At 39.0% G+C, this 72,089-nt stretch overlaps 2 protein-coding genes and 1 long non-coding RNA gene across 3 annotated transcripts; 1 reads left to right on the top strand and 2 right to left on the bottom strand.

Moving 5' to 3' along the window:
- Window positions 1-14,658: 14,658 nt before the first annotated feature.
- LOC134201766 (GATA zinc finger domain-containing protein 14-like) lies at window positions 14,659-16,950 on the bottom strand. The gene is made up of 2 exons (XM_062677017.1): window positions 15,425-16,950; window positions 14,659-15,335 (listed from the first exon to the last, which is right to left on the bottom strand). Exons 1-2 carry the CDS (start codon window positions 16,922-16,924, stop codon window positions 15,009-15,011), a joined length of 1,827 nt encoding a protein of 608 aa, XP_062533001.1. The 5' UTR covers window positions 16,925-16,950; the 3' UTR covers window positions 14,659-15,008.
- A 12,099-nt stretch (window positions 16,951-29,049) lies between these two features.
- Window positions 29,050-30,275, bottom strand: LOC134201767 (uncharacterized). The gene is made up of 3 exons (XR_009977025.1): window positions 30,171-30,275; window positions 29,723-29,830; window positions 29,050-29,628 (listed from the first exon to the last, which is right to left on the bottom strand). It is a non-coding gene; the product is annotated as an uncharacterized LOC134201767 (long non-coding RNA).
- A 9,925-nt stretch (window positions 30,276-40,200) lies between these two features.
- On the top strand, window positions 40,201-56,290 carry LOC134201723 (uncharacterized). The gene is made up of 7 exons (XM_062676970.1): window positions 40,201-40,561; window positions 41,036-41,127; window positions 41,461-43,399; window positions 44,255-44,312; window positions 44,355-44,512; window positions 44,932-45,045; window positions 56,274-56,290. Exons 1-7 carry the CDS (start codon window positions 40,201-40,203, stop codon window positions 56,288-56,290), a joined length of 2,739 nt encoding a protein of 912 aa, XP_062532954.1.
- Window positions 56,291-72,089: the final 15,799 nt, after the last annotated feature.

The following is a 72,089-nucleotide window of genomic DNA, read 5'->3' as shown; positions in this document are numbered from 1 at the left end:
CAGGGCCCTCTCTTCTTACCTCCGTAAGGAACGTATAAGTTTCCATACTTATACGCTCCAGGAGGAGCGCGAACTCCGCGTTGTAATAAGCGGAATCCCTAAAGAGTTAGATGTAGAGCTCGTCAAGGCCGATCTGTTAGAACAGGGCTTTCCAGTGAATTCTGTGCACCGTATGCACACCGGTCGCGGTAGGGAGCCATATAATATGGTTCTAGTCACCCTCCAGCCTACCCCCGAGGGTAAGAAAATCTTCAACACACAGACCGTCTGTAGGCTCTCCGCTATCGCCGTCGAAGCCCCCCATAAAAAAGGCACTCCTAGCCAGTGCCATAACTGTCAATTGTACGGGCACTCTTCCCGTAACTGTCACGCACGCCCCCGATGTGTTAAGTGTTTGGGCGATCACGCCACGGCCCTCTGCGCTCGCGACTAAAAAACCGCGACGGAACCGCCTAGCTGCGTCCTGTGTCGAACACAGGGTCACCCCGCGAATTACCGTGGTTGCCCCCGAGCCCCTAAAATAAATCGCCGCGTCGCCCGCCAAAACCGCCTCCGAGCTTCCGGCCCAGACATCAAAGCCTCGGCACCCTCTGTGTCGCAGGCTAAGCCAGCGTTCGTTCCGGCGCCGGTGCCCAGTGTCTCGGCCTGAGCGAAACCGCTGCCGTACATGAACACGGCTACAACTCCCTCCTCCGCGATTCGTCCCGCCCCCGCGACTCGTCCCGCCCCCGCGACTCGTCCCTCTCCCGCGACTTGCCCTCCTACCGCGTCCGACAATCTCGCTTTAGCGATCGACTTCTTTCAGTCGATCAACTTTGAGCGCGTTAACGCTTTGGGCGACGCCATTCGCGCTGCCTCCACCGCACAACACTTTATCGCCGTTGTGCAAGAATACGCCGACGTATACGCGTCATTAAATACGTACGTCCTCCCCTCACTCCGCCGGTAATCAATGGCGTATATAAGTAGAGTAAAGCCCCTATCCGTAACGATAGGATTTTTTAACGCTTACGGTCTCGCAAATCAACGTGATCAGGTTTCTGACTTTTTGCGTGACCATCAAATTGATATATTTTTAGTGCAGGAGACCCTACTTAAGCCCGCGCGCCGTGATCCTAAAATCGCGAACTATAACATGGTCAGGAACGACAGGCTCTCTGCTCGAGGTGGTGGTACCGTCATTTACTATAGAAGAGCCCTGCATTGCGTCCCGCTCGATCCTCCAGCGCTCGCTAATATCGAAGCATCAGTGTGCCGAATCTCACTGACGGGACACGCGCCGATCGTTATCGCGTCCGTTTATCTTCCACCGGATAAGATCGTTCTAAGCAGTGATATCGAGGCGCTGCTCGGCATGGGGAGCTCTGTCATTCTGGCGGGCGACCTAAATTGTAAACACATCAGGTGGAACTCACACACCACAACCCCGAATGGCAGGCGGCTTGACGCGTTAGTCGATGATCTCGCCTTCGATATCGTCGCTCCGCTAACCCCGACTCACTACCCGCTAAATATCGCACATCGCCCGGATATACTCGACATAGCGTTATTAAAAAACGTAACTCTGCGCTTACATTCGATCGAAGTCGTTTCAGAGTTAGATTCAGACCACCGTCCCGTCGTTATGAAGCTCGGTTGCGCTCCCGATTCCGTTCCTGTCGCGAGGACTGTGGTGGATTGGCACACACTGGGCATTAGCCTGGCTGAATCTGATCCACCATCGCTCCCGTTTAGCTCGGACTCTACCCCGTCTCCTCAGGATACCGCTGAAGCCATAGACATCTTAACGTCACACATCACCTCGACATTAGATAGGTCATCGAAACAAGTTATAGCGGAGGACTTCCTTTACCTTAGAGCTACCTCCTTAGAGCTAAGAACGCCTCGATACGCGCCTACGACAGGTATCCTACCGCGGAAAATCGTATTCGAATGCGTGCCTTACAACGCGACGTAAAGTCTCGCATCGCCGAAGTCCGAGATGCCAGATGGTCTGATTTCTTAGAAGGACTCGCGCCCTCCCAAAGGTCTTACTACCGCTTAGCTCGTACTCTCAAATCGGATACGGTAGTAACTATGCCCCCCCTCGTAGGCCCCTCAGGCCGACTCGCGGCGTTCGATGATGACGAAAAAGCAGAGCTGCTGGCCGATACATTGCAAACCCAGTGCACGCCCAGCACTCAATCCGTGGACCCTGTTCATGTAGAATTAGTAGACAGTGAGGTAGAACGCAGAGTCTCCTTGCCACCCTCGGATGCGTTACCACCCGTCACCCCGATGGAAGTTAAAGACTTGATCAAAGACCTACGTCCTCGCAAGGCTCCCGGTTCCGACGGTATATCCAACCGCGTTATTAAACTTCTACCCGTCCAACTCATCGTGATGTTGGCATTTATTTTCAATGCCGCTATGGCGAACTGTATCTTTCCCGCGGTGTGGAAAGAAGCGGACGTTATCGGCATACATAAACCCGGTAAACCAAAAAATCATCCGACGAGCTACCGCCCGATTAGCCTCCTCATGTCTCTAGGCAAACTGTAGGAGCGTCTGCTCTACAAACGCCTCAGAGACTTCGTCTCATCCAAGGGCATTCTCATCGATGAACAATTCGGATTCCGTACAAATCACTCATGCGTTCAACAGGTGCACCGCCTCACGGAGCACATTCTTGTGGGTTTTAATCGACCAAAACCGTTATACACGGGAGCTCTCTTCTTCGACGTCGCAAAAGCGTTCGACAAAGTCTGGCACAATGGTTTGATTTTCAAACTATTCAACATGGGCGTGCCGGATAGTCTCGTGCTCATCATACGGGACTTCTTGTCGAACCGCTCTTTTCGATATCGAGTCGAGGGAACCCGCTCCTCCCCACGATCTCTCACAGCTGGAGTCCCGCAAGGCTCTGTCCTCTCACCCCTCCTATTTAGCTTATTCGTCAACGATATTCCCCGGTCGCCGCCGACCCATTTAGCTTTATTCGCCGACGACACGACTGTTTACTATTCCAGTAGAAACAAGTCCCTAATCGCGAAGAAGCTTCAGAGCGCAGCCCTAGCCCTAGGACAGTGGTTCCGAAAATGGCGCATAGACATCAACCCAGCGAAAAGTACTGCGGTGCTATTTCAGAGGGGAAGCTCCACACGGATTTCCTCCCGGATTAGGAGGAGGAATCTCACACCCCCGATTACTCTCTTTAGACAACCCAACCCCTGGGCCAGGAAGGTCAAGTACCTGGGCGTTACCCTGGATGCATCGATGACATTCCGCCCGCATATAAAATCAGTCCGTGACCGTGCCGCGTTTATTCTCGGTAGATTCTACCCCATGATCTGTAAGCGGAGTAAAATGTCCCTTCGGAACAAGGTGACACTTTACAAAACTTGCATTAGGCCCGTCATGACTTACGCGAGTGTGGTGTTCGCTCACGCGGCCCGCACACACATAGACACCCTCCAATCTTTACAATCCCGCTTTTGCAGGTTAGCCGTCGGAGCTCCGTGGTTCGTGAGGAAAGTTGACCTACACGACGACCTGGGCCTCGAATCTATCCAGAAATACATGAAGTCAGCGTCGGAACGGTACTTCGATAAGGCTATGCGTCATGATAATCGCCTTATCGTTGCCGCCGCTGACTACTCCCCGAATCCTGATCACGCAGGAGCCAGTCACCGTCGACGCCCTAGAGACGTCCTTACGGATCCGTCAGATCCAATAACCTTTGCACTAGACGCCTTCAGCTCTAACACTAGGAGCAGGCTTAGGGACCTCGGTAACCGTACTCATCGAACTCGACAAAGAGTTCGCCGTGCAACCTAACCCATGAATCAGCTCGCTGAGTTTCTCGCCGGATCTTCTCAGCGGGTCGCGATTCCGATCCGGTAGTAAATTCATTCGCGAAGCAGCTACTCTTGAGCTGTTAGGTCTCCTTCGGAGGCGCTCGGGTAGCTGTTAGCAAATCCCACCTCTCCTGGCTGAGCCTTTGCTCGCCCACGTGTCCTGGTGAAACTGGAAAGGCCTCCGGGCCACCAGTAATCTTTCAATCATAAAAAAAAAAAAAAAATGGCCCGGGCCCGGGGTATCCATGAGGATTTCCTCCCGCCCACGCGAAATAAAAGCTATATACTTGTAATACGTTCGTAATATGATCGAGCTTGTGGATATATATAACATACATATATGTACCAATAGATAAATTTGTCATTCGACCTCACACTTCGACTTTTAAATTCCAAGCCCATGCCAATAACACAAGTCCAAGTAAGAAAAAAAACAAATATCATGCATCGGATACACTTGATAAAAACGCAAATTAGACTTTGTCTTTCCTCCACTCAAAAACGAGCCATGTTTCTAACACCCTTCTTCGTGTTTTTCTATGAAAAGAATCACATTAAAAATCTCGTATTATAACGAGCAAGTTCGATACATTGACGTCAGAGTTCCTTCCATAGTCACGCCAAAGGCTTCTTCCGATCACAAAACGAACTGTTTGAAACATTCATACACTTTTCTTTTGAGTTGATAATACAACTTCACAACAATCGTCACTAATCAAATACCTAGGGCAAAATACGATATTCTAACATTTTGTACTAAATTTGATCCGCTAATATTTGAAGTTTAAAGTTAAAAGTTTACATACTATGCAGATAAAGTATTTCACCTCGATTCTCGGAAAAGAAATCGTTATTAGTTACTTTATTGTTAATTATTTATTGTTATTGTTAATTAGTCATTTGACAAACGCGTTACGCTTGTCAAGTGACTTACTTAATTGCTGACAAGATATGCACATTTCTAGTATCGGATAATTGCTGGTAAAAAAAAATTAAAATCTTAAACAAAAATCATTGATAGCTGTTTATTTATATGAAAACATATTAAAGGCTAATTTTATGAAAAAACGCTACTACTACCAATCTAAATGATGAAAACGTCCTAAGGACTGGAACCCACCAAAAAGTTACGTGGGAGCAACGCGTGTCCGCGCTGGTGGATTCCGACACGAGACCATTTCAGCAATTTCAAAAATTTTGCTGAAAATGCTCTATATAGCGTATTTTAAAGCTTTTCCCCAGTCATTTCGCAATTCGCATTGCTTCTTCACTTACAATCTAAAAATAAAACGCTCGGCTTAAGCCACCAAACATCCGAGCTTATCTTGTCTATTTACATTTTGAAGGGATATAAGATTGCTTTTTAGCGCATTCTGCGGAAAAATGGGAAAAATATTTGCTGAAGTGAAAACAATTCCTGAAAAGACAGGTGGCACTGTTTGAGATTCTTAATCAAGACTATTATTATACTATATTTAAAACACGTTCGATCTGAGGCTCCCTTGACATACGAAAAATAAATGCACTCAGCGAAACTTTCCAATTTACAAAAATATACTTTACTAGCGACCCGCCCTCGCTTCGCTTCGGAAACATTAAAACACACATGAAACCAAAAAATAAAAATAAAAAAAAAAATAAAAAAAGTAGCCTATGTTCATCAGGGACAATGTCGGCTTCTAATGGAAAAAGAATTTTTCAAATCGGTCCAGTAGTTTCGGAGCCTATTCGAAACAAACAAACTAACAAATCTTTCCTCTTTATAATATTAGTATAGAGTATAGATATAGATATAGAGCCTACAAGATCTTCTTGAAAATATAATATGTGCCAAAAGTAGGTACTAAATTTGTATTTTTTTTTCTAATTTTTTTTCTTTTGTTTTTTTTTTTGTTTTTTTTTTGTTTTTTTTTGTTTTTTTTTTATGTTTTTTTTGTATCTACAGACATTTATAAATCTGAAGTTAAAACAACATCTATCTATAAACTACTTTTTTTTTTAATTTTTTTTATATTTTTTTTTATTCCACTACTGTTATATAGCTAGCTTTCTGTCTCTGTCTATCGATTGTGTGTTTTAATATTACACGTCAAGATTCGGTGTGACAATGGCTAAACGTATGAATTTGTTGTAACCACTCACACACCATATATGAGTCGTCTATTATCAAAGCCGGCAATCTGACTTTTGAACAATATTGGTAAATCAGAAAAACGAATTATTGACTTTGTATTCCATTGGCAGTCACAAAACTCTTCGGAACGACATCTTAGATAAATAACAGGTTAACTATTAACCTTTATTTAATGCAGGTTTTGAACCGTATTCTTTGAAGGAGACGATTATATTCAAATCAATCTGTATTGACATATCAATAACATTTTTTTGTCCAAATGCACAGATTGCCACCTTTGATAATAGACGACTCATATCGCCCTTCAATAATATCACAACCAAAGCCTCCTGTGAAGTATTAACGACTATTAACTTTACAAAGTGTCAATTCAAATCAATTTTCCATTAAAATATTATGTTATTATAACGTTTTTTTTTTTTCAAATATATGAAAGTCTACTAACTACCCATGTATTTACTACTTATTTATAATGAACTTTTAGGCACAGATATCAATGTTGAAAAGTTTTAGAAAAAAATTGAATCGAATTCTGTTGAATCTAATAAAATTCACTTAATAAAATTGCCATGACCGCGAAATTTTAAAATATTCGAATTATTAGAAATAATAAAATGAACCACGGAATAGATAAATAAGGTTGGAATGGTAATGTAGGCGGGGCAAGCGTGCCACGGTTATGATTGTACAAACGTAACTCGACCGACTCAGTCATTCACCGCGCTTAGTGTGTTTCGGACTACTTGGGCCAACAGATCTCTGCTTTATAATGCCGTGTTGTGCAATTATAACGTGTAAAACGAAAAGTGAGACCTCAAGTATAGAGCGAGGAGGTATATCTTTCCATCGGTAAGTCGAAATTACCATTTAATTACAATATTATTTGTCTAAAACATAAAATATACTGATCATTATGAAATTCCAAACATTAACAACATTATTGCCTCAAGTTATAAATAACATACATTGCGCGATGTGTACTCGCCCAATCAACGCAATGACCAAGTCCGCTTGCAATGAATTACATGCATTGCGTTCTCTCACTTCAATATTTGAAATTTCGGCCTTTGCCCTGATTGGCCCGACGCTAGTTCGATAGTGAGGTGACCTGTTAATGTTATGTTATACGGTTAAATAAAATCATCGACAGATTTCTCGACTTTACATTTGACATGGATAATTTTAGTATTTTTATATTTAATTAATGATACCTAATATATTCTTAGTTAGACATATTTTGAGTAAATTAAATATTATTATTATTGAAATATTATCATTGAATTAATGTGAAGGTATAATATAAAGGGACATGTAGACCTCTGATTTACGGGTATTTACTATATTGTCTAAGACGTATTAAAACTTAAGTAAAATGCTATTTGACTTATGCAATAAATTATAAATTTTAGGTTTCCTAAAGAACCTAACGCCAGGGAACAATGGATTAATGTGACAGGTAGAGGAAACTGGATGCCGACAAAGACGAGTACTATTTGCTCTAAACATTTTACGGAAAATGATTTTATCATAAAAAAATTAGGCTATAGGTACTTAAAACCAGGGGCAATCCCAACACAAAAAATTGTTCAGATTTGTTCAAGTTCTTTGGTAAGTTCTTTGGTAATTGCGATAGTGCTCAGGTTACCTAATACGGTCAAACCTGGGTAAGTGAGAACTGGATAAGTGAGAAAACTCTATAAGTAAGAGTAATAGCCAGGACCAGTCATTTTAGGCTCCCAAAACCTCTATTAGCGAGAAACAGAAACCTTCGTAAGAGAGAGTCGTTTTTCCCTCATGGACCTCCGTAAGTGAAACTGCTACTTATCTATACCTCTATAAACGACAGTCGAGCTTTAATTATTTATATTATTTAGGAGGAACAAATAAAAAAACAAATTACAAATTTAACATCTGCTATTTTATGACTCATTCTTAACTTTCGTGGAACTTCTACCATTGGTTTTGTATTGTTTTCTCGTCAATATTGAACCTATTCTATTTCATGGAACTAAATAACGTTGTTATTTTGTCGCATTCTTTTCGAATGGACACGTGTTTGTCGGACTAATTGATTGCAGAACAAAACTTTCCTCCGCAATTGATTACCGATAAACCGACAAACAGGACGGTACACAGGCACACGTGTTCAGAAGTTCCACGAAAGTTAAGAATGAGTTCTATTCTCACTTACCCAAGTTTGACTGTATTATATCTTGTTATATTGTTTTGGCTTGCTCTTGTCAAGTCTGCATTTCAAAATATTTTATGCTATTTTTAATTTTAGGATTTGCAAGAACAGGCGTCAACGTCAGTTTTGTTAACACCAAAAAAAGATAAATCTTTAAAAAGAAAAGACACTGAAGTAAGTAAATACCAATAAAGAATGGTCAAGAATCGTTTCATAGTTGTTTTTTTAAAGATTGATGTCATGCATAAAGCTTCTATGTTCTTCTCCTAAATATAATTTTAATCAGTCTCACGTCCGTCATCATAACACTTTTTATGTACAGAGACTGAGTTATCCTTATATTTTATTAATTTGTAGGAAAACTTAATGTCATCTTCAAATGCAACCACTCCTAGGAAAAGAAAGCTACAAAATATAATTATTAACAAAGAATCTATAATAATGAAACAGAGATTGAAGATAAGAAATATACAAGCACAAAACCGAAGACTGAAAAAAAAAATTTATAAAATGCAAGATGTTTTAAGTGATCTTCAAGAAAAATTTTTTTTGCAGGACGAAGATATATCTGTTCTGAAAAATTTTAATGTTAAGGTATGTTATATATTAGACGTGGCCTTATAAAAATAGCAGAGATATAAAGATTATTATTATTATTATTATTTTATTCACAGGTACAAGAACTGACAAGTCGTATGATCGCAAAAAATACTGGTGGCGGGCCATCTAAGCAAAAATATAGTCCAGCTCTGCGTAGTTTTGCGCTAACACTTGACTATTATTCGCCAAAGGCTTATGAGTACATACGCAAAACATTTGATACCTGCCTTCCGTGTCGCCGTATGCTCCGAAAATGGTACCAAAATATGGGAGGCGATCCTGGTTTTACTTCAGAATCCATTGAGGCGTTAAAAATAAAAGTGAAAAGCACCAAATATCCCATTATTGCAGCCCTTTCCTTAGATGAAATGGCTATACGGCGTCGTATAGAATGGGATGGAAAAAAAAAACTTGGACATGTTGATATTGGCAGTGGCATTGAAGGAGATCATGTAGGAATAGCCAAAGAGGCTCTGGTGTTTCTAGTGACGGGCATAAATTGTAATTTTAAGGTTCCTGTTGGATATTTCTTAGTTGACGGAATAAACGGAAGACAGCGCGCTGACTTAATTATACAATGTTTGGAAAATATTGCAGAAACAGGCATAAAAATAATTTCCCTGACTTTTGATGGATGCGCTGCAAACATGGCAATGATGAAATGCTTTAACTGTTCGATCAAAGACAAAAAAAAATCTTTTCCACACCCGTCAACGAATGATCCAGTATTTGTAGTTCTAGACCCTTCACATATGATAAAATTAATCCGTAATGCTTTTCAATGCTATAACACATTTTTAGATAAAGACGGCAATACTATAGAATGGCGATTTTTAGAGCAATTAAATAACCTTCAAATGAAAGAGAACTTTCATTTAGCGAACAAGCTTCGTTATGTTCATGTTAATTTTCAAAATAATAAAATGAAAGTTAAGCTTGCAACACAATTGTTCAGCCTAAGTGTAGCAGACGCTATAGACTTTTGTCGTGACCAATTAAATCTGCCTACATTCAAAAATAGTGAAAGCACCACATTTTTTTTGAGGATTATTAATAACATGTTTGACATTTTTAATTCCCGAAACACATATGAATATAACTTCAAAAAGGCTAACTGAAGCGAACGCTGCAATGCTGCTTAACTATCTAGACATGGCGACGACATACCTATCCGAGTTGAGAACACAAGAGGGAACTCTTTTGACAAATAGCTTACGTAAGACTGGGTTCATTGGTTTTATTGGATGTGCTGCAGCTGTTAAACATTTTTATGAAACATTAATATGTCCCGGCGCTCTGAATTTTATGCCATTTTACAAACTAAGTCAAGATCACCTTGAAATGCTTTTTGGTAACATAAGGTCACATGGCGGAGGCAACAATAACCCCACGGCCCGCCAGTTCAAAGCAGCATACAAAAAACTCTTAGTTTACATAGACTTAAAAGCTCTCGATAATGGAAATTGTACTGCGCTTGAACACATTTCAATTCTTGATTGTGCATCATCTCCTGTGGCACGGATTAATAGATCCATACGAAGGATTGCGGTTGAAGATGATGACGATGATAATGATAATAATAACGAAGAGGATATTAACGAATTTTTTAATACTATCTAGATTTTAGCAATCAAATCATTAGTCATATTGCAGGATACATAGCGCATATTTTAATTAAAAAATTAGATTGCGATATATGCATTGGAGCACTACTGTCCAATAGCATAAACGAAGAACATAAATTTATAGTGGCTAAAGATAAGGGTGGCTTGATAACAAGATAAATCCGTCAAAAGATTTGATACAGATCTGTAAAATATCAGAATCTGTTATCAAAGTTTATACGGAAACCCTACGTAATATAAATAAAAAAATGTTAGTGACTAAAATTATGCGTAGCTTTGTAGGTAGTGAAATATTTAAGAACATAATTTATCATCAAATTGGCCAATACCCTACAGCAGACCACGTCACAGACCTCACAAAGCAATAATTGAAAAATATATTAACGTGAGATTACACTTTATTTTGAAAAATTCATTCGCAGTTAATAGTAAGCGCCAACTGCTTAATAAATACATTTTATTTCAGGGACAGTGATTATTTGTATTTAATAAAAGTAAAATAGTTTAAATATTTATTTCATGTTTCATTTTTCCTCAAACATTCATCAGATAATTTATCGATAAAGAATATCGACTTTATCAAGCACTAGCGTGTATGAACATTTTTATTGCCTTTTTGCATGGGTGAGTGTGTATGCCTACGGAAGTTTAGTGCGAATATCTCCCCTGAGATTTATGTGTGGATGTTTTTGTTGTGTGCGAAATGATTGTAATCATAGTCTACGTATGTGTTGAAATTAAAATAGTGGGGGTAAAGCGGCGACACTGGTCCTGATACAAATTTGGAGCAAAGGCCTTTCCAACCTTATTTATCTATTCCGTGAAATGAACACACGCAAGTTAAAGTTTGTTTTAATTATAAATCTTTTTAACTTAATAATTTTCTCTGAATGCAAAACAAGTTATTGAACGTTGATTTTTATAATAATAATAATAATAATAATAATTTATTTATTTCTCTCTTAAAGGTACAAGGTACATACAAATTCAAATGGAAATAAATTAACCTTATAATTTATTTTGTAAGCCTTTGAAAGAGCTGAAGTTTGTACTAGGTTCAAAGACCTGTATTACTGATCTCCAGGCTCCCTCCTTCTTAAGATAGATTAGGTTAGGTTAAGTCGTGAACAGATGCTGCGGACTAGTGTTGAGAGATCATTAGGTGTTATATTTTAAGAAAGTCATTTTACGTGTGTGTGCGTGTGTGAATTTGTGTGTATTTGGATGTGTGTGTGTGAGTGTGTGTATATGTGGGCATGTGCGAGCATGCATGTTGTATTGTGTATGTGTGAGTATCTGCATCTATGCGTGTTTATTATTACTATTACATAGGTATAAATAATTTTTTGCTTAATTGGGCTCGAAAACAAAAAGCAGATTACTTCACAGTCTGGAGTAAGTTCTCTGTTTGCTCGTAGTCTAGGTCGTGAAGCCAATTTGTTAGTGCATGTTTGCATTGGGTCTGTGTCATGGGGTTTTTTTTTTTTTTTTTTTTTATTGCTTAGATGGGTGGACGAGCTCACAGCCCACCTGATGTTAAGTGGTTACTGGAGCCCATAGACATCTACAACGTAAATGCGCCACACACCTTGAGATATAGTTCTACGGTCTCAGTATAGTCACAACGGCTGCCCCACCCTTCAAACCGAAACGCATTACTGCTTCACGGCAGAAATAGGCGGGGCGGTGGTACCTACCCGTGCGGACTCACAAGAGGTCCTACCACCAGTAATTACGCAAATTATAATTTTGCGGGTTTGATTTTTATTGCACGGTGTTATTCCTTCACCGTGGAAATCATTCGTGAACATTTGTTGAGTACATATTTCATTAGAAAAATTGGTACCCGCCTGAGATTCGAACACCGGTGCATCGCTCAACACGAATGCACCGGACGTCTTATCCCTTAGGCCACGACGACTTCAGATATATATTGATCAGCTTATTGATTTTATTGTATATGAAGCTACTTAGGAAGCCATAGAAGCGTTGAACTAACGATGTAGAAACAAGTGTTGTGGGACGCACACCATGCCCACGCCGCTGACTTACGAGCAATGTCAGATCGTATGGAGTTTTCGAGTGTGTAGTCATAATAAGATTAAGAATAAATAATTTACGGACAGAAAGGACTTTACAGGTTTTGTAAAGATCATTTGTAGGAAACCTATAAGGGAGCCGCCATCCAACTTTTAAAATACATCTCTGGGCACGTTCAAGTTTTAAAAAGTGTGTTTTGGAAGACCCGCCCCATGCCACTATGCAGTACTGAGTGACTGATTGACAGAGCGCTAAATAAACGAGTGTAAGTACGTTCCTGTCGGTAACATGACGCAGATTTTTAAAAATGTAAGTGAGTTTGCGTAATCTGGACGACAGAACGTCAATATGGGAATGAAAGGATAATAGGTCATCGATCTGTATACCCAGATACCTAATGCAATTTGTCCTGGCAAGGGAGGGGCAACCGCAGGCAGTTTGTCCAAGAGCGTTACAGGAGTGGGCTATAAGTGAAAAAGGCGAAGATGATATTTTACCACGCGTAGACAGGGAAAAAGTGACGTACTTAGTTTTATCCACGTTCAGTGTCAGTAGATTTTTAGACAGCCAGTCAGTTACGGTGTTCAGGCCACATTGAGCAAAACTAAAAGCTGCCTCCCAAGAACTGCCATGAAATACGAGAGCAGTATCGTCAGCATAGGTGTAAATAGACCCGTTTGTGATATTTAGTTGACATAGGTCATTTATATATATTAAAAATAGGGTAGGGCCGAGAATACTGCCCTGTGGCACTCCATATGCTATAGGGAGTTCGTCACTGATAAGGTCACTGATTTTGACACATTGACGTCTGCCCGTAAGGTAGCTCCTGAAAAGAGAAAGCTGATTGCCTCTCAACCCAACGGCTTCAAGCTTAGTTATGAGAGTTGGGATAGAAATCGTGTCGAAGGCTTTAGCTAAGTCCAAGAATATACCAATTACTTTGTTCTTTTTATCTAGTTTTGTGACAATTTCATTAGTTAAGTTTAAAACTGCATCGCTAGTCGATATACCAGAGCGGAAACCATATTGAGATGGGGTGAGAAGGTTGTATTTGTCTAAGAATTTTATGAGTCTATGGTTCATAATTTTTTCCAGAATTTTTGAGAGGGTTGGCAGAATAGAAATAGGTCTGTAATTGTTCGGCAGACGTCGGTCCCCCGTACCCTTATAGATCGGATGAACTACTGCAAGCTTAAAGACGTCGGGAAAGACTCCAGTAGAAATAGCCAGATTACATAAAAACGTAACTGGAGCTAGAAGGATGTGTTTAAATTTTTTTAGAATTATCCCAGAGATATTATCCGATCCAGTGGCACAGTCTGTTCTGAGGCTATTTATTAGGGTTTCTATCTCGGATTGGTCAGTTTCCAGCATAGCAAAAGTTCTTAAATGAGAAAACAATTTAGGTACTGTTGAGTGTGTTTTTTTTGCATGAATATTTAGAGCTAGTGAACTACCGACATTGGCAAAGTAATGGTTGACCGTATTAATAGAGTTTGCGGGTCCTGCGTGTGTGAGAAGGTCGTTCGCATGGGTATTTTGTTTTTTGGTATGTGTTATAGTTTTAATCGTTTCCCAAAGCTTCTTATTATTGTTTTGAGCATTTATTATTTGGGCCCTATCATAATTGCTCTTAGCGCTTTTTAAAGGAGATGTACAGTAGTTCCTATATCTTTTAAAAGTTAATTGAAGAATTTAATTGTTAGGATATTTTTTCACTTTTTTGTGTAATTTGTCCCGGTTTCGGAGGCATCTCAGAAGCCCCGGAGTCATCCACAGTTTTCTGAGCCTTTTGCGATGTGGTACAACTTTTAGACTCGTGTTTTCAAGAATTATGGTATTAAGAGTGTTAATAAAATAATTAGTAGCTACGTTAGCGTCAGTGGAGTTGTATAAAAGGGAAAAATCAATTTGAAGTAATTTTTCATTAATTTTATCATAGTCAATAAATTTTCTTGTTTTATTATTTTGAGTTAAATTATTAAAAAGTTGACTTTGAGTTTAAAATTATGTTTTGAGAATTTTAACTTTCTTTTAATCTGTTTTGTACCAAAATCTTCATAAGTATGCTGGAGCTTTATTGTGATGTAAATCGGGTTCCAAAAATATTTGCAGATTTTTTTTTTTTAATTTGAACTTCACTCATTTTAAATGTCCTTAGATTTTCTAGTTAGTAAATTCATTTATATATTTTTTATAGTACTGATTTAAATGAACACTGTTATAATTTACATACAATAACACGTTTTTTATTAGAATATCAGAATTTGCTCATTTCTACTAGACGTTAACATTCGAGTAACATTACAATACTCAACACTGACAACTTAGTAGAGTGACGTCATAATTAGTTACAAAGCGTCACGACACTATATGTAAAAACGAAAAAGTTAAATACAGGTTATAGAATTAGTGCCAGATTTTTGCCTCTCAATCTGTTATTTACACGTACATTTTTGGACGGCCAATGAAGGCAAGCCAAAGGTTGCAATGATCCTAATCAGGGTTCACGTGAGCACCAACAACAACCACACATTATCTGCTCTCTCCTCTAACTCAAATATATTTTATGGAAACTCAAACTATTGTACATTGCTTGTATTATTGCAAGCATAATTATCCATCTGATTATAGAAACCCATTGCATTTTGTGACGAATTAAACCTCGGATCGACTGAGTTTTGGTGTCTTATCATGTGTGAATACGATGATTCTGTCACCGCCGTAACATTATTGTATTGATTATAACGGTCGGAGTAATTACCAATGTGAGGCATTGCGTTATTGCACGGATTGAAGCTTTGACGAGGGCGACCATGGCCACCATATCGGAGAGAAGAATTGTTATTGTTGGAGTTATAAACTTCTTGTGAACTTCTTCTACCGGAGCCTTGTTTCTGTTGGGAATTCTACAAACAAAACAGAACACTACAATCACCTGATTAAAAATTCATCATATTTGGTAAAATTGACAAAATCATTATGGTTGTTTGTTTACCTGGTAAGAGTAATCCATTGAACCCTGCGTGTTGTAATATGGCCTATTAACCGATTCAGTTTGATTCTGCGGTAGCTGGAAATTGTTTTGGTTTTGCGGAAGTGGTTGCGATGAATTAATTTGAATATTTTGTGCAGGAATAGCGGGGAAATTAGTAATCGCACTTGCAAAATTTTTCTGCGGCATGACTGCCTGGATATGTGGCATTGCGAAAGGAGTCTGACGTGGTGCAACGATCTGAGATGGTTGTTGTACGGTATTGGTGTTTTGATTTGTTTGCTGCGAATAATTATATTGTTGGTTAGGTCGACAAATTATTGAATGCACGTCTTGTGAAGGACAGTGCGGCTGGGAGACGCTCTTGAGCTGAACTTGTAGAGCAGGTTCGTTTGTCTGCGTACTAACAGAAGATGAATAGCCACCATCGTTTACTGATGTCGTAAGTTGGAAAGTAGGGGGGTTTAGAATTGTTCTTATTTCAATATTTGGAACAGTCTCTGTTGATTTATTTGCAACAAGCGGCTGCTGACGGGTTTTATTTTTTGACTCCAAATACTCCTGGAGGCATACTTTTAATAGCTCTATAAGTTTCAGTACATCGACTCCTGCTAAATTAAGTTTTTCCAGAATGATTTCTGTCGGCATACTCTCTACTTCGTTCGCTACTATAATGTGACCCTTTGTTAAAATTTTCAGCAAAAGCCCGATAAAGCTTTTGTTTGCTTCGCTCTGATCTTCTAAGATTTTCAATACATTAGGATCAATGTTAGGTGTACCGCCGTCATAATCATCGTCCAGTAAATCAATAGTTTCTGAAGTATCTTCATAGTTTCTTTGAATTTTAGAGTTATTATTGACATCACTATCTTTGTTGGCCAATAACGAAGATAAACTTGATATCGTTATATTGCTGGCCCTTAGAGATGCGATAAAGTTTTTCTCTTCATCATTTACAATAATATTGTCATCGGTGATGGTTTCAGCATCTTTGGTTTTTGTTAAATTAAGTGCGTTAACACTTAAATTTTCATTAGCACTTTTCCCTGCCGATAAATTAATGGCATCATTTTGTAAAACAGTACAATTTAAAGGCAGTTCGTTAGACTTTTTCGGGTCTTCAAATTTAGTTTGCGTGATTTTAACATTTGGATTTATTTTGTATTTTTCTCTCAGTGCTACTACTGGATTATATGGCAGTTTAAATTTGGGTTGTTCATAAGGTATGCAAAATTTTGGTAAGCCGGCGTCGTTGATTTTGGTATTTTCTAGTGCTATTTCTTTATTGGTGTTCATAAGATGTGGATATTTACCGCCAACGATTGTACTTGTGCGATAAATATTGTCAAAATGTTCATCATCATTTTGTGGATTTTCTATGATAGCATAATCCATGTTTGGTTTATTCGGTTTATTGGTTCGCTGTTTCTTAGCTTTCGATAGTTCATAATCGGGATCACTGTCTATGTATGGAAGGGATTTCCCTTTAAGTCCTCTAGACATCTTTTTCTTTTTATTCTCTAAGTACTTTTCGTATCTATAACAAGAACATAAATATCCAAATCTCTGTATTGAAAATAATAGACTTAATTTAAAGGCTAATTTTTGCTACCCGAATTCATCATCTCGAAGGACCAATATTTTATACTTAGTATAATGTAGCATTGCTTCGATTTTCGCGAGTCGTAAATGTGATTAAAACTACTTTTACTTAAGTGTTAAGTTTATTTAGGTAACGTAAAGTGTACTTTTTAGTATTAGTAGTAATAAGCAGCTACTTAGTTGTGCCTCCGGCAATTCCAGTGTGCATAAGCAATGGAAATCAATTCTTAAAAGGGACATATATATATACGTATACTTGGACAACTTATAGCAAATGCAGCAAATATTTTAGTAAAATGTACTTACATTTCTATCGGAAGCGAAACAGGCAAAGACTGTTTTTCGCTGTTTTTCTCAAGAGAAGAACCTAAATGTTAATGTAAATTCGTTACCTCGTTATCGTTTTTACTTGATTGTTCGGTGGCATTCAGCCGTTTCGACGATCTTAAATTTTTTCGGCAACCTAATACTTTAGTAGCACTTTCGATCTTTTCTCCCCTTCTCTTTCTTTTCATCATTAAACGAAAAAAAAAAACAAAATAATACTATATCTATTTAAATTTACAGAAGCAAACTGAATAACATTTCTTACAGAGCGCCTGGATGAAGATTTTAAACTTTTATGCGGAGTGAGGTCGCGATCGCTCTGTCTCTGGACGACACGAGAATGTACTGCCTTTGTGAGAGGTCCGGAGCGACTGCCGAGTATCTTTTGACTCGTGTTGTTCTCAGAGAGGCCGGCCCTAACCGCTATCAAACTATCCGACCAATCTGAGGGCAATGCGCGCGCCGCCACCCTTTTCCAACTTTGAATTCACCTGGAATTACCAGGAACCCTATCGAACTAGTTTGCGTAGCTGTATATGCATTGTAGTAATTCATTATATGCAATATTACCAATCGATTGAGGCTCCTGCTGCACTGTGCCTAGAATTCTGGGAAGGACGTCACAAAATTTTCAATACGGCAGTCAGACTTTTTTTAGTTTTTGAGCTTAAATCTAATTTCTTATCAGAATAGCGATCAACTGCAATAAGTATTTTAACACTTATAACATATTTAAGTTATAGTAATATGATTTTATGATATAATAATATGATTTTCCTCTCGCAGGTCTGCTGGAAGAGATTTCTCAAAGAAATAAGCAGTGCCTTTGTACTATTTCTCTGTACTATGTCTTGTTTTCTGTGTGTACATAAATAAATAAATAAAAAAAAATAAAAAAAAATTATAATTAATTCTCAAAGCTACACAATGATTTTCTTGTTGAACTCGTCCAATAAAAAAGCTTCGGGAGATTTCGATCTATTTTTAGAACACGGTAGGTACCAAATATTAGTATAAGCACTTTTGTAGGGGAAATGAATAGGGACTCTTCATAAAAACTCCAAAATAGTATCTTATAAAAATAGGTGTATTGCCTTGATGACGAACAAAGATGGAATGAATGAACCTAAAATTAATTAACCCCGATTGGCTTGCGCGTGTATTTGCTATCTGCAAACGAGCAGGCTCTTTGCTCGGACATGCCCCCGGACGTTGGAAGCAGCAGGTGCGCTTTCAACCAAATGTAGAATCAACGGGCAGTGGGCAAATCCTGTTAAAGGCTCTGCGGATGACTCCAGTGGTGGTTTTAATATCTGCCACGCGAACAATCCCATCTGACCCTGGATGGACGGCGACGACTCTTCCTAATCTCCATTTGAGGGGAGGTAGATGATCCTCCTTTATAATAACCAAGGATCCAAGCTTCAGTGTGTCTTTGTAAGTGTGCCATTTGGTCCTTTGCTGCAACTCAGACACAAACTCTTTGCTCCAACGAGCCCAAAAATGCTGGCGAAGTTGCTCGATCCGTTGAAAGCGAGACAGTGAAGTAGCGGAGTAGTCCTGTACATCTTGTTGCGGAAGTGACGTAAGCGGCCGACCAACAAGAAAATGACCCGGAGTCAGTGGAGTGTAGTCTGCTGGATCGGAAGACAGCGGCGTCAGCGGACGTGAATTTAATATAGCCTCAATCTGGACTAACGTGGTGTTAAGTTCTTCAAAAGTGAGATTACAATTTCCCAACACTCGCCTGAGATGGTATTTTGTCGACTTGACACCCGCTTCCCAGAGTCCGCCAAAATGAGGGGTGTACGCTGGGATAAAATGGAATTTAATCCCGTCATTAGCTAATTGCTCGCCCAAGGAATCACAATCAGATTTAAGGAACCTCGAAAGTTCACTGCATGCACCAACGAAAGAGGTACCGTTGTCTGAGTAGATGTTAGTAGGTTTTCCCCGTCGTGAAATAAATCTATATAGGGCTAGTAAATATTTATTGCTGGTTAAGTCACTAACCAGCTCCAGGTGGATAGCCTTGGTGGTGAAACACACAAAGATTGCTATGTACACTTTTAATAGCCTACATCCTCGACCTTGCCTACTAGCAGCCATTATGGGACCAGCATAATCCACACCAGTGCTTTCAAAAGGATAACCGCCTGGAAGGAGACGCTGCTGTGGCAAGCTACCCATCAACGGAGTAATCGTTCTACCCGACATGCGACAACAACGCACGCAATTACGATAACAACTCTTTGCTAAACTTCGTCCGCCTATGGGCCAGTACGATTCTCTAATCGAAGCTAGCAATAATTGAGGGCCCGCATGCATTAGTTTTACATGTTCATACTCGAACAGTAACTTGGTAAATTTGTGAGTGGACTGTAAAATTATAGGGTGTTTTTTATCAAAAGAAAATTCAGAATTTGCTAAGCGTCCTCCGACACGCATTATTTTATTACTATCTATAAACACATTAAATTTAATAAGAGCGCTTTTATTAGGCAATTTCTGATTATTAATTAATAATTTATATTCGGGAAAGGATTCAATTTGACTTATAATTATAATTATATTCAATGCATCCTGCAACTCTGATTGTGATAGAAATTTCCTGTGAGGAGGATTTTTTCTACACATTTTAATAAACCTTAAGACAGTTGCTATGCTGCGAATAAGCCTTGAATAATTAGAAAACCGATTGAAATCTATGAATGCATTATTACAGTGCTTAGTTTCACTAACACTAGCGCTAAACGAAATAGGTCGAGTTTCAGGCAGCTTATCTGACTCTAACCATTTTTGTTGAGAAGGCCAATGAGACGGTTCTTGCTTTAAAAAACTAGGGCCACTCCACCACAAATCCAATGATTTCAGAACACTAATATCCACGCCACGAGATATTAGGTCTGCTGGGTTCTGATGGGTTGGGATGTGTCGCCAAGTACAATGTCCCGCCTTGTCTAAAACTTCAGCAACTCGATTTCGCACGAACGGCTGTAACTTAGAAGGCAACATCTGCAACCATCCCAACACGACTGTGGAGTCAGTCCAGCAATAAATTTGACTAAATTGTAGTCTCAGTGAGTTCACGACCTTCTCGCACAAACGAGCTCCTACAACAGCCCCACACAATTCCAGTCTTGGAATGGTGGTCGGCTTGATCGGCGCTACTCGACTTTTAGCGACCAATAAACTAACCTTATATTTACCCTGGTCATTGGTGCTGCGCACATAGACGCAGGCGCCATACGCACGCTCAGATGCGTCCGTGAAAATGTGTAATTCTGCGTTCGCAAATGAATCACACACGAGTCGTGGAACACGGAAATCATTGATAAGCGGTAATGCTTTCACAGTGTGATTCCAAATATCATTAAGTGCCGGGGTTAACGGCTCATCCCATGAAAGTTTATCCAACCACATTCTTTGTAATAACATTTTCATGGTAACTACGCAAGGAGATAAAAGTCCTAGGGGGTCAAAAATACGTGCAATGGCAGAAAGTATGTCTCGCTTAGTCGCAGAAACTTTAGAAGATAGCGTAGAACATGAAAAGCCCAATTCATCGGAACTAGCAAACCAGTCAAGTCCTAACAACTTGTTGGGTTCCTTAGAGCCCATATCTAAATCTAACGACGACTGTGAAGCTCCAGATACTAATTCAGGTACGTTGGATCTCCACTTTCTGAGTGGCATACAAGCAGACGCCAGTGCGTTGGTGACCTCGGTGCGCATGAACATAACCTCATTTAAATCATCACCTCCAGTCAGCAGGTCATCAACGTAAAAGTCATGCTTGATGACGTCAGCGATCCTATCTCTGATACCTGGGTATGACTCACCTACAGAATGCGAACACATCTTAATAGCGCTGTTTTGATAGTCAATACCTATTTGCTTTAGACAGCGCGTAGCGAGAAATGGTGCACTAGCCGTACCATACGTTACAGTATTTAATGTGTACGTCTTCACAGGGTCGCACACATTATCACGCCACAGTACCTGTTGTAGGTATCTATCAGATGGGTGGACGTATACACACCTGTACATCTTCGCAACATCAGCTGACAAGACGAACTTGTGCTGTCGAAACCGAAGAAGCACAGATATAAGATCGTCCTGCACCGTAGGACCAACCATTTGCAGATCATTGAAGGACACTCCCGACGAAGTAACACAACTCGCATTAAAGACTACACGGAGTTTGGTAGTAGTGCTACATTCACGCAGTACCCCGTGGTGAGGTATGAAATAGCCATTGGGACTGTCACTATTTTGATTTTCGGTCATGTGTCCTAAAGTCTCATATTCGGACATGAAGTCGCGATATAATTTACCTAAATCAGGTTTTGACTTTAGTCTGCGTTCCAAAGAATATAAACATTTAGAAGCTCTTTGAAAGGATTCTCCTAAGATAGAAGGACTTTGCTTTAAAGGAATACGAACACAAAAATGACCGTCCTCTAAACGTGTCGTATTCTCGACAAAATGTTCCTCACACAACTTTTCCTCGGGTAAATAATTTGGAGATTGCGAGTTAACCTCCTCTAAATTCCAAAATTTTATTAAATCTTTGTGAATTTTATTTAAATCACCGTTACCAGAGGGATCGGTTTGAGTAAAATTACATGAGATATCATGCGAAAATGATTTACTATTATTATTATTATAACTAACAGGCCCAGATACAATCCAGCCTAACAATGTTTCACATAAAACTGGCTTATCTAAACCTAAATGAATTCTTTGTGAACTGACCAGGTCCCAAAAGAGATCAGCACCGATTAAGACATCCACTTCTGACGGCTTATAAAAGGTGGGGTCAGCTAAACACAAGGTATCAGGAATATTCAGGTCTGAAATGTCGACTTCACGACATGGCACCACAGTCGTTAATGATGGCAAAATAAAACAATAAAACTTATTGGAATAGCTATTGTCTAATGACGTCATTTTTACTTGACATATTTTGCCTACGCGAGAACTCACGTTATTAATGCCATATACTGAACCATTTACCTGACTAGAATTTAAGTTAAGCCGTTTATATAATCGTTCCGTCATAAAACAAGACGTGCTACCGCTATCAAGCATGGCCCGCACTATGTGCTCACGATCATTTTGATCACATAACTTGATAAGAGCGGTGGACAATAACACGCCGCGTTGTTTACGCTCGCCACAAGATGAACTGAGGGCCACCGACAACGTTAAATTATTGGCACTCGCAGTCGCATTAGTGCTCGTTACGGCGTCAGTGGGCAATGACGTTGATACGGGATGCGACGAACTCCCGTTTGACATGGTTTTATGATTATTATTACTAGAGTTTGTAGTACTTTTGTTCTCCGACGAATGTATTAACGTGTTATGCCGGCGCTTACATATTTTGCAACCCGGCCTTTTACATCGATTGGCAAAGTGACCTGCACGAAAACAATTATAGCAGACTTTATAACTGGGTAATAATTTGATACGGGCGTCTATACTAAGTGCAAGAAATGCTGAACAATTACTTAGAATGTGATCGGCTTGACAGTGGGGACATTGCTTACTAGAACTATTATAATCCTGTGATATAACCATAGATTGCATCGCATTATAATTGGACTTAGGCTTAGCAACAGTGGGATTATTGCTATTTCGTGTTAACTCTAGTGTTTCTACTAAATCAGCGCGAGTGCGAATAAATTGCAGGAATGCATCAAATGTTATTGTGCTATCTTTGTCTATGCGACCTTTGTGTTCCTCCCACTCACGATATGTTTGCTGACTTAACTTACGAGTAACTATGTATATAAGCAAAGTGTCCCAATGCTGAACAGGTTCACCTAAAGATTCTAAAGTGCGCAAATTCTTGTTAAGTTGGTCGATCATACCTTTTAACGCAACAGATGATTCCTTTGATATAGTGTTTAAGTTAAATAAGGATGACACATGATTTTGTACTAACAACCTTTTGTTATCGAAGCGATCACAAATTAGCTTCCAAGCTATATCATAATTGCTTGCCGAGAACCCAATAGAATTGATTACCACAGCAGCAGATCCCTCCAGAGACGCTCGCAAATAATGAAACTTGTTAATTTGATCAATTTCATCGTTACAGTGAATGAGACTAGTAAAAGTGTCCCGGAACTCCAACCAATTGCTATAACACCCATTAAACTTTGGTAGCTGTATAGTGGGCAACTTAACAGGTTTACGTTGACTAATACGGGAACATTTATCACTATTTACGGACTCATTATCATTTTTATACTTACTTATCAACTCAAGTGACCTAGACAGAGTTTTGTAATACAGGGACTCAAACTCGGCACGTTCAGAGAACTGAGCCTTGACATCATCTACCAAACATTCTAATCGCAACTGTACCTCGTCGTACTGCTCATATAAAGCCTCGATTTTACCCATCCGTAACTGTAATTCCTTGATCTCACAACTAGTCAACTGCTTGTTACTCGATGCATCAAGGAAGTTGTGAAATGCAGTTAAACGACCCTTGAAACTTCCTCGTTTTTTAACTAATTCTCTTTCTTCGGACATACTGGGAACCGAGTGTAGTCAACCTGGAATTGATTTGATAACAATTCAATTTTGACCAAATTCCTAAATACCGATATACTAATTACCTAACGTCGGAAATTAAGGACAATACAATAATTGATTATTTATTATGTACACTAATACGGTTTTATTAACTGAATTATAGCAAATTAAATTCTTTAATATCTATCTAACGCTAACTAAACATTAATAACACCTACCTACACACTAACAACTATCTAAGGTGAAAAATTAACTAAAATGCAACTATACAATTATAAATGTAGCAAATATCTACTGTACTTCACTGTTACAATGAGTACGTATAATTGTATTCGCAAATACTCATCATTAAAGACGATAAGGCAAACTATTCACAATGCGCATAGGTATCTACGTTAAACTCAGGACAAAACAGCACTAACCTTTTAATATCCTTAATTATGGTTACATACTACCTGACCGAGTGTTGGGTGATGATATTTTACTATAATGTTACTATAAACACCGTAAATTATCTTGAAGTTTTTTGTCCAGATATCCGTTATCGGCTTATACCCTCCACGGCAAATTTCAATGTAATTATTCACTTCCGCTGTTTAATAATTATCTTCAAGAAATCCAACATCCGCTCGAATGACCACATGTAGGGGAAATGAATAGGGACTCTTCATAAAAACTCCAAAATAGTATCTTATAAAAATAGGTGTATTGCCTTGATGACGAACAAAGATGGAATGAATGAACCTAAAATTAATTAACCCCGATTGGCTTGCGCGTGTATTTGCTATCTGCAAACGAGCAGGCTCTTTGCTCGGACAACTTTCGTAGCAGAGGTTTAATAAATTTACAATTGAATTAGTGCAATTATTGAAGTCACCAAAAAACAACTGTAAAAAACCAATCCAAAATATAAACCTAAAAAAAAGTATGATTCTCGAAAATTATAATAAAAAAAACGGAATTTATTTACGAAATGTACTTTTAAGATGAATTTTAGAATTAAAAATTATAAAAATAAATAAGGTTGCTTACTATATCTGTCCTGCTCTGAACGACACAACACCCGTGTTTGGCTTCGTGAAACCGACTGAAGCTGAAGACTGATCTAATGAAAGCGCTGAAACAATCTATGTACGGGTTTCGAACATAACGGATCTATCTGCAGGATGTGTACGATGCAGTTTACATAAAGCGCTCAAAAACAAGCTTGCTCTACGTCTGCTAATGGAAAACTGAAATACTCTAGTAATCACTCAATTATTTAGAGATAAGGTCTAATAGATAGTGGTTTTTATTTTGTGATGTTCTTAACACGTAAAGGCGTTTTTTCGTATACATATTATGTATAATCGTTTTATTGCAGATTACATTTATTGTATTATATTAATACGGTCTCATAGGTTAGGAACTGAAATATATTTTTTGGAATTTGGAGCGCTATGACATGTGCTTCTTCCGAAGAGGCTTGTGGAGAGTACTTAATGGTAGTCAGCCGCTAGGCTCTGCCCCCAGCATTACTGAAGTTTTTGTTTTATTGCTTAGATGGGTGGACGAGCACACAGCCCACCTGGTGTTAGGTGGTTACTGGAGCCCAGGGACATCTACACCATAAATGCGCCACCCACCTTGAGATATAAGTTCTAAGATCTCAGTATAGTTACAACGGCTGCCCCACCCTTCAAACCGAAACACATTACTGCTTCACGGCAGAAATAGACAGGGCGGTGATACCCACCCGCGCGGACTCACAAGAGGTCCTACCACCAGTAATTACGCAAATTATAATTTTGCGGGTTTCATTTTTATTACACGATGTTATTCCTTCACCGTGGAAGTTAATCGTGAACATTTGTTGTGTAACCATTCACGGTAGGTAACCACGACGGTAACCATCAGGAGGGCCTGGTGGGGCCAATAAGGTATAGGGTATGCCAATAAAAAAAAAGAATACTTACTATATAAGAGCGTATTTACGTTCTTGTATGTTCGTTTCATTTTTCTTGCTATAGATAGCATAGTCCATTATAATAGGTGATAGCCGTACTCAATACGGTTCCGACACCAAGCTGCGTTTACCGATGCAAAGATTGAGGTTGAGGTTTTTTAATACGCTTTTATTAACTTCAGACGTATGTATGTTTGTAACGGAATCTTTGAACATGATTTTGACCCCTTCAAAACGTCCGATTAACTCGAAATTAGGTATATTTATCGAAATTTGGTATACTTATTAAGGACCGATGAAAATTAAATATTAAAAAAAAATTGAAATACAACTAAAAAATTAAAAATAAATAATAGTTTGAAAAACTAACTAAATACGCTTTTATAGAAAATCCAACTAAAAAATAGAAAATAAATTTTAATAAATTTGAATTAAAAATAGTGTAAGAAAAAATTATTTTATTGTAAAAAAAGCGTTTCCGAACCACGTACTAACAATTAAGGAATATTCATGGCAGTATCAATACACAATACAATAAAAATATAATAAAACAGTAGAATCCGATGTGTCTCTGTGCATTGAGGACAACTAATATAGAAACTTATAATAAAGACGTTGCTTTTTGTTTGTTTGTTTATTTGTCCACATCCCCGGATATACGGAACAAATTTTATGTAATTTTCGGGGGTGGACAGAGATTATAGCTTGCAGAAGAATCTAGGGTTGTTCCATTAAATTCAGCCTTGCGATTCTGTAAGCGTTGTTTAACAAACTCGCACGTGAATTTGGTGTGAGTTTTCAAATTGGCATTCTGTAAATTTCATTGTAGTGACGAATCTACACTAGCGCCCCTCGCGGGAGATCAGAAGTGAATTGAATTAGCAAGCGTGAGTTTTTTTACAATGTATGAGTTGACGTTTGAAACGGCATTCTGTAGTGCAAATCACGTCTAATTTCGATAAGAACTTCGCATCGCAACATCATTTTATTTGTCAAATCAAAAGTTAGTGTTTTAAGTGTTTGTTGTGAGTGAGAATATACGAAAACGTAATAAACCACTGTTAATTATAAAAAAAATACTCTTATTTACCAAAATTGCAATTTAGAATAACTTTATTCTTCATCGATATTTTATGGAGTGTATGTTTTTATTGAAAACATTGTTGAAAGAGGCTGACGCTACGGATCAGCGTGAAATGCGTCGAAAAGCCTACGAAATTCACAATTTATCACTTTTAACTTGAGATGACGACTATGTAAAAGTATAAAGAAAGTGTATAGATTGTCGAAGGATCTAAGAAGCAGTTAGGATGTGAATTACACCCTTTCATGAAGACCACTAAAAGTCAGTGAAAAGGACTTTCAACTCTTCTAAAGGTAGGTACTCCACGTGGTAAGATTGTGTCTTTATGTATAAAATAGGTACTTTATAACATATTAGTAAAGTTTGCCCATTTGTTTATATCCAACTCTCCCATTATTGTAAAACAATACCCCTAAACCAATCTACCAAAAATATCCTGAAAGAATACATATTAGATTCTCTAATAACTATGTGTATTGTATAATGAAAATTTCTTATTTTCAGTTATTGTGCACCTTGTTATTTTTGGTCAATTGAAGTTACCAAAGAAATCATAAAAGAAAATATAAGAACATATTTGTCCCAGACATCCCAGCGTACATCTGAGGTTGTAGAGGCTCTGAACAACCCAGCAACTATATATAAATATTTAAGATTCCCACAGAATGCTCAATAATGGCAAAAGTTGAAGGAAAAGCGAAGAAAAAAGAAGGTGGTTTAAGCTAAATAAAAAAATTTTTTCTTCATAAAAAATTACCAATATTAATACATTAATATTGGTAATTTTTTATGAAGAAAAATTTTTTTTACAATTACAATGCTAAATATTGCAGTTTTTATGAAAAATTTAGAATCCTTTGGGTTATTGGGTGTATTGATGGGAAATTGGTGGCCTTAAAAAGATCTGCTACCAATAAAAAATGGTTTTACTGTCGCAAAGAATATCATGCAAGAAATGTACAATTTGTAAAGCTATTAATATTTTTCGAAATTCTGATAATATATGTAATCCATAAACGAAATGTGTATTAAGAACCTAAGTATTCAGATTGTATTCATTTCAGTGAAATTGTAATTGTGTATATTGCTATAATTTATTGTGAAATTTAGTATTTATCTTAAATAAACTTTGAGTTATAATGAAAACAAAATAAAATCTACTAGATTAGTCAACGACAGCAAGTAATGACCATTATAATTATTTAACATCTTTTCGGGCTTTCTGTATATGCTCAACGTTCCAACCTTATGACACCTTTTACTATATTTTTTTTCATTGTTTAGATCGGTGGACGAGCTCCCAGCCCACCTGGTGTTAAACGGTTACTGGAGCCCATAGACATCTACAACGTAAATGCGCCACCCACCTTGAGATATTAATTCTAAGGTCTCAGTATAGTTACAACAGCTGCCCCACCCTTCAAACCGAAACGCATTACTGCTTCACAGCAGAAATAGGCGATAATGCTATGCTATGCTAGCTAATACCTGCTAATAATAGCTAGCTAATGCTAATACGGAGGAAGATAGTCCTGAAGCTTTGTAGCACCGCCTTCATACCACTGCCCATAACTCAGTGGAAAAAACAATAGGTATGTTAAAGAGTAGATTCAGGTGTTTGCTGATCTATAGGGTGCCAATTTACCACCCTGATAAGGTAGCAAAAATAGTTGTTGCGTGTTGTGTTTTGCACAACATTTGCAATTGTGCAGAGCTGCCAGTTCCCATGATCTCAGATGATGAGATTACATGTACATTAAGGTGGTCACGTTGAATTACTTTGTTAAATTCTACTAATTAGCTTACTTATAGTGTGAAGTAACTTCAAATATAAATTAATGATTTATAAAAATAGTTTTATTATAGTTTTATTCAATAGTTATCTATACTAATATTATAAAGAGGAAAGATTTGTTTGTTTGTTTGTTTCGAATAGGCTCCGAAACTACTGGACCGATTTGAAAAATTCTTTTTCCATTAGAAGCCGACATTGTCCCTGATGAACATAGGCTACTTTTTTTTTTTTTTTTTTGTTTCATATGTTTTAATGTTTCCGAAGCGAAGCGAGGCCGGGTCGCTAGTATACAATAATTTTGAAATTTGTTTGCATCAGTAACTTATGTGGAAATACAGGTTTAAAATTGCTAGCTGCATGTGCTAATTCCACCAACAGTTCATCCTTCTTGCAGATAGTCGACTATTCATTCCCCCATGGTTGTAAGTTTCATTAAGTTATATATGGTACTGTGTTCAAAAATGCTTTGGACGACACACATATGAACACCCTGAATCTTCACCTGCAGTTCCTCTATCCACAAAATTCTCTTAGTAATTTGAGTACACTCTGCTTTTCATTGTAAAAGTGGTGAAATAGCAGGTCAGGTGTTGAGGTGCTGAAAAAAATAATAAATTTATTTAAAAACAAGGTTAGTTAAAAAAACCCTGTTTACAATACATGCAACAAAATGTTTTTATTAACAAGTAACAGCATTATACACAAATCAATGTCGCTAATATGGTTGTTCAATGAATAGGTACTTTGACCTGAATAAACACTTACATATTAATCCAATCTCTTGACTAAAATGTGAGACCTACTGTGGCTGGAGCTACTAGTAGTACCATCACAATAAGTAAAAGTTACTTGCATTTAGTTAGAGGAGGATGACTGCAAAATAGGTGATTCTTGATGCAATGCTAAAAAGGCAATAAATATTAATTTTTAAAATGCAAGTTTTGTTTAGGTTATTTATATATATTTATTTAAGATAATTAGGTATAACATACATACCTGTATGTTTGGGATTGTTCCAATACTGATACATTTTCCGAGTTGGCAATAAATTCTCCTTACAATATTCTGATGATGTGGATTAGTATTTTCAATCTGTTGCAGTTCCTTAAATATAATAAAATAGGTTATGCCTAAATTTTGTTCATCTATTTTAAACGGAGTATGTAGCCTTTAGCCTACATAATGTCTGTTTAGTCAATACTCTGGCACTGCCTGCCACCCCTGTACCAGTATGCACACCCTTTACCATAGATCAGTCACCCCTGCATCAATAAAAACATTCCAACATCATCCAACTTGCAATACCTAAATTGTTAATGATTTGATTTATTTAATTCAAAATAATTTTTTTCTTGGTGAATTTGAGATACAAATAAATTAACTTCATGCCCTGTTAAAATAGAACATCAATAAAATAGATGTTAACATGTCCTAAATATCTCACCCGGAATGGATCTTAACTGACAAGAGAGTTTAGTTCCTATATTTTTTTAATATCCTTGTTCTCTTATTGAACATGTTGAGATTCGATTAATCCTTTTGTTTCGCTAGCTTTAACCCAAAACGTTTATCAATGCCTCTATTTGCGCCAATGTCGGATGAGAAGAACGCTCGTCAAATCTGTTGGTAATATATTTAAATTTTACATTAAAAAACGAATAGAAACATTGATAGCCTCAAAACTAACTTTTACTTACCTCATAATTTTTATTTAACGTTAAATTCACTCACAAAGTAACAACAAATCTAGAAAAAGCAAAATAAAAACTTCCGACCGCTCGAGATTGTTTTGAACACAAAATTTTATTTTTTAATTCTGGTATTCGCATGTGCACGCAAAGGAACTTAGCGTACAGCCAGAAATTACAATGAATATCATAAATATATGACTTTTAATTTTCTTTTTAGATATATTAGATGTGGTTTAGACACCAAAGCTTAAATTCATAGTATTTTTAAGAAAATACTATGAATTTAATATTGTATTTATAAGCAGAATGCTTATAAATACAAAGAAAAACTGAAACCGGTAAGCTTCGATTTACATTTGCGTGTATACGGCTATCCCTAGTAGTATTATAAACAAACTTCGTTGTCACTTCACTTCGCTCGAGGCAGGGTAATTAAGATTAGTGTTTACAGAATGCCAAATCAAGGTCATTCCATTGCGAATGCGAAGTGATGGAGAATTTCGTAGTGAGATGCGAGTTCTTGTTTGAATTTTAGAGAATCGCAAGGCAGATCTTGAAAAATAAAGTTATAGCCATTTCAAAATCTTCGGGATTCACTTTTTTTTGAACCTATTCTAGATTCGCCGAATCAGTAGGAAATTAACCAATAGACACAGTCCACTGAGTTTCTCGCCGGATCTTCTCAACGGGTCGCGATTCCGATCCGGTAGTAGATTCATTCGCGAAGCAATTGCTCTTGAGTTGTTAGGTCTTCTTCGGAAGCGCTCGGGCAGTTGTTAGCAATCCCACCCCCCTGGCTGAGCCTTTGCTCGTCCACCTGTCCTGGTGAAACTGGAAAGGCCTTCGGGCCACCAGTAATCTTTCAATCATAAAAAAAACTTTAAGACAACTATAGCAACCCTAAGGCCTGCCGCGTCGGCAGCCGCGTCTGATCGCGCGCCGCGACCAATCAGGGACTCTCATTGTCGGTTCCCGGCGCAATTCAAAGAGTAGCGACCGAGGGGCTTTCCTTTTGGCTAGCCGCGCGTGCGCCTTTACCAGTGTTGCCAACTTAGCCCTTTCGGGGCTAGATCTAGCCCTTTTTCTGTCTGTTTAGCCTCCATAATAATGATTTAGCCTCTAGCCCCAAATTTAGCCCTAAATTATCATATGTCAATGACCATAATCATAGACACGCCTAAGAACGAAACGAAATGAAATTTTAACAGAAAAGCCTAGCAAAAACTAAACGCACTCACTTTCATTCTATGTGGGGATTTCCCGTATCTACTATATCGTTCCTGTCTCCTGTTTTACATCTATTTCATTCAGTATTTGAAATCATTCTGTTTGGAGTTTTGATTGTGTTATGTTATGTGAAAGTAAATTTATATGTTAGTGACAATGAACGTTCCAGCAAAAAAGAAAACTAAGTACGCACAATATTATAGAGTAGAATGGGAGAAAGAGCCATCATTTAAAAAATGGTTAAATCCAGTTATTGGAAACGATACAAAAGCAATGTGCATTTATTGCAAAATAGAATTCACAGCAAAATTATATGAATTAAAACGATATTCCGAGTCGAAAAAGCATATTGAAAAATTAAAGCCCTTTTCGTTGGGCCAGAGAACGATTTCTGTAGAAAAAATAGAAAGCAAAGCCGATGTAGTACATAATGCAGAAGCACTGATTTCGCTCTTCATTGCAGAACATGCAGCTATTTCGGGAGTTGATCATCTTAGTCAAATGTGTGCAAAAGCTTTTCCAGACTCCAAGGTTGCGTGCGGTTTGCAACTTCATCGCACCAAATGTGGTGAAATAATAAGAAATGTGTTAGGACCCCATTTCAAATCTACGTTGAGAGAGGATATTGGTGATACCAGCTACAGTCTCGAAATCGACGAGTCAACAGATATTTCAGTTCAAAAATATTTGGGTATCGTTATCAGATACTTTAGTACTTTCATGAATAAAATAATGACAACTTTTCTGGCAATTTCGGAGTTAGAAACTGCTGATGCGAGAGGTATTGCCAATGCAATAGTGAAAACAATTGAAGACATTGGTTTAAAACTTCAGAATATGGTAGGGCTGGGAACCACTGAAGTAGGAAACCTATGGAAATGAAACGTCAACAAAAAATTCGTGCCACTGTGACGTCATCTGGCCACAAAACATGGCGGTTTTAGTGCTGCCCAGAAGATTTTAATGTTAGTAGGTTTTATCGATAAACGTTCTTGGCTTATTTTATTTTAAATATTGTTGACTATGAATGTATTTGTAGAATTTATACTTTAATAGGAAGTAAGTATATTGTTATGTGCAAAGATGATGTGATTTAGATATTATGTGAAATCTAAGACGAGTTCGTGCTTCAAATTTTCCAAGTAAACGATATGACGATTTTTAAAATTTGCTACACTGATTTTATAAAGTTGTCGTTTGCCGCAAAACATAAAGATATGGCATAGTACAGTGCCATCAGCCCATTTCTAGCATGCTGAATGTTATCGTATTTTGAGTACGTGTTTTTCTTAGACTATTACAATCTATTTTAATTGTTTTGCTGACTCTAAAGTCCGTAACACACTACCGCAGCGCACCTCAAGGAAGGTACGCCGCACCATTTGAATCACTCTCACTTGAGAGTGATTCAAATTTTAAACTTATCAAGGGACCGCCTGATAAAAAAAAACACCTACAGAACATTTATTCGTTAATAAAGTTACAAACGTCATTCCTTGTGACTTCCTCTCTAAAATCACTTAATTATTAAATATTTAACGAGTTGACAGTAGTGTTTTACTCACTGCGGAATAAAACTATTTTATTTAAATAGTTCCGAAGAGATTTTGAAGTCGTCGTGGCCTAAAGGATAAGACGTCCGGTGCATTCGTGTGTAGCGATGCACCGGTGTTCGAATCCCGCAGGCGGGTACCAATTTTTCTAATGAAATACGTACTCAAGAAATGTTCACGATTGACTTCCACGGTGAAGGAATAACATCGTGTAATAAAAATCAAACCCGCAAAATTATAATTTGCGTAATCACTGGTGGTAGGACCTCTTGGGAGTCCGCACGGGTAGGTACCACCACCCCGCCTATTTCCGCCGTGAAGCAGTAATGCGTTTCGGTTCGAAGGGTGGGGTAGCCGTTGTAACTATACTGAGACCTTAGAACTTATATCTCATGGTGGGTGGCGCATTTACGTTGTAGATGTCTATGGGCTCCAGTAACCACTTAACACCAGGTGGGCTGTGAGCTCGTCCACCCATCTAAGCAATAAAAAAAAAAAAAAAAAGATTTTGTCGGTAACCTTTTTCCCGAAATATCTAAACAGAATGTCTAAATATGTTTTGATGACATATTTTAAAGAGGTATTTATGATTAGTGTCATGATGAATAGATTCCGACCGAAAAATTGTGTCCGATATTTCGGATTCAAATATATTAAGTGTATAATCTATGTTTCGGATGAGGGCTCCATAATGAATTTAAATATATATAGATAATAGTTTTGGGGCATCGACTTTCTTGAGATCCTATAAAATATGTTTTAATTATTATTTTTGTATGTTTTAAGCATGATAAAATAATAAATTTTATATAAGCAATCATATTAAATCGATATCAAAGTCAATAAATAATGTACAACCCAAAACAGACGGCCGAACTGACGTGACAATGACATTTGGCGCGCTAAACATGGCGGATTTTCGGCCTCATTAGACGGAGACGGAGACATTTACGTATATTCATGTTTCATTTTATGTACGCACTGAAATACTGTTATATTGTTTTCTTGCGAGTTAAAGTGCTGAGTAAGAACGAGAAAGATATATGTTTATGTGTGTGCCTTCAAAATGGGTGCTATTTATATAAGCAATTGTACGTATAGAACAATATGTCGTGTCCCTACTATATAGGTCTATGCTGGGAACTGACAATGCTAGTGTCATGGTAGGCATAAATAATGGGGTTTACCAAATATTAAAAGAAGAATATGGCTTACACCATTTGATTTTGGTAAGATGCGTATGTCATTCTCTGCAACTTGCAGTCAGCCATGCGTCTGAGAAAACGATACCGCGCAATATAGAGTTTCTAATAAGAGAAACTTATAATTGGTTTTGTTTATCACCTTCGCGTCGACAAGAGTATGCAAACATATATGCAACAATAAATTGTGGTAAGCAGCCATTAAAAATACTGAAGAGGTGTGCTACTAGATGGCTTTCCATAGAACCTGCCGTGCAACGAATTCTGGAACAATGGGATGAGCTAAGGCTTTTCTTTGAAATTGCTAAAAGTAAAAATAATTGCTTTACTGCCGAAATGTTATTTACTATATATTCTGATCAGCACATTAAGGTATATTTGATTTATATAAAATCTATACTCGCACAAGTACAATACGCGTTGAAAGCATTTGAAGGCCAAAATAGTGACCCAACCAAGCTGTTGAAATCTTTAGTAAACTTGCTAGAAGTACTATGCAACAAACTTGTAACTCCTGGAAGACAACAGTATTTTGATATTTTCAAAGATAACATTGCCAGTTATATAGATCCGATGCCGTACCTGGGTTATAATTTTGAAAAATCTGTTGAAATATACAACTCTGACCAGAAGCAGTTGATCAGGAAGCGTTGCGTTGATTTCACCGTTAAGCTGATCAAAGAATTGCAGCAACGACTTCCAGATAACATAAAAACGCTTCAAAATATGAACATAATGAGCGTTGACCATGTTTTGAAATCAGAAAAGGGCCTAGAAATAATTACACTAGCGGAACACTTCGGCTTATATGCTGATACAATCGATAAAGTTGTTGCGCAATGGAGAAACATACATAACCACAAATGGGAAAATACCAGCGATACTATAACATTTTGGCGCGAAGTATCGCTTTATAGGGACGCGGGAAATGATAATCCATACAAGGAACTAAGCTCATTAGCGTTCACAATGCTGGTAATGCCACACTCTAACGCCGACGTCGAGAGGGTATTCAGCACGATGAATGTAATTAAAAACAAATTACGAAACAGAATGAACTTTGATACCCTGAATAAAATACTACAGATACGAATTGGCCTTAAAAGTTTTAATCAAAGTTGCTGCAAATATGAAATCCCGAAAGACGTCACCAAAAAAAATGGATCTAAAGAAAAATATAGATTTAAATTGAGTAAGACTGCGGGCAATGAGCCTGAGCCGCAACCGTCAACGTCGTCAGCACAAGAAACCCTTCACGACGAATTTGACTCAGATTCAGAAGAAATGCTGCTTCGAGTACGTTTTCTTTTCTATTTAGAATATTGTTATAATTTTTGTTATTAATTAATATGTTTATACAATATTTGTACACAGTAAGTAATAAATTATATTAAATATCATAAATATCAACTCTTTCTATTAAGTTTTATTAATTATTTAGCAATTTAGCTCTTATTTTAAATTTTTCGGCAAATCTAGCCCTTTTTGACGTTTGATTTAGCCCACAATCCTAATACTAAGTTGGCAACACTGACCTTTACTGGCGCCGACAGTTCACCCGCAACCACCGAAGCATACACACGAGAATACGTCCGCACCTCGCTCGCTACCATTCCTTTTCGAACTTGTTTGTGAGACCCTCTGGAGTATTCATACCCAGTGCTCCAGCTGGACAACACAAAACAACTATTTTTTTGTATGAAAACTAGCGACATCTTGTAGGAGATGCCCCTAAGCTGTTGTTAAAATTAACGCATTTAATTATTGTATAACTAAACACAGTAAACTAAAAAAATAATAAATCATACAAGTCTTTATTTGTTATAGAGAAATTGATTAAATTTAATCAATTTGTGGTTCCTGAAAATTTACAAAATCCTTTATTAAAAATAAAATATAGAATAGGTAATATGTTACTACCATCTACAGGAGCAATGAGCAACTAATCGAATCGAAGCCATCTATGTTAGAAACATAAAATTGTGTCTATGGTTAAAAGAAATAAATATACTCTATGGAGTCTGTCGAACAAACGCAGCACGAGTGGTTTTATTTTATATTACATTCAACGATATATTACCACTAGATAACGCATCACATACAAAAACCAAACACAAATATGGCATCGACTAACTGATCTGACTACACCATCAAGTGGAGAAAAACGATGTACAGGGTGGTCCATAAGTCCTTTGATATGAAAAAAAATTTATTAAAATAAAACTAATTACATTATGAATTAAATTTTTATTTACATAAAAAGCTTAAAAAACGGGAATTATTTTTTGAAAATAACATCTCCTAAATGTAATCCGTTGCGATCACGGCACTCTTGCAAACGACGTCTAAAATTGTCGATGACTGCGCGGCACGTCACTGCTGAAATGCTTGTCATTTCTCTGCGGATGTTTTCTTTTAGGGCCTCAATTGACCGCGGGTTTGTGTCGTATACTTTAGCCTTAAGGTAGCCCCACAAAAAAAAATCCATCGGGGTCAGATCTGGACTACGTGGAGGCCAAAATGTCTCCTCTCTTAGAGATAACTTTGCCAGGAAAAAGTTGACGGATAACGGGCATAGCAGTGTTAGAGGTGTGAGAAGTGGCCCCATCCTGTTGAAACCACGTCCTGGCATTAAAGCCTGAAAAGTTTTGCAATTCTGGTATGAAAAACTCTTCGATCATAGCCACATATCGCTCCGACGTAACAGTAACTGCGCGCCCTCTGCCATCCTCAAAGAAGTAAGGCCCTAGGATACCATGGGCTGACATAGCGGCCCAAACAGTCACTTTCGGACTATGTAAGGGCTTCTGATGCTTAAGTTTTGGATTGATGGGGCTCCAATAGCGGCAATTTTGTTTACTAACATGCCCGTTAAGATGGAAATGAGCCTCGTCAGAGAACATTATGTTATTGAAGGAAGTAAACCGATTCAACATTTCATTCGCATAATTTTGTCTTTGAATACCGTCAGTTTCCTTTAATTCTTGAACCAACTGAATTTTGTAAGGGTGCATATGTAAATCTTTCTTCAAAATCCGTTGTAACGATGTCCTGGATACGTTTAATGCTCTGGCGCGCTTACGAGTTGACTATGTCGGATTTTCGCGAATAGACTGTGTCACTGTGTCTATGTTTTGTTCCGTACGTGACGTCCTTGGGCGACCCAACCGCGGTTTATCTAACGTCGAACCGGTCTCCTCGAACTTAGCAACCCAGTTCTTAATCGTTTGAAGAGTTGGAGTGTCGTCAAAGTTGTGTAAACCTTTGTGTTCTCGAAATTTACGCCGCGCAACGGTTGCCGAATTGTCGTTTTTATAAAACTCGCGCACACAAAACGCACGGTCCGCTCCGGTAAAACGCTCCATCGCGACTAAATTCCCAGAAACCGAAGTTACTCCCCCCGCTTCCCCTGCACCGCTCACGCGCGCCCTGTTCGTTTTATTCAAATTTTACTTTTCAAAGGACTTATGGGCCACCCTGTATAATATAATAATTGTAACCTAAACTATGCCTTTTCCCCAAGCAGTAAAGTGCAGTTTAGATTATTTTAACATTCACTTACGACCTTACGCCATGAATGACAGAAAAAGATAGTTTTTTACAATAACTTTTATTCCAAATTTAACCTTATCTCCTTAAAAATAAAGCAAAAATTTACACGCATAGTGTAGACGCGAGATAAGCAAACTACGAAATATTTGAAATTTGGTCGTTGCAAATGAAGGACACAGACTGCGGGAAGAAACGATAAGAAGCGGCAGTTCTGCGTTAAAGGAAGGATGCACAATACCTTTATGTAGTCCTTACTGCAGACTCGTACCACTTCGCGATGAGAAACACCAACGATTTCACTTATTTACGTATTTAACATAACAAAGACACGAAGCGCGCGCGCGGTTGTTCAGCCATATTTTTTTCGTCTCGATGTCACCACACGATCTCGCTCGCACGCGTCCGTAGGTAAAGTGCCGGAGTGGGATGGGACAGGATTTGCAAAACCAAATTAAAATGTTGCTATTTTTCGAAACCTAAAACTAACTAAGTTTTAAACCAGCGCAACCACATAGCATTTTACTTACGCCCTTTTAAACTTACGATATTAAGACTTTACTGCTCCGAACAGAGTATTACGGAGTCGCACTTTATACTTTTTTTGTAAGAATATTTTGAGTAATTTATTTTTTATTATGTTTTTTTAATTCATATACTTTCAATTTTTTCAATTTAATTCCTTATGATTAACAACAAATATTGTATAACTATAGATAATTATACCTGAGTTAGCTATATTGTACCTTGCACATCGGTGGGGAAAATAGATAAGAGCTTTTTAAATCACAACAATATAATCCCCATCAAATTGTTTTATTTATTAAATACATGTCAGATTCGGTAAAATGGTCTGCACAAACCACACTGAAGCAATTAGGTTTGAAATAATCGTCGCTTCTTTTTTCTTTTATTACTCTGTTATTAAATCTGTAAAAATGCAAAAACAAATTCCAGTTTACAGACTTCACTTCGCCGTCTGTTGTACAGACGTCTGTTGCATTCGTATCTGATCTAGCGATCCACGGGGTGTTCGAATCCCAGGCGGGTACCAATTTTTCTAATGAAATACGTACTTAACAAATGTTCACAATTGACTTCCACGGTGAACGAATAACATCGTGTAATAAAAATCAAACCCGCAAAATAATTTGCGTAATTACTGGTTGTAGGACCTCTTGTGAGTCCGCACGAGTAGGTACCATCACCCCACTTATTTCTGCCGTGAAGCAGTAATGCGTTTCGGTTTGAAGGGTGGGGCAGCCGTTGTAACTATACTTGAGACCTTAGAAGTTATATCTCAAGGTGGGTGGCGCAAATGCGCAAATAGCAGCGTAAATACGCTATAGATGTCTATGGGCTCCAGTATAACCACTTAACTCCAGGTGGGCTGTGAGCTCGTCCACCCATCTAAGCAATAAAAAAAATAAAAAAATAAAAAATTATGTGACTCCACTACACTTGTTCTGAAATAGCCCTATTTCATCCTTGTCTTGCATGTAACCGTTATTATGTGTGCGAAAGAAATAACTGCGAAGCAAAATAATAGGATTTAATTTCTTGAAGTACTAATTTGGTAAGAATAACTGATTTATTTCAAATATTTATCACTATCTGTTAATAAAAATTATAAAACTTACCAAAAATACTAAATTTCATGTTGTTTTCTCTTTATAAGCGTGTTTTTTACATCTTTTTACAGCGCATTTTAGAATCGTTCCACTCGACGGTCGGCGTGACACTGACGGCAAAACAGTGCTTAATATGAATCTAAGCACAGTTTTGTTTGGTTACTTTTGACGCCTTTACGCGGGATCTAGTGGTAATATATCGATGATTACATTAAATAGATTCATAGCTAACTAGGCAAACAAGGACTTTAACATGGTCCTTCGACCACGACGTGAAACCAACGCATAAAGAAACCAGTTTACCAAGTGGTGCAACAAGAAAACGGTGCGACATACATTGCCGGCGAATTTTGCGAAACGCCATTTTGTTTTGCCCGGCAACGCCGTGAACGCCGCGTGCTATTTTTCATCGACACGAAAGCAAGCAAGCACTCCATCCATACATTAACGCTGTGATTACCGCGTTCTTTCAAGTTATACAGTGAAACTAATACTATCTGCATTTTCAAAGTACTACTGCGTATACGCAGGTGTAAGGCAAATATTCGTGCAGGTTATGTTTGCTACTAGGTGCAATTATTGTGATTGTGAATTATTTGAACAAGTCGCGGCAATCATATCATGGCAGAGGACAAAGAAGATGTACGGCGACTCCTCGCCAAGCGAGCTGCCTTTAAAGGGAACATAACCCGCATGCAGAACAGGGTGGCAACAAGCGCGCTCGATGACGCGTCCCTGCAAATGCTCCTTCTCATGGAGGAGAAGACGCTTACTGCTTACAACGAGTATGAAAATATAAATATAGAACTTGGAGATTTAGCGGAGGATCCTGATGTAACGGAGACGAGTTACCTGGAGTGCCTATCGGGCATACGAACACTTTTAGCAAGTTTACAAAAGCGAAGCGCTGCTGTCCCGACTGCGACTTCAGGTGCTGTTACTAAACTAAAATTACCACAGGTAGAGATGCCTGCTTTCCGGGGTATGTACTCTGAGTTTAGGCCCTTTATTGAAATGTTTACAGCCTTTATTGATAGTAATAAAAATTTAAGCGATATTCAAAAATTTTTCTATCTAAGAAACTTTCTTAAAGGTGAAGCCTACGACCTCGTTAAAAACTTGCCAGTGGTAGGGTCTAGCTACCAAGAAGCTCTAACCATACTCACAGAGAGGTATGATAAAAAACACAAAATTATTAATGAGCACATATGTGCACTGTTTGACATGCCTGCCTGCAATAAAAGTAGCGCTGCCTCGCTACGGTCATTAATATCGGTAGTAAAACAAAATTTAGCTGCGTTAAAAAATCTGGGAGAACCTGTTAACAAGTGGGACAGCATACTTGTATGTATGCTGACTAGAAAAATAGATGCCTCTACTCGCAATGCATATCACCTTGCTCTGGCTCAGCCTCAACCAATATTAACTACTAATAATGATCTCATACAATTTCTAGAAGCGAGAGCTTTAGCTCTTGAATCTGACGAGACGGCGCATACACCAGCCACTGTGATTTCAACGGGTAAGGTTGCAGCTAATGTGATCAATGTAAGGGAATCAAATTGCATTTTCTGTAGTAAGCCGCATAAGTTATATACATGTCCTAGTTTCATGCTAGCTTCAGTAAAAGACAGGTTAGCCTTTGTCCACAGCAAAAAACTATGTAAAATCTGTTTAAATGCCCACTCGAACAAGTGCAAGTTCCATTTTAGATGTGCCAGATGCAAGATGGGTCATAATAGCTTATTACACAATAGTGAGTATGAAACGCGAAACTCAGAACCCATGACTAGTTCTAATGTTGTAAATATGAGTGCGAGTGAGTTGAGCAAAAGGACCCAGGTCCTTCTGCCGACTGCAAAGGTCAAATTGATCTCACAGAATGGGGAAGAAATTAGAGTAAAGGCGCTGTTAGATTCAGCCAGCCAATCATCCTTTATAACCTCTAGCGTTGCCAGAGCAATAGGTAAGCAACCAATACCTAACCACATTGATGTGGTTGGTATTGCAAATACTGGGAAGACAATCAGACATGCTCTGCAATTAGATATATTCTCATGTGCTTACCCTTATAAAGTGAGGGCTAATCTCCTGTTGGTTGATCAGATAACATCAAAATTGCCACAACACCACATTAACTTAGCAAAATTAAAATTGCCAAGCAATATTAAACTAGCCGATGATTCTTTCAATATCACAAGTGATATAGGTATCTTACTTGGTGCTGATGTATTTTTCCAGGCACTGTTGCCACAGACTGAGTGCATACAACTGACACAGGACGAGGATAAAGGTGATGCTGCACAACCATCACTCTTACACACTCAGTTTGGTTACATAGTAGCAGGTAGTGTCCCTGATTCATATATTCAGAGTTCTGCTGTTGCTCTATTCTGTCGGGAATGTGAAACTGACATAAGCGACACCATAGCTAACTTTTGGCAATCTGAAAAAGAACCTGAGAAATTTGTGGAACATACCTCAGAACAACAATATGTTGAGAAGCATTTCACCAATACAGTCAAGTTAGAAAACAACCAGTTTGAAGTTTCAATGCCACTAAAGCTACCTCTTTGTGATATGAACAATGCCTTAGGTGAATCACTTGGTCTAGCATTAAAAAGATTCTTGAATCTCGAAAATAAACTGCAAAAAGATAAACCATTACAAAAAGAGTACAAAAGCTTTATTCACGAATACCTTGAATTAGGCCATGCCTCAATTGTAGACATTACTCTCTATGATCTATCAAAAGATCCAGTCTATTATTTTGCACATCATGCAGTGATAAAGCAAAATGCAATCACAACTAAATTAAGAACTGTATTTGACGGTTCCATGAAAACTAATAATAAAATTTCTTTGAATGATCTGATGTGGAATGGACCTATAGTCCAACAAGAGTTGTTTGACATTTTGTTGTTATTCAGACTTCATAAATACTTCTTTGCCTGTGATATCAGGCGTATGTTCCGCAATTTAATCATAGAAAAAAGCCAAAGGTCTTTGCTCAACATTCTCTGGAGAGACAGCCCGGATGAGCAACTTAAATGCATTCAGCAATCAACCGTTCCCTATGGACTGAAGTGCTCATCATGGCTGGCTACTCGCTGCTTACTGGAGCTAGCAACCAGATTCGGTGAACAATATCCGCTAGCTGCTCCTGTTCTGTTAAATTCAACCTATGTTGACGATGTGCTTCATACAGATGATAGTTTAGCAAAGATTATTGCAACAAAAGCACAGCTGATTGAATTGCTGAATAAAGGAAATTTCCAGTTGCATAAGTGGTCAGCTAATCACAAGGCAATCTTGGCAGAAGTACCAGAGCAGCATCAGAACTCAGGGGATTTAGAGTTCAATAATGACATTAAAACTTTAGGTTTAAAATTTTGTATACAGCAAGATTCATTCATAATTACTTGCCCTCCAGCTTGTGATATTCCTAAAACAAAAAGGCAAATATTGAGCTATATCAGTAAATTTTATGATCCAATGGGAATTGCGGGGCCTATTTTGGTTCAAGCCAAAGTAATAATGCAAAAATTATGGACTGAGGTCGCTATATCATGGGATACGGTCCTTCCCACTAAACTACAGGATGAATGGTTGCAATTTTACAATAGTCTACAGCAGATGGCGCAGATATCAGCACCTAGAAATGTGTGTCCAGAAAATAGTAAAATTGTTCAAATTATTGGATTTTCTGATGCTGCAATAGCTGCCATGGGCTGTGCAATCTATTTACGAGTTGTTGACAACCAAGGAAGGACCACCGTGTCATTACTATGTTCAAAGTCAAAAATTGCGCCTAAATCAAGTAAGATGTCAATTCCGCGTTTAGAGTTAAATGCTGCACTACTTTTAGCAAAATTGAGTGCCAGAGTACATGGTACATTAAGTAAAAAGATAAAGATTGATAATGTCCACTTATATAGCGACTCACAAGTAGTTTTAGCATGGCAAAAGACCGACCCGGTAATCCTCAATGCATATGTTGCAAATAGAATCAAAATCATCAATGACCTCACAATGTCTTTCAAATGGGCATATGTAGCAAGTGATTCAAACCCAGCAGATTTTCTGACAAAACCTTATGCCCCTACAGAGCTACAATGTAACCAACTGTGGTGGTCAGGCCCGTCTTTCTTGAAAGACTCAGATTATCAATTTGATGAATTTAATCACAAATCAACAAAAAACTTACCAGAGGTAAAGGACTCTGCAAGTGAAAAATTGGTGTGTGCAGCATCACAAGAAAGACCTAAGTCCTTTCTAGATTTATTAATAGAAAAATATTCTAACCTTGACAAACTTGTCAATGTTTTAGCATACATACTCAGGTTTAGTAACAATACCAGGCCAGGGTCAAATAAAATAAAAGAAAACTTTATTATGTATGCAGAGGCAAGTAAAGGGTTGCATTTATTAATTAAAAATGAGCAGGAAAGATATTTCCCGAGCGATATGGCTTTATTGCAGGCAGGCAAGCCAGCATCATCATATTTAAAATCTCTGAACCCATTTATTGATGCTGAAGGTATCCTGAGAGTAGGTGGTAGGCTTCAACATTCTGCGCTGCCATACAGCCACAAACATCAAATTATTTTGCCTAAAGAATCCACTGTGACTCATCTTCTGATTCAAAATGAGCACCTTAAATTGTTACACTCAGGTCAGAAGTTAGTTTTAAGTAGCTTGCAACAACGTTATTGGATTGTTAATGGTTTAAGGTTAGTGAAGAAGTTTCTTCATAGATGTATGACCTGTTTCAGGCATAAAGGTGTAACTGCTAAACAACTGATGGGATCATTACCTGCGGACCGAGTAAATATTAGCAGATGTTTCAAAAAGATTGGACTTGACTTTGCAGGGCCTGTGGCAGTTAAACAATCTAGAATAAGAGGTGTTATAACATCTCATGCCTACTTATGTTTGTTTGTATGCTTTGTAACTCATGCCTGCCACATTGAACTTTTATCAAGTCTAGAAACTCATACATTTATCGCTTCACTAAAACGGTTTATAGCCAGACGTAATGTCCCATCTGAGATTTATTGTGATAATGCTGGCACCTTCAAGGCAGCTAATACTCACCTGTCAGAACTTTAAGCTCAAAAACCCACCAGGCACAGGTGCAAACAGCAGCTTCCAAATTAGGTATAAATTTAAAATTTGTGCCATGTTATTCACCAGTTTTTGCTGGACTTGCAGAAGCAGCAGTAAAAAGCACTAAAACATTGTTAAAAAGAGTGCTTGGTTCGCATGTGTTAACATATGAAGAATTATATACTGTTTTAGTTCAAATTGAGGGCATCTTAAACTCAAGACCAATAACTCCAATGTCAACAGATACTGAGGATTTGTCTTACTTGACACCGGGTCACTTCCTAACAGGTGCACCTCTCAACTGCATCCCTGAGCAAGATTTCACCAACATACCGGAAAATAGACTCAGTTTCTGGAGTAAATGCACTGCAATGCAGCAGCACTTTTGGAGATATTGGTCAAAACATTATTTAAATGTATTGCAAAATCGCCCTAAATGGAAAGATAGCCAACCTAATGTAAAGGTAGGTGCCTTAGTAATTTTGAGAGAGCTAGCTACCCCTCCAATGACCTGGCCAATGGCACGAGTAACCCAAGTCTTTGAGGGGGCAGATGGCCTAGTACGGGCCTTAGAAGTTAAAAAGGCCAATGGAAGAGTGCACCGAACCTCGATTACAAAAATTTGTATACTTCCACTAGAATAAGAAAAATTAAAATAAATTAAAATCTTGTAATATACCTAAAATAGTTCTAGTATGTTCTTAATTAGCCAGGTATTCGTAAATTATGTAAATAGAGTTAAGTTAAATAAAATTAATAAGATCCTAGTTACCCAGGTATCCTACAATTTTGCTATTGTTTAATTAAAGAACTTCTAGTATATCTGCGATTGATATAAGGTGGGAAATTTAGTTAGTTTAAGTTTCTATGTATGAATTCTAATATAAACATATTGTAGATTAGATTGATCTATGTTACTACATTATTACAAACTATTGTAACAATTATTATTTAAAATTTTCATATATACATAAATCTTTATTAATGTTTATTTGGAAGTGTCATTTCTATTTAAGAGTCTTACACTCAATAATGTTCGAACATATTTGTTTTTATTATGTACAATTTCTTAAAGTTTAATACAACATGCAATAGGTATTACGATAAAATTTACAGTCCACTCTAGAAGCAGATATCATGCAGTTAATAAAATACATTAAAGTTAAACTCTATTGTACTTGTATACTTTGTTTAAAATGAATATTGTCACCTCATCTCTTGTGGGGGAATATGTTAGAAACATAAAATAGTGTCTATGGTTAAAAGAAATAAATATACTCTATGGAGTCTGTCGAACAAACGCAGCACGAGTGGTTTTATTTTATATTACATTAAATAGATTCATAGCTAACTAGGCAAACAAAGACTTTAACAATCTAGTGGTCGACGCCCGTGAACATTTTTTTTGAGTGCTTGAGTTGCTTATCTATAACTTATTTATGTGTATTATCTATGCCCAAAATTAAATGTACCTTTTTTTTTTATTGCTTAGATGTGTGGACGAGCTCACAGCCCACCTGATGTTAAGTGGTTACTGGAGCCCATAGACATCTACAACGTAAATGCGCCACACACCTTGAGATATAGAGCCATATAGTTCTAAGGTCTCAGTATAGTCACAACGGCTGCCCCATCCTTCAAACCGAAACGCATTACTGCTTCACGGCAGAAATAGGCGGGGCGGTGGTACCCGTGCGGACTCACAAGAGGTCCTACCACCAGTAATTACGCAAATTATAATTTTGCGGGTTTCATTTTTATTACACGATGTTATTCCTTCACCGTGGAAGTCAATCGTGAACATTTGTTGAGTATGTATTTCATTAGAAAAATTGGTACCCGCCTGCGGGATTCGAACACCGGTGCATCGCTTCAACACAATGCACCGGACGTCTTATCCGTTAGGCCACGATACCTAATATCTAATTACTGGTGGTAAGGAGTATTTAACGTAAGTCGGTACGAGTACCGCTATCCTGCCTAGTTCCGTCGTGAGAGTTATGTTTTCAGTTGAGACAGCCATTAATAATGGCTATAACAATATACAAATAGATCGACCTAGCATTAACGTTGTCATGTCTATAAGCATTTTTTTCCTTCCTAATAACTATTAGTAGTAGCCTAAGAGGCTATTCCAATTTCGCGCGGACCGGTAGGCGAGCTCGCGGGCTCAATCTGAGAGAATTGCTAACACTAGCCCCTAGCAAGAGCAGTGCTTCGCAGAATCTACTACCGGATCGGAATTGCGACCCACTGAGAAGATCCGTGAAGAAAGACACTCAGTGAGTTGTGTTTAAGGAGCCTATAAGCAACTAGCAAACACTTAACCTCACTCGTCATTACAAAAAAGACTGAAGTGACAAACCGAAAGCTATCACTTCACAGGAGGAAGTCTCAAGATAGTTAAATAAACCAGCATTTAAGAAAAACTCTTGATGAATAATCGACGTTTACTTTGATGTTAGAGTTACCAACATAAATAATCTCCAAAATTCCTCCGAAATACCCGTTGGCATACAAATATACAACCCCTAATATATTAATTCATATATTCATAAATACTTACTTATTATTTTATAAACTTTTCCATTATTTAAGTAGTATTATCCCTGTGTTTTGTAACATAATTCCACGAGGTGAGAGAGTGCTCTGAAGGATTAAAATGGTACCTTCATCTTTTTTTGCCATCGGACCACTTGAAGTTGTGGCGGGTAGCCATCATACAACGCAAGATAATTGACAGATGCCTGAATCTCGCTTACGACATTTTCAAGATAAAGCGCATATATATAAGTTCCGAACAACAACATTCGGACCGTCGGTCTACCGAGTCAATATCACCCGCTCGGTGGAAGATCTTCCCTCCGTTGTTAAGCTTTTCAAACTGGTGACCTGCGACGGAACAATCGCAACCTTCTGATTCATTATCAGCGCATCAAGAACTTCGGCTACCACAACCCCCGCATTCTCGCAGATAAAAGCAAGTCATCGACAGTCGTCCCACAGCAAGCCAGCATCGCAGCCTCAACAGGACCATCGCAGCCGACTCACCGCGCTTCCTGGCCCTACGGCACGCACCTACACTACCTCATCGCGCAGCATTCAAGCTTAGTCTCGACTCACCGCAGACTTCGAGCAGCACTGGCGACAATCACGCAGCATTCAAGCTCAGTTTCGACTCACCTACTAAAGCTAAGACTAAAGCGCATATATATAAGTTCCGAACAACAACATTCGGACCGTCGGTCTACCGAGCAAATATCACCCGCTCGGTGGAAGATCTTCCTTTCGTCGTTAGGACTCCCAAAAAGTAATTGCTCATAAACTTATCCTCCGGCTCTGGAATGAGAACCAACAATAGGCCATGATTTGCCCATGGTATTAATTATGTCTACGAGCAACAGCGATCATCACCATTATGATTATCTTTTATTGCTTAGATGGGTGGACGAGCTCACAGCCCACCTGGTGTTAAGTGGTTACTGGAGCCCATAGACATGAACAACGTTAATACCTCCACTCACTTTGAGATATGAGTTCTAAGGTCTCAGGTATAGTTACAACGGCTGCCCCACCCTTCAAACCGAAACGCATTACTGTTTCACGGCAGAAATAAGCGAAGTGGTAGTACCTACCCGTGGGGACTCACACGCTCGACTACCTTCGGAAGGATTAAAAAAATCATATACGTTTGTGTAATCATTCGAAGCTATCACAGAACAAATCCAAATGATACGCGACCGACAAACTTTTCCCCAAGTACTAAGTCCGTACCTATTACTGTCATATCGACGCCCCCGGAGAATAAAATGGTAATATGCTATTACCACCTTTTTAATGGTTTTGTATTTTCGACATCTGTAGGTCGATATACACCTACTGATTTTTTAAAAATTTTTTTTTCGAAAAACTCGTCCAGTTGTAACAGTTTTTATTTTTATCCTCCGGAAGTCATGTAACAACTTTAACCCATAAAAACATCGTAGTCGTTCACTACGGAACGAACATATGTCTCGATAAATCGGTAAGGCGTTAGGTATACCCTTTTATTCACGTAAATAAATTGATAACTCTTTTCAATAACACGCTTTACCTAAATTAGTTCGGTAAGTTTTGAACGGTAAACGTATATTATACTGCTTTATTATTGACATAATTTTCGATACTATTTCACGTAAACACATATTACAATATTTGGGGTAGCAAGGGGGCGTGTAAATAGCCCTCCTGCGGCGGGAGCATATATAGCGGGGTTGTAGAAAGGCGTGTAAATAGCCGTCCTAAGCGGTATGTGACAAATGTTTGTCACTTATAATTAGCGGAGCGGTAAAACTATATAGCGGTAAACAAAAGCTAGTAATCAAACTAAAGATATAAATTAAATACACATAAGCGAGCGGGCGGGCGAATGATTACACGGAAGCAGCAATAAAATGGCAATAAATTAAAAGAACTTGCACTCACCTGTAGACCTTGCCAGTGACTGTGGTGCGGGCTTCGGCGATGGAAGCACGCGGGCGGCGGGAGGGGGGCGAAGCTCACGTAGCTTTTCGTAAGCACAAGCACTACATGCACTACGGTACATGTGCCGCCATCTAGGCAGCTAGCGGTGAAGCGTTATCGATCGGGAGCTAACACCACGCTTTGGATTAAATTACGCTCGCGGTAATTAGTAACTGACAAACTCCAAAGGTGGCGCCATCCCAATAATTCATTAGCATCCCATTACTAAATCCGCGCGTGACCATCCTGCCCGCCTTGAAAGTTCGCAGGACTTTCAACAAATATATAAAGATACTAAGATAGGAAGCATAAAGCTTAAATAGCGGGAAGTTATTTGAAAAGAAACAAATTTTAATCAATAATAAGCCATCATGAATGTTTACGAGTAGAGTTGAAGCGGTTGATGACATGCGGTACTCTAATTTATTCTAGCGGTAGCGGATATAATTTTACAACTGGACGTTTAAGAAATCCAGATTTCGTTTTTACCAAAGCAACGCGTATAATGTTATCGACACCTGGATACACCTCTTGTATAACGCCAAGTGGCCAGCGGAGCGGTGGAATGTCATCTTGATGAATAAGAACTACTGTCCCAACCTTCACGGGGTTATCTGATGTACACCACTTCTGTCTGACTTGCAACGTATGCAGGTACTCTAATCTCCATTTCCTCCAATAGGAATTAACCAAACCATCTAACAACGCTTTGCGATTAGTTAGACTCATCTGATTTGCGGACAATTCAGACGCGGGTAAATACTGCAAAGGAGTGGACAACAAAAAATGTGCGGGTGTGAGAATTTCGGGGTTGGGATCTGCGGATAAAAGACATAAAGGTCTGGAATTCATAAGACATTCTATTTGATTCAACACAGTTAACATCTCTTCGTAAGTGAGAATTTGTGCGCCTATTACTCTATTTAAATGGGTTTTAACGGATTTAATGTTTGATTCCCATAAACCTCCAAAATGTGGAGCCCGAGGCGGGATCATCTTCCAAATGATTCGGTATTTAGTTAATTCATCATTCCATGCGGATATAAAATTATTTGAAACTAGAAGTTTATACATTTCATCTAACTGAGCCTTTGCGCCAACAAAATTAGTGCCATTATCTGAATACATGAAAGAAACTGGACCTCGACGAGATATAAAACGTTTGAAAGCGGCAAGAAATGAGTCCGTTGACAAATCCGAGGCTAACTCAATATGTATAGCCTTTGTCGTTAAGCATACGAACAGGCAAATGTAAGCCTTTTGTGAATGATGACCACGTTTGCGTACAAGCGTTATCTTAAATGGGCCCGCGTAATCTACTCCCGTGTGACAGAAAGCTTTGGCCTCCATTACACGGCTTGACGGAAGGTCAGCCATCATGGGAGTTGGGTGTGAAGGTGATACTCGAAAACATGATTTACACATATGCACTCTTTTTCTTATAACGTTTCTAGCGGACAATATCCAAAAGCGTTGACGAATAATGGACATCAAAAGGTCCGGACCAGTGTGCAAGTTTGTATTATGAAAATAATCAACAATAATATTTATTATGTGATCGTGTTTTGGCAATAAAGCGGGGTGTTGCGTTTCAAACGGTAAATCAGAGTTCGAAAGTCTACCCTGAATACGCAAAATTCCATCTTCGTCAATAAATGGACTAAGTTTACGAATATTTTTCGAAGGTAAATCTAATTTTCTAATGCTGGCAATATCATGACCAAAATATTTAGCTTGAAGAGCTCGAATAATAGCTTTCTCAGCAGTATTTAAATCGAATGCGGTTACAAACTTGTTTCGCGGTAATTTTCTTATAAATCGAAGTACATAAACAACACAGCGAAGAAGTTTTGACCATGACGAAATTCTCAACCCAAGTTGATATATTGGGGAATCTTCGACAACAGTCAAAGCGGTAAGTGTTACAGATTTTTTCATTTCAGGTATGTCACTTCCAGATTTACAAGGTACAAAAGGTTCAATAGGCCATTGTGAAATAGGATAGCAGGCCCAAGAAGGACCCTGCCACCAAAGCGAGTTATTAATAATTTGTGACGGTAAAAGACCTCGTGACACACAATCGCTAGGATTTTCCTTACCATTAATATGAAAAAAGCGGTCAGGTGATAAATTCTCCTGAATTTGAGCGATGCGGTTTCCTACAAATATTGACCATCTATGCGGGGAAGATTTAATCCAAGAAAGAGCAATTGTAGAATCTGAGAAAGCGTATATAGCGGTGATAGGATGTAAAGAATTATAAGCGTTATAAATAAGTTTAACTAATTTTGACAAAACAAGAGCGGCACAAAGCTCAAGGCGAGCTAATGTAGTTATCTTAACCGGAGAAACCTTTGATTTTGAGCACAATAATCTTAAAGTAATATCTCCTGTGGGATCTGTAATGTGTAAATAAACAACGCAACCGTAAGCGTTCAAGCTTGCATCACAAAATGCAACAATATTTACTTCACAGTCTTTAAAAACTCCAATATGGCGCGGTATTGCGATAGTTGAAAGCAATGGAAGCTCTTTCACTAGTGAAGAGTAGCGGTAAATAATTGTATCTGGAGGTGTATCATCCCAGTCTATTTTAGAATTCCAGAGTTCCTTAATCAGCAATTTAGCGAACAGTATAACTGGAGCAACTAAACCAAGCACGTCGAACAAGCGTGCGACTAAAGATAATATTGTTCTTTTAGTGCACTTTTCATTAGTGTTTGAGCTCGTCATAAAAAATGAGTCATTAGCGGGAAGCCATGCAAGGCCTAAAACTTTCATGGTATTATTAGCATCATCAGAGAAGCTTACAGAAGAGCGGTGCGTTTCTGGAAGGCTATTAAGAAAGGCAGTGGAGTTACTTGCCCATTTTGTTAAATTAAAACCTCCTGATTTAAAGAGTGAAATTAGTTGTTTCGATAGTTTGATAGCTGAAATATCTTCGTGTAGGGATGTGACGAGATCATCCATATATAATTGAGACTCAGCTACACTAGCGGCTTCTGGATAACGATAACATTCTTCTGATGCTAATTGACGTATAGTACGCATTGCTAAATAAGGTGATGACTTTAAACCAAAGTGCAGACAGTTAAAAGCGAAAATGCGAAGTTTATCATTTTTAAAGCGGTACAATATTTTTAAATATTTATGGTGGTCTGTGGTCACCCTAATGCGTAAGTACATTTGTTCCACATCAGCGCACAGTGCCACAGGGAACAAACGAAAGCGTAGTAAAAGCAAAAATAAGTCTGCCTGTACATTTGGACCAGTATGCAAGACGTCATTAAGTGACAGTCCACTAGATGTTTTAGCACTAGCATCAAGAACTACACGTAGTTTAGTGGTAGTCTTGCTTGGGCGGATAACTGCATGGTGCGGTATATAATAACCGTTATCGGTTTTCTTAGCGGTGTCGTTAATTTCAGTTAAATAACCTTTACTAATGTAATCCTGTATAACGATATCGTAATCATCGCGGAGTGAGGGTAATTGAACAAACTTACGTTCGAGCGAAAGAAAACGGCGGTGAGCAACAGTATAAGACTTGCCAAGGTCAGCGGGATTTCTACTAATTGGTAACTCAACCGTATATCGGCCATCCTTATCGCGGGTAATTGTAGAAATATATTTGTTTTCACACTCGGCTTCCTCAGGGCTAAGATGACGCTCATGAGGAATCTCCTCTAATTCCCAAAATTTATGTAAAAATGACTCAAGGTCTTTATGCGTTATAGATGAAAAAGTTTTATTTAAAGTGAATGCAGAATGAATTTTAGTATTTTCGAAAGCGGGTGGATTATCAATATAAACTGTACTAGATAGTCACAAAGAGGTATTATTATCATTTATAACAGAAAAATTATCATGTTGCGGTTTCATAATGCCGGTGTAACTCACTTCAGGTACGTCACCCATAAGAACATAACCGAAGGTTGTTTCTACGGCAGGTGGCGCTAGTGAGCCGGTATCTATACGATTACCTAAGTATATATATGGAAATAACTGAGCACCTAACACCATATCAATCACACCTGGAACGTTCCAATTTGAATCGGCAAGCGGTAAATTACGTATATGATTCATATTTGAGGAATTTATAAAATAAGCGGGTAATTTATCTGTAATACAGTCTACTACTAAAGCGTGAATATAATATTTATTAGGAGAAAATCTAGATTCAATATTTAAATAAACATATCCGTGAATCGGGCGAGCGGTTAATCCAATACCTCTAATATAAGAATTATTTAAAGGTATAATCGGTAATTTAAGTAATTTACAACAATTGACAGTTATTAAATTATTTTGGGAACCATTATCTATTAAAGATCTAACTATTTTACGTTCCCCTTTATTCGAGTGAGCGTATATTTGAGCGGTTGATAATAAAATATTACTATTCGATTTTATTTCCGAACTGTGAGTCAACGTGGTAGCGGTCGTATTATTTTGTTGTTGTATCGTTCTGTTAGAGTGTAAACAAGTATTCGAAGCGGCATCATGATGATCGTAACTCTGAACAACAGGTTGAGATTGAACCTGGGACCGACCGTAATCGGGCCGCGCGGCATCACTCGGAATTCCATGTACCTGCGACCGACTGACCTGCCTGTCCATATCAGCGTAGTCATCCGATGGACTGGGTACGCTTTTACTTTTTCGATTCGCCCGTTTATTACCAAAACACAACAAAGTATGATGATATTTCTTACAATTATTGCATGTTAACTTTGATTGACATGCTTTTAATGTATGCGATAAGCTTAAACAATTAATGCAACCCTTGTGCGATTTAATAAAATCATAACGTGCTTGCGGTGAAATCATATTTTTAAATTCATTACAACGATATAACTGCGTGTGGTGCGAACTCGAGCAAAGATCGCACGTAGATAACGAAACCGGTTTGTTAACCCTTTCAGTGCGGACTGGGTCATTATAACTACTAGAAATAAACGATTTGTGATTTTTAGATTTCTCTATGTTACACTTCGGTGCAGAGCGTTCTAATATTTTTATCTGATCCTGTATGAATTTAATAAACATTTCAGTTGTGGGTATTTCAATACCACGAACCGATGCTTCAAACGAATGTAAAGTTTGAGGATCCAACCTTCTCAGTGAGCATTGTAATAAAATAAAATCAGTCAAATCAAGTAAATTTAATTGTTTTAAAGCGGCAATCGAAGATGAAATTTTTTCAATGAACATATTTAAACTATTTGCGGTAGGTGAACAATTTTTTAAATCTAATATATTATTCAGATAATGACATCCTAAAGCTCGTTTATCCTGATATTTACTAATTAGATTCGACCAAATAATATTATAAGTTTCACCTGTGGGTATTATACCAGCGGTTAACTTTAATGCACTATGTGTTAATTTGCCCATTAAATACTGCACACGTTGCGCATCAGACAGTTGCGGGTTATCGTGAATGTTAGCTTTAAAAGCCTGGTAAAATGTTTCCCATCCTTCAAGAGAGCGTCCGTCAAAGGAAGGAAGTGAAATTGTTGGCAATGTTACATTTATGGCGGCGGTAGTTCTCATTACATTTGACGAATTACCAACTTTAATTTTGTTACGAGCGCGTCTTACGTAATTATATAACGTGTCAAAAGACGATAAAGCTGCGTATTCAGGCTCAACTTCGGGGTTTTGCTTTAAATTTAAATCATTGATATCATCCAAATTGCTTTCAAATCTAACACGCATGTCATCAATCGATTCTGATTCGGCAAGAAAAGTTTCAATTAATTCCGAATCAAACTCCGAAATATTTTTTGATTTATTATATAAATCATTAATTTGTGCAAATACTAAATTATTCTTCGCGATAAGTTTCTTTAGTTGTCTATTTTCCATAATGAAGTTATGAAATAACTGACTAAAAAATAACACTAAATGAACTACGTTAATAAATGTAATTAAATATGCGGTTACGAGTTATTATTAATAGCGATGAATGTAATTAACTTTTACATACAATACAATACTGTAACAAAATGGCGAATGGGGGTAATCATAAATTAATTCTAATTTTAATTAAAATTTAAGCTGGATCTAATCCAGGCTCGCAGGACCAAACTATGGGGTAGCAAGGGGGCGTGTAAATAGCCCTCCTGCGGCGGGAGCATATATAGCGGGGTTGTAGAAAGGCGTGTAAATAGCCGTCCTAAGCGGTATGTGACAAATGTTTGTCACTTATAATTAGCGGAGCGGTAAAACTATATAGCGGTAAACAAAAGCTAGTAATCAAACTAAAGATATAAATTAAATACACATAAGCGAGCGGGCGGGCGAATGATTACACGGAAGCAGCAATAAAATGGCAATAAATTAAAAGAACTTGCACTCACCTGTAGACCTTGCCAGTGACTGTGGTGCGGGCTTCGGCGATGGAAGCACGCGGGCGGCGGGAGGGGGGCGAAGCTCACGTAGCTTTTCGTAAGCACAAGCACTACATGCACTACGGTACATGTGCCGCCATCTAGGCAGCTAGCGGTGAAGCGTTATCGATCGGGAGCTAACACCACGCTTTGGATTAAATTACGCTCGCGGTAATTAGTAACTGACAAACTCCAAAGGTGGCGCCATCCCAATAATTCATTAGCATCCCATTACTAAATCCGCGCGTGACCAATATTCTTTATGAATTTAAACTCAAGTATTAACGTGATACTTTTTTTTTCTCTTTCAATTAATAGAGAATCGGTTATTATTGTCTTTTTCGCTCGAATTTCGACAGGTTATTACAAGTTGCAATGAGCGGGCGATCAGACCATGCACATTATTGAATCATTGCGTTATTTGACGTCGTGTGACGCGACGGTATTCTATTGCTTACTAACATTATTTTGGTGATAATTATAAATTAACTATGGAATATCGCTATAAAGGATTACGAGCCAGAAGAATTCTTAAAATGGTAGAATGGGAAAGTGGTAAGTGGTTTTTTTCAACTAGTATATGTCGGCGCAAATATGACTATTTACCTACCTATTATAAAAATAATAATGATTCAATGTGATAATCGGATAATCTGGTCATCAACTAATTACTCTGTGTTTGTTAAGATGAGAAACTGATGTAAAAACAGTCCTGTCAAAACTTGTAAACACGCTGACGTGTACCAAGCCCTATAATACGGCCGTGCTGTCTAGCGCTGATTGCCCGGGACACCAGTGCGCAGAGGATCCAAATTGGTTGTGCTGTACAATTTGTCGAACCCAAACCGTGAGAGTGTGCTATCTAGTGTAGTTGTTACGGCGCGGAGACGTTCCGGACAACAATACACAGGACCCGGGAACAGGTAAGTGGATTGACGCTTCTTCCTAACATTAGTTAAATACGGGTGGGTGTCGTCCAGCCTGTATAGCTGCGTCACCATTTTATTTAATAATAAAATCGGCGGACGTTAGCGCCAATAGGGTCTGGCCTCCCGTGTCTACTCCCAGTCCTGTCCTACCCCTCGGGGCTAGGCGGGACTGTAGCTAAACCCGGTTGCTAAGTACTTGGTTAGATTAGGGACCCCGATATCGGGAACCAGGTAAGTCTTATAGCCGATTCAGTTTTTGTTCTTTAATAAGTAGTGTAAATAAGTAGTGTAAATAGTCAAATTATTATAAATTCAATAGATTAACTTTCCACAAATTTATCAGTTACATTAAAGTCGTGTGATTGTACGAGCCAATGAGAGGCGAGTACGGCAGGAATTCGTAGTTCCATAATCACACCAAGAATTTATTTCTATCTACCCCCAAAACATTAATTTTCTTTTTCGTTATTATTTCATAGTTTCATTCTAAGTTAGTTTGCTTTTTCGAACCGACCGACGACCCACACCTTCATAAGTCTTCATTTATAATAACCACATCTATCTTGTTTAATTATATATTAGTTAGTCTAAATAATTATGTTGCAATTATCCACAGATTCGGTAGAATCTGGCGCCAAGTTCCGTTAAAAAATCCCGTTGTAAACGGAGCGCCAGACTACCGACTGTGTTTACTGTGAGCAGAACAGTTTTTTGAGGTTGCGAAATTTTATTTAATTCTACGGTACTTCTGGTTCCTAAATTGTATATTATATCAATCACTCACAACTTTATTTTACTGATATTAACTAGTTATATCAATTACAACAATTAATCTACTTGAAATTATTAATTTTATCACCACAAACTATGGCTCGCTCAAAAATTTCGATCCTGACTTTTTTCGATGTAAAAAGTGACATGCCACAGACTATAAATATTCGAGAATGGTAATCTACGGCCGCCAGGGTGCGCTGGAATTATTCCTATTTGTAATGGATTTTATGACCTGGTAACTGAGACCTTTAGGTTATGTCTTATTTTAATTTATATTCATATTTTTATGAAAAATGATATTATGGAGTGAAATGAAATGTGATATTATGGAGTGAAATGAAATGAAGATGATTAATTTGAGACATTAATCAAATGGGATGAAATGAAATGAGATGAGATGATATGGAATGAAATATAATCTTAGTAAAATGGTGGTGGTCATTTACTAAGATCTCAGTGGACTTTTTGGAGGAAACCGAGAAGCTACGTACAGCGACTTTGTTTAATTTTCCCACATTTGTGCACTTTCACAGATATTAAACAGTTAATAAACCACTATTATTACACATTTAAACCCGAAGAAACACTAAATAGACAAATTAAAACAAATCACACAACTTCACACCTCACGTTCCCGCCAAAAAGTCATTATTCCTACATAAACTGTAGCTTCAAGGGGATAGTTTGCAGTTCTTATTGAACGGTTTATACATTAAATAACGTTAATGTTGTTACTGTTAGTATTTTAGTTTAAGTACTGCCGAAGCAAGTACTGTTGTTACTGTTGGAGAAACAATTTTGTTTTGTAATGTAATACCGAAATACTTTACGAGATGGCGTTACAAAAAATCCCTTCCCAAAACTATAAAACCGTTGTGATTGTCTACGAATAATAAATAATATAATAACTAATATTTATTCGTAGGTGATTGTTTAAGATGCTATGAATATTTCGGTTTTGATTTCATCAAAATAACTTGAACTTTACTATTGAATTCCGAAGAAAATTCTAGTTAAGGCTGAGTTAAGTTCAGCTTTTTATTTAAGCCTCTTACTGTAGTTTTTAAATTACATTTATGTGGATTGATGTTTCAAGGCTTTCAGATTTTAATTTTAAATTCTGAAATAATTAAGAACAGCGTCATCTACCCTTCACATTTGAAACAAAATTTAATTCGGTTTAAATTTGTAAAAGTTGATGTTGATTATTATTACATTGTAACGCAGCGTTCCGTTTCGCGGGGCAACAGCAGCCAAAGGGAATGTGACTCAGGTCCGTGCCGGGACGACCCACCCCGCGCTACCCGCGCCCGCGCATCTGTTGCATCATTCGTACCCCCAATTAGTGCGCGCCAGACTTTGAAGCGGAATACACGCGTCCCCGGTCGATACCGGAACTGACAACCAGAGAGTCTCATGCCAGTCGGGCACCTAACATTAAACTGGCAGCCCAAGCGCGGGCCCTTTAACTAGTATTTCGGAGTGAATCTACGTAATTACGACACGTACTCGTCGTCAGTCACGGCGTCAATCCGATTTTCAAGACGTTGAAGAAGAAATTGGTTCAACCGCGGGACTTTAAAGAATCCTGTTATTAAGAACCCCGTGACCTCTTCTGGCATACCTATATCTGCAAAGACCCCTCAAGGTAGGGCTTTAATTTCAGACATTATCAATTCAGAAATTGTCCTCAGAACCATTACAAAAACTTTAATAGAATTGTTAAAAAAAAAGGATTCTAAATCCCCTTCTGGACCTATATCTACTCAATTAATTACAGAAATGCTAGTAACAAATTTTACATCATAAATTATGGTTAGTTCTACTCAATCTTATATGCATAATTCTGTTGGTCAGTTTAATATCATTCATTGGAACTCTAGAAGTTTATTTCCTAAATTAGATCAACTTAAAGATTTCCTCAGTAAACTTGACAAGTGTGTTGATATGATTTTATTCAATGAAACCTGGTTAACTTCACATAAAATCATCAAATTACCTGGATTTAATGTTATAAGAAGAGATTCCAACCACCCACATGGTGGGGTTGCTATTGCATTACGCTCTAAGTATAAATTTAAAATAATAGACACAATTTCTCAATATCATTTTCAAAATATCTTAATTACAGTTCACATTAATAATTTTTCTTTTGACATTCTATGTGTTTACATTCCTCCACCACCAAATGGTAAGTTCACTATTAATTTATTGAAAGATTCATGTTCTAAATTTGTTTCAAATAATTATTTAATAATTGGTGACTTCAATGCACATCATGCTTCCTGGAGTTCAAGAGTCAATGATAGAAGAGGTAAAGCCCTTCATGATTATGTGGAAAGTTCTGAGTTAGTTTGTTTAAATGATGACACAATCACAACCTTTGCTCCATTTGGTCAACAAGGAAATGTATTGGATCTAGTATTCGCTTCCCCTGCTCTTAGCTCTAGTTGCACAGTTTCTGTCCTTGATGATTTGCTCAGTAGTAATCATTTCCCACTACTTATTGAAGTCTTTAACGATGCTTTTCTTCCTTTCCTTCCTTCCTTTGGCCCGACCACCTCTTCAATAAATCAAGTTGATACACTAGATAATACCTCTTTAGCTAACATAAATTTTAATAAGATTGACTGGTCAAAGTTTAATAAGTTATGTGAAAGTGAGTTTTCAAGTTTTAGCTTCGCTGATAACCCTCTTGAAAATTATAATATGTTTTTGAGTATTTTACATGACATATTAATGACTTTTGACAAAAAGTGTTACTCGCACAAAAAACGGAATTGTTCCAAAGCTGTTCCTTGGTGGAATGCTGATTGTGACCGCGTAGTTTTACAAGCCAAAGTTGCTTTATTATCGTACAAGCATTATCCAAATATGGAAAACTATATTATTTTCAAAAAGCTGGACGCTTTGAAGAAAACGTTTATATGAAATAAAACGTTCAAGCTGGATGAATCTTTGTTCATCATTCAATCGAATGACTTCGAGTAAAATTATTTGGGATCACATTCGTAGATTTAAACACGCTAAACTCAATAATATTTCTTCGTCTTCAAGTTTCTTTCAAAATCCCGCTAATGCATCTTTGTTTTTGGACTCGATAACTGGTTCTGAGAATGAAATTTCCGAATCTAAGTTACAAGATTTTTTTAACAGCCACGGAAAACCGGAGGCTCAATGGATGGGAGACCCATTCTCTATGGGCGAATTTGCGACTGCGTTAGAAAATAAAAAGGAAACCTCCCCTGGTCCTGATTTCATCCCTTATAAAGTAATCAAAAATCTTCCCCAGTACGCCAAGGAAATTTTATGTCAAATAGTTAATGATCTTTGGCAAAACAACTGTATTCCTCCGATTTGGAAAACTCAACATGTAGTACCGATTTTAAAACTTTACAAGGATCCCAACTGTATCAATTCCCACAGACCCATTTCTTTAACTTCTTGTTTTTCGAAAATTTTCGAAACTATTGTGGCATCATCCTGCCACGGCTACCTGAGTGCGGACCTGCGCGCAAAAATCAGGTGATGCGTGCGCGCGCCAATCAGGAGCCAACGCGCGGTCGCGTTATCGCAGGTGACGCCGGGCTGCTGCACCAGCAGTCCGCCACAAAGCCTCGTACTGATCGCGCGTTTCTCTCTCATTATTGTAAATTCATATATTTGTTAATCGTTTGTTTTGTGTCTCGTTAATTTGTTAATAATCTGTAGTGTATCGTGTTGTCGTAATATATATCTATTTCTCGTATTGTTTCGTTTAATTTACCGACATCGTTTGCTTGTGGTCGGACGCCGTTCGGGTTCGATTCCTGGACGTATCGACAGTTAGTGGGTTTATACCTGAATATAACCCGCTACAATTGGTGACCCCGACGTGATCACGGGTGCATCATGGCTTCCAAAAAAGATAAGAGCAGCGCGTCAACAAGTGAAGATACCGGCGGTAGCGGAGAAAACACAGGGCCGTACTCAGAGGTGAGCCGAGTGTCTGTACGAGTGCCGCCCTTCTGGCCTGAAGAACCGGAGGTGTGGTTTGCGCAAGTCGAAGGCCAATTTGCCCTCGCTGGCATAAATAGCGACAGCACCATGTACCACACGGTGTCATCACAGCTCAACCAGGAGTACGCTAGGGTGATGAAAGACATCCTAACTGCACCACCGCTTATGGATAAATACAAAACGTTTAAAGAGCAGCTAATCCGTCGGATAACCGTGTCCAGAGAAAAAAAAACGCTACAGTTGCTGCAACACGAGGAGCTGGGAGATAGAAAGCCGAGCCAATTCCTACAACATCTACAGTACTTGGCCGGACCGGACATTCCGAGCGACTTTCTACGGACGGTGTGGACCAGTCGGTTACCTGTAAACATACAGACTGTTGTAGCATCACAACCAAAGCTGGACCTCGAAGGCGCAGCCGAGCTTGCCGACCGCATCGTGGACATAGTGCAGCCGTCAACACCAGTAATAGCCAGTGCCGGATCAAGGACTACTTCGACAAGTACACCCAGTTCTACATTAGAGCTACGCATAGAAGCGCTGTCGAGGCAAGTAGAAGCACTTGTAAATATACAGAGCCGCCGTGGCAGACAGCATGGAAGACGCGACACCCGTTCCAGGTCAAACTCGCGCCACATACGCTCCAGGTCCAGAACTCAAACACGGCAACGACCAGACGACCATCCACACTGCTGGTACCACTTTGAGTTTGGAGATAAGGCAAAGAAGTGTAGACAGCCGTGCAGCTACGCCTCGGAAAACTCCAAGGGAAACCGCTAGTGGCCTCAACCGGTTGTCCCGCGCCATCAGGCCGAATCTTCGTCGTAGAGCGAAAAAGTAAGGTGCAGTACCTGGTCGATACAGGGTCGGACTTATGCGTTTACCCACGTACAGCAATACGAATTCCTGTACAAGCCAAAACAAAATACGAATTATACGGGCACGTTAACTTACACTTGGACCTAGGCCTTCGAAGAGACTTCCGATGGCGTTTCGTCATAGCTGATGTATCAAAGCCGATTATTGGCGTAGACTTTCTCAGCTTTTACAACCTGCTCGTCGATTGCAGAAACAAAAGGCTACTCGACGGACTCACATCACTTTTTGTCACAGCACCACACCGGGGACGGATCGACGAACTACAATCCGTTCGCACAGTACTGAGCCATGAAGGTACGAAATACCACGACCTATTACGCCAGTATCCAGATATTACTCGTCCAGCTGGTAAACACGTTGATCCCAAGCATACCACGGTGCATCATATAAGAATAACCCCGGGTCCGCCAGTAACCAGCCGCCCGCGACGTCTTGACCCAGAGAGACTCCAAATTGCTAAAAAGGAATTCGAAGAAATGCTACAGAACGGCACCGCTCGAAGATCCGAAAGTTCGTGGTCCTCTCCTCTTCACCTCGCACGTAAGAAGGACGACGGCTGGCGACCGTGCGGCGACTACAGGGCACTCAACGCTCGCACTATACCAGACAAATACCCTGTTAGAAATATTCAGGACTTCACATACCAGCTGGCAGGTAAGACGATATTCAGTACTGTGGACTTAATAAAGGCTTATAATCAGATACCAGTTCATCCTAACGACATCAAGAAGACGGCAATAACAACACCATTCGGCATGTTCGAATTTCCGTTCATGACGTTCGGACTTCGGAATGCCGCGCAGACATTCCAACGTTTCATGGATGAGGTACTCAGAGGCTTAGACTTCGCCTTTGTCTTCTTAGATGACATTTTGGTATATTCGTCATCCGAAGAAGAGCATCGCCAACATTTAAAAAAACTATTCCAGCGTCTTCAAGAGTACGGTGTTCTAATCAACGTTGCTAAATGCCACTTCGGCAAACCAGAAGTCACATTTTTGGGATTCCACGTATCTTCTGCCGGAATACGCCCGCTCGAATCGAAGGTGCAAGCCATTTTAGATTTCCCCTTCCCTGCAACGATTAAAGAGCTTCGACGCTTTTTAGGTATGATCAATTTTTACAGAAAATTTCTACCAAAACCCGCAGAAATTCAGGCACCACTTAACGCGCTGCTATGTGGAGAAAAGTGCAGAGGGAAACAGCCGATTGAAGCGACCCCAGCGCTACAGCAAGCTTTCGAGAACTGTAAACATTGCTTATGTCAATCCGCTCTTTTAGTACACCCGAACGTGAACGCTGAACTAGCCATCCAGACTGATGCCTCAGATAAGGCTATCGGAGCTGTGCTCCAGCAACGAACGACAAAAGGTTGGGCACCATTAGCTTTTTTCTCCAGGAAACTAACGTCATCCCAGAAGAGGTACAGTCCGTACGACCGAGAACTGCTAGCAGTCTTTTTTTTTTTTTTTTTATGATTGAAAGTTTACTGGTGGCCCGAAGGCCTTTCCAGTTTCACCAGGACAGGTGGGCGAGCAAAGGCTCAGCCAAGAGGGGTGGGATTTGCTAACAACTGCCCGAGCGCCTCCGAAGGAGACCTAACAACTCAAGAGCAATTGTTTCGCGAATGAATCTACCGTTCGCACCGCGCGAATATTCGTATCGGCGAATGTCCCGTGGCCAGGCTGTAATAGTAGACTGCTAATACTAATACAAAGAAGGTCTCTCTTATTTAGATCTTATTCTATGGTTATTCTTAACTTATAACTATTAATTTAAAATACATTTAACATTCACTCACATTAAACCTAATAGATGTCTAAAGTTATTAAATTTACTTACAGGTAAAGACTTTGTAAAGAAATCAGCTAATTGACAATCTGTTTTAATAAATTTCAGAACTACAATATTACTGTCAATTTTGTCTTTAATAAAATTAAACTTAATATCGACATGTTTTACTCTTTTATTATTCTCAGGATTATTTCCAATATTTATGGCTGCCTGATTATCTACAAAGATAGTGATAGGACAAACAGAAATCTCAAAATCTTTTAAAATATTTTTAAGCCAACAAGCCTCAACAACTGCAGAACTCAGAGCTTTTAGTTCTGCCTCAGAAGATGACAAACTAACAGTAGGTTGCTTCCTAGATGACCACATAATAGGACAATTAACACGTTCACTGCGCCATTATTATCAAAGAACTTTCAGCTGGTGCTTTGGAGACCTAAAAGATCTCGAAACTTACCCACCCTTTGGTGCGTTTGAGACCTAATCATTCTCCTAAAGATACAGTTTTGAAAATAATTTATATCTTCCAAAAAAACAATGACATATACTTTGAAGTTTTTGTGGATGAAAGATAGCCTATTGATTTATATTTTGCTAGGTTCGCACGCAGTTATGACATTTGAATAAACTATAAATACCAAAAAAAAAATTGATATCGATTGTATCTCGTACCGCAACCGAAGATAGTTCAATATGTGTAGTAAGTAGTGATGGGAATAAAATAATATTTCAGTTGTCGATTGAAATAGTTTTATTAATTATGCAAAGTGTTTTTCATTAAAACATGCAAGCACATTGATTGCTTGCATTGCGCGCATATGGTAAGAATTCGTTTAGTTTTTTTAGAAGTGTCAGTGCTGTTTAATGTGCATCGTAATTTTTCGTAACAACCCACACAACGTCTTTTTTTGTCGCCACGTTGGAAAATATGATCAGTACATCTTCCTTCGGGGAATCCTGTAAATTTGAACATTTTCCAAAATTTTTATTTTACTGGACGATGCAGCAGTATAATCCGGCTTTGATTTTTTGTTAGAAATCTCACCAAAATAAATAGAATTTTTTACACTTTTTTCTTTTAAAAGAACTCATTGTTTATCAAAAATAATCAACACGTAGGTATATACGCGAGTGTTATTTCCAAAACGTGCGCGAAAGCTCCCACGTCGATGCTAGGACAACACTAAAACGAGTCACGCAGCGCCCGCGCCGCCCACCCTCGCTCTCTTGCGTCTACGAGGCCTACGATTCCACGAGTACCGACATATCTCCTAACGCAAGGAATGAATATAATTACAGTACTGTGCGTTAGGGACCTAATCCATCTCTAATTTCTTTTTTAATGTCCTTGAATTCAGCTTTAAGTAGGAAGCAAATATGTATATTTGTCGTACTCATACTTAAAGAACTTTACACGTTAGATCCTCCCGCAAGGAGTGAAACAACACGATTATATTCAACGCACAACACAAAAGTCCTGCAAGAGATCTGATAGATCTCGTAATGCAGCGAACGTGTTAAATAATTTAAACACATATCCTGATGTTGACTTTCTATCATTAATATCGCTTCCCCAGTCAGAATCAACATATCCAATCAAATCAGTACTTTCATTACTATTGAAAGTCAGCTTTAGGTCAAGTGTAGCATTTACATATCTGAGCACTCTCTTTAGAGCTTTTAACAGTGCTTCATTTGCACAATTTTGAAAACGACTTAAATATCCTACACTAGGACATAAATCAGGTCTAGTACATAAAACAGCATACATTAATAAAGATCCAAGAATTTGTCTACATTGATTTTCTAACTTAGGATCTAAGTTATTTGACTGAAACATCTGAAATCCACAGATTCGGTAGAATCTGGCGCCAAGCTCCGTTAAAAAATCCCGTTGTAAACGGAGCGCCAGACTACCCACTGTGTTTACTGTAAGCAGAACGGTTTTTTGAGGTTGCGAAATTTTATCCACAGATTCGGTAGAAACTGGCGCCAAGTTCCGTTAAAAAATCCCGTTGTAAACGGAGCGCTAGACTACCCACTGTGTTTACTGTAAGCAGAACGGTTTTTTGAGGTTGCGAAATTTTATTTAATTCTACGGTACTTCTGGTTCCTAAATTATATATGTCGGCGCAAATATGACTATTTACCTACTGATCATCAACTAATTACTCTGTGATAAGAAATTGATGTTAAACAGTTCCTTTTATTGTAATTTCAATACTTTACACAATACTTTAAAACGTGTTTGAAAAACGTGTAAACCCGCTCACGTGTTTGAAAAACGTGTAAACACGCTCACGTGTTTAAAACGTGTAAACACGCTCACGTGTTTAAAACGTGTCAACACGCTCACGGGTACGAAGCCCCATAAATACGGCCGTGCTGTCTAGCACTGACTGATTCATGTCCGAGCCGTTGTACTATACGGATATCTCTGTAACGTTGTTATGCTTCTCGTGCAATATACGAAGTTCTCGTGAAGTTCTCGTGAAGTTTTGTTTCGGAAACCCAAACATGAGTCATTCGTCAAGAAAGTAATGACCGCGACGTCAGCGGTGCTGACGTCACACTTTTTACAAACAATACAAACGTCCCTACTCCGTCATCAGAAGCGGGATCACACGCCGCCTCCGCTCAGCAACAACCTGGTGACCAGATAACCGTATCGGCGGATAATGACTACCCTCCAGCATCAGCCGATAAGCCTGTACCGTCTGCTTCACAAATCAGCATGGTCGAGCGACGGAATCAACAATCAACTGATCAATGAATACAAAAGATAAGTTTTTATTTTTGATTACTAAAATTTCACCACAAAATTCATCTGAAGACCATGATATCCTTACACAACGAACAACACCTTACACATTCTTATCCCACCTTCAATAAATCTACGAGAACCTCCGAGAAATCTACGAGAACCTCCGAGAAATCTACGAAAACCTCCGAGAACCCTACAATAAAATCGCATTAATAGTCTCAAACTTACATAGTTACAAGTAACGCAAGTATAACAGATGCGCTACTCAGAGAAACTTTTTATTCCTGCAGATTAATGGGAATCAAAGAAAACCTACGAGAATCAACGAGGCTGGTGCAGAGCGCGCACCGCCCAAGTGGGATCACATGCCGCCTCCGCTGAGCAACAACCTGGAGACCAGATAACCGTATCGGCGGAAGAAGACTACCCACCAGCATCAGCCGATGAACCTCTACCATCTACTTCACAAACCAGGATGGTCGAACAACAAAATCAACAATCGGCATAAGGATAAGTTTTTATTTTTGATTAATAAAATTACGCCACCACATGAGTACCACAGTGTACGCCACCACATGAGTACCATAGTGTACGCCACCACATGAGTACCACAGTGTACGCCACCACATGAGTACCACAGTGTACGCCCACTACATAAGTACCACAGTGTACGCCCACTGCATAAGTACCACAGTGTACGCCCACTACATAAGTACCACAGTGTACGCCCACTACATAAGTACCACAGTGTACGTCCACTACATAAGTACCACAGTGTACGTCCACTACATAAGTACCACAGTGTACGTCCACTACATAAGTACCACAGTGTACGTCCACTACATAAGTACCACAGTGTACGTCCACTACATAAGTACCACAGTGTACGTCCACTACATAAGTACTACAGTGTACGTCCACTACATAAGTACCACAGTGTACGTCCACTATATAAGTACCACAGTGTACGTCCACTACATAAGTACCACAGTGTGCGTCCACTACATAAGTACCACAGTGTACGTCCACTACATAAGTACCACAGTGTACGTCCACTACATAGTACCACAGTGTACGTTCACTACATAAGTACCACAGTGTACGTCACAATATAAAACTACACAAAATAAGTTACTTTCAAAGTAACATAAAAAGGTACACAGATACCAATCTCAGAAACAGACATTCCATTGTTTCAGATGGACTCCAAGAACTCTCTGGTGATACACCATACATGGGCGGCTGGTGCAGAGCGCGCACCGCCTGTCAGTATGGCCGTGTCGGCGCAAATATGACTATTTACCTACTGATCATCAACTAATTACTCTGTGATAAGAAATTGATGTTAAACAGTTCCTTTTATTGTAATTTCAATCCGAACAAAAACAGTTTCACTGTAAAAAATTGCGCCAAGTCCACGTTTATAAAACTCATCTCAATAACATTTGCACTTTACAAAAAAAAGAAGACTTCAATAGCTTTCATTCTCTACAAAAATATGTGAAATACAAAAAAATACCAAGAAACCGTCATAAAGATGAAAAAATTAAAAAAAAATTGTTGAAAATTTAAAAATAAAAAAATAAAAATTTTATCGTACTTGGCGCGCGTCATTGAGTACCCCAAAATTTTCAGGATAAATGAACATCCTTTCAATGTTTAGAAATTTATAAGTAGGTCAACCTATGAAATGCATAAATGTAATTAATGAATTATTATTTCATAATAAGTTTTACAAAAGTTAAGTAAAATCGACATCTCATACGTATGTTATTTGAATTTTTTTCATTTCCCACTCATCTTTTATGATTTGAACTAAACACCCTCTCGTGTTCGCTTATACAAATACAAGCTACTTACGAGTCGATACGTATGTATACGTTGGCTTCAAAACATTTGAAAAAATTCTCAAAGATGTTTTTCAAAGGGTAGAAAAGAATAATAAAGTTTCAGCTGAATCTAAAGGGGTCGAACGCAAAAGTGGTCGATTTGGCATATAATAGCCCATAGGTATATAGTGAGAGCTGTTGAAAATTACCGTAGTTCTGTCTCAATTTCTCATAAAACGCTAACAAGAGCGAAAAAGATAACCTGGGTAACTTTTTCAGCTTTCACTGTATATTAAAGCAAAATGGTTTTTTTCTCGGGTTGAAATTCTTCCGAAAAATTTTGGGGTACTCAATGACGCGCGCCAAGTACGATAAAATTTTTATTTTTTTATTTTTAAATTTTCAACATTTTTTTTTTAATTTTTTCATCTTTATGACGGTTTCTTGGTATTTTTTTGTATTTCACATATTTTTGTAGAGAATGAAAGCTATTGAAGTCTTCTTTTTTTTGTAAAGTGCAAATGTTATTGAGATGAGTTTTATAAACGTGGACTTGGCGCAATTTTTTACAGTGAAACTGTTTTTGTTCGGATATCGTTACTGGACGAATCTTCGCAATTTTAATTTATGTTCACAAAACTTTTCATTTCACTAAATTGTAAAATATTGTAGTAAATTTTAAATTTGTTTGTTTGATTTGTTTGATTTTTTTTTTTTTATTATTATCTTAGATTATTTTAGATTACTAAAAACTATATTGTTTAAGAGCATAGTTGTTATTTTGTTACCGTGCTATTGCGATTGATTCGGTCAGTGATGCTGTAATGGCATACGGATTATCCCTTTTTCTTTTTATTTCATATTATATAGCACATAGTTTATGTAAATAGAATACCAATAATAACCAGACATACTGTAAATATTTATTCATTTAAACCGGTCGCGTCGATTTCGATCACATAGTTATACCTACAAATTATAATTCAATTTAAGTTAACGGATATGACAATTTGGGACCGGACGTCGGTGGAATCTTGAGCCAAGACTTCGAAATCATGTCTGGGGGGTCATCTCCCCCCATTATCAGCACACCCGGCCCGCCCCGTAAGGGACGCCAAGTGACAGCGGGTTTATTTACCCAACACGCCCCATCTATTCGCCCGGAACTGGGCCTTGGAACGGACGAACGACCCGGGCCCTCAGTCGCGGCCCAGGGGTCTCCGGGGATCGGTCCGAAGGAAACTTCTTTTTCTCCGTTGACCGATCGCTCTGGGCCCCCTCGGCCGCGAAAGAAGGCCCGATCCGAGTCCGACCATAGCATTTCCGAAGCCCAAGATAAACGACCCCGGATTGGACCCTCGTCCAAATCGATAATCGAAGCGGATGAGGATGGAAATAGTGAGGAGACATCCTATGAGACAACGGATTCGGAATACGAGTCCGATGCAACTCACTCTTCTCACTCTTCCTCCTCGAGTAAGGAGTCCCCGCCCACCCGAAAGCCCATCCCTAGACCGAGGATGTGTGTCGAGACGGCTGTGGCTGCAGCAGCTAAGCAGCTGCGTACACCTCCTCGGTCTCCCTCCCCTCCAATCTCACCCATTCCACCAGTCCCGCGTAGAGGTGCCCCCACTACAAGCTGCACAGTGGGCAACCTTGAATCAACAAGGTACATGGACCTCGAACACTCCAAACCCACGACCGGTACAGCCGTGTCCCCGATCCCCTCAACTTCATACGCTGCTATGGCAGCAAAGCAACTGGTTCCCACCAAAAGACAATGCAAACCCCCTGCTCCAGGTAAGTCTGGTACCAGTGAGGTCCCCCGCCGTCACCCCCCTATTATGGTCGAGGCGCTTCCCAATTGGCCCCGCCATATGGCGGCCTTAAGGGAGCGCTTGGGGAGGGCCCCATCTGTGCGTCCTTACGGAACAGGGTTCCGATTTCTGCCCGCGTCGGGAGAGGAATATAGGGTTGTCCAGGCCTATCTCGCCGAGGTCTCCTCCACTGACAATGCCATTAAATGGTATTGTTACGCGTTGGAGGAGGAGATCCCGGCGAGGGTGGCTATTCGTGGACTGCCTGCCGATACCGACGTGGCGGAAATCACAAACTCCCTGAAGGAGCTAGGGTTTCCGGCTCGCTACGCGCGGTGCATACGGGCCAAGAGAGGGCGGCCAGGTTGCGTCTTTTATGTAACCTTGGACCACCTCTCGAAGGATGACCTCGCCCGCTTGTACGCGGTTGAAGAACTGATGTACTTGCCGGGGGTGTCAGTTGAGGGATGGCGTCCGAACCGAGGACCGGCGCAGTGCCATCGCTGCCAGGCCTTCGGACACGCCTCCACCAACTGCCACCGAGCGGTCCGCTGTGTGCGATGTGCGGGCGAGCACATCGTGGCGGACTGCCCGAGGCCAAGGGAGGGACCCCTCACCTGCGCCAACTGCGGGAAGGGCCACGCCGCTATTGACAAGCGGTGTGTGGTCTACCGCAGGAGGGCGCGGATGATGGGGGTCGCTATTCCTCCCCCCGTACCGCAAGCAGCGACGCGTGCCAGCCAAGCCCCTACCCCCGCTCCACGTCTCGGTCCACGCCCATCTCTGAAGGGTAAGGGCAAGGGGAAGACCTCTCAACCCCCCACTCTCCCTCCGGTTATAGAGCAACCTGCCACTGTGGAGGCCAACCCAACAGCGGCCACCCTGATGGCAGAAGCAAACCCGCAGCGAAAAGCTATAAAGCCGCGACCTGTCCCTCGTTCCAGTAATAAGGCAGCATCCAACTTACAAGCTGCCTTAACTACAACTACAACAAAAACTCAAAAAAAAAATAAGAAAAAAAAAATAAAGGCCAAAGAAAAAAAAAAAAAAAAGCAATGGAAGAAGCAGCTGCCCTGGGAGAAGGCCAAATTGAGCCAGCTACCGAACCTCCATGCCCAATGGAGACGACAGCCAGCGACCCGCTCCAGAACGCTAACATCACTCTGGGCGACTCACAGCCCCCATTACCACCCCGCCCGCAGAGAGAGCGGCGCAGTGGCCGACAGGACACGCAGCCTGCCGGCTTCGCTGCCTGGCTTCTCTCCCTGTGGGAGAAATTGTCCGAGGTGATCTCCGGAGTAATCCGAGAGATCGCCTCGGGAGCCAGTCTCTTCGGGGCCTTGCTCGCGGGGTTCTACCGGATGATTGCGCAGCTCAATGGCTAGCCAGGAGCTGCGCATCATCTATTGGAACCCCGACGGGATAGGGTCCCGGAGGTCGGAACTGATCCGACTCGCCCAGGAGTATGACCCGCAGGTTATCCTCCTGGGCGAGACCAAGCTCAAACCTCGACAAGATTTTAGGATGCCCAACTACTTCGTGTACCGACGGGACGAACTGACCTCCAGCGGGCGCCCGTTCAGGGGCACTGCGGCGCTCGTCAGGAGGGACGTGGTGCACGAGGAGCTTGAGCTACTGACCATTGCCTCTACCAGAACGGTCGGGGTGAGGGTCCACGTACCGGGGGCCGAATTGCGGATTTATGCCGCGTATCGACC

This window comes from Bombyx mori, chromosome W (genome assembly GCF_030269925.1).
Source record: "Bombyx mori chromosome W, ASM3026992v2".
NCBI lineage: Eukaryota > Metazoa > Arthropoda > Insecta > Lepidoptera > Bombycidae > Bombyx > Bombyx mori.
Note: the sequence above shows the minus strand (reverse complement) of the source record. Positions and strands in the feature narration are given on the sequence as shown.

Coding starts and splice junctions, on each gene's coding strand:
- LOC134201766 (XM_062677017.1), bottom strand. CDS start 16,924: ATGTCTAGAGGACTTAAAGGGAAATCCCTTCCATACATAGACAGTGAT. Junction 15,336..15,424: donor CAATGGATTACTCTTACCAG/GTAAACAAACAA, acceptor TTTTGTTTGTAG/AATTCCCAACAGAAACAAGG.
- LOC134201723 (XM_062676970.1), top strand. CDS start 40,201: ATGGCAGAGGACAAAGAAGATGTACGGCGACTCCTCGCCAAGCGAGCT. Junction 41,128..41,460: donor TTGCAGCTAATGTGATCAAT/GTAAGGGAATCA, acceptor TTGATCTCACAG/AATGGGGAAGAAATTAGAGT. Junction 44,513..44,931: donor AACATCTCATGCCTACTTAT/GTTTGTTTGTAT, acceptor CAATGTCAACAG/ATACTGAGGATTTGTCTTAC.